Raw genomic sequence first — 70,613 nt, 5'->3', positions numbered from 1 at the left:
GACACACGCTACAACCTGGGTGAACCTTGAGCACATGACGCTAAGTGAAAGAAGCTGGTCGCAAAAATGCGACTCCTGTAGGATTCCACTTATGTGAGGTTCTTAGAGAAACCAAACTTTATAGAAACAGGAAGCAGAAAGGTGGCGGCCGTGGCGGGGGGGGGGGTGGGGCTGTTTCACGGGGATCGAGTTTCAGGTTTGCAAGATGCCCGGAGTTCCGGAGATGGTTGGTGATGACGCTTGCACAACAGTGTGAGTGTACTTATAACCCCTGAACCATTCACTTTAAAATGGTCAGGATGGTAAGTTTTATACACATTTTATCACATTTAAAAATAATTTAAAACATATATTTGGGCATATTGGCTTCCATGATACATTCATTGACCCTGCCAAGACCCAGTGCCCGGCACTGTTCACCCCTTCCTGGGTGCACCCAGCTACCCTGGTGCGGTCCCGGGGTTGGCCAGCTCACCCTGTGTTTATGCTGTCTGATTCACAGGCCTCGTGTCCCTGTGATCAAGAATTCCTTAGAGATCAGGACAGCGGCTCTCTTCCCTATGTCTGTACCCCACCCAGCCCGTCAGCTGGCAGATGTTGGATGCTGAGCACCTCCCAGGACTTGCCTTTGGTGAGAGCATCACTGCCCAGTCTGTGTCCTCACCACAGGATGACCCTCATCCAGTGACTTGCTGGTATGGGATTCCCAAGGCCCTTTGCTCCATGGGTGACAGCTCTGAAGGCCATCCCTGCTCCTGCCCTGCCGGGGGACCGAGGTCTCTGAGACGGGTGCGCCTCGGTCCTCTTCTTCCTGTGTCCGAAACTGCTTCCCTCGCCTGCTCCGTTGGAGGTGTTGTGTCAGAGAGCGCTCAGCCACAGGGTCTCAGAACTCTGCGTTCCCAGCACCTGTTTTGGTTTTAAGGATGGTCTCATTTTTGTTTTACGATGGTGTTGACTTGCCCTGAAATGAATCGCATTGTACTGAATGACTGTGGACTGGCCCAGTCAAGAGGGGCTGAGACTTGGAAAGCAGACAGATTGAAACCAACTGGGTTGGGGCAGGTGCAGGGGCAGGGGCAGGTGCAGGGGCAGGGGCAGGTGCAGGGGCAGGGGCAGGGGCAGAGGCAGGGGCAGGGGCAGGGGCAGGGGCAGATGCAGGGGCAGAGGCAGGGGCAGGGGCAGGGGCAGGGGCAGGGGCAGATGCAGGTGCAAGCAGGTGCAGATGCAGTCCTAGCTGCAGACTCAGAACCAGGGAGGATGCAGGAGCTCTGTGTCCCTTGCCGGCATAAATTCTTAAGGGGCAGCCTGTCAACTTCAACTGTCTTGATGCTTATTTACGTGAGCACAGTCAGGACCTAGTAAATCTATCTTGTTGTGTATTTGTTTTGGGGTTAGGCTTTTATGCTTTCTCTTTTCCTTGAGGAGTCAGTAGTGAGTTCACTGTCTCAGGTAGGACCCCAGGGCTGAGCAGTGGGTCAAAGTGTCATCTCCGGAGATAACTTCCCTCTCTCTGGCATCTGCATATGCAGAGAGCCCAGGCTCTGGAGTGCAGAGATCCCCCCAGGGGCGGGCAGGAAGGGAGGAGAGCCGTGGAGCAGGCCACATGCAAACTCACCCCTGGACACTCATGGATAGACACATACTAACATGCATGCCCATCGCAGACTCAGACACACGTGCACACATCTACACATGTGTGACTAAGAGCCTCCCTCACACAAAGCTATGCACACAGACATGCATACACATGACTTCTGACCCACACATATCTTAGGTAAAATCAAGCCCATGCATTTACATGGAAACATGGAACACCCTCACTTGAAGGCAAATTCACACTGGCAAATTCACACACACACACACACACACACACACACACACACACACGGCAAAGTTTCCATGCCAACCCCTTGGCACAGACCCCAGCAGACTTCTGGGTTTCCCCTCCCCGCTTAGAGAAAGTATAGGGGAAAAAAAGGAAGACAAAAACCTATTTTTCTACCTCTGGACTTCTAAAAAGAAAATCATTTTGTACAATGAAAGAAATTGTCGTGTTTTTTTTGTTGTTGTTGTTTTGGTTTTTTTTTGTATTTTTCCGAAGCTGGAAACGGGGAGAGACAGTCAGACAGACTCCCGCATGCGCCCGACCGGGATCCACCCGGCACGCCCACCAGGGGCGATGCTTTGCCCACCAGGGGGCGATGCTCTGCCCCTCCGGGGCGTCGCTCTGCCGCGACCAGAGCCACTCTAGCGCCTGGGGCAGAGGCCAAGGAGCCATCCCCAGTGCCCGGGCCATCTTTGCTCCAATGGAGCCTTGGCTGCGGGAGGGGAAGAGAGAGACAGAGAGGAAGGAGGGGGTGGGGGTGGAGAAGCAAATGGGTGCTTCTCCTGTGTGCCCTGGCCGGGAATTGAACCCGGGTCCCCCGCACGCCAGGCCGACGCTCTACCGCTGAGCCAACCGGCCAGGGCCGAAATTGTCATTTTTATGATTTGCATTTCTGATGTTGGAGTCTGTTCTGAATTCGCTTACGTGCCTCCTGGGACGCACTCAGCTGCACTTCCTTGACATTGCGGTGAATGTTAGGGAAGGTCCCCACCATCCATAGAATCGTGCCGGCCATGGAGAGGAGGCTTTGATCTTTGAAGCGGAGGATATAGAGGTCTCCTGCCATCTTTTGTGAAGGAGCCTTTCCCAGAAGGACACGCCTCCTTCTCAGCTGTCTGCCCTGCCCATGTGGCTAGTGACATGGCCAGGTAGCACCTTACATAGCTTTTTGTTTGTTTGTATTTTTCCGAAGTTAGAAGCAGGGAGGCAGTCAAACTGACTCCCACGTGTGCCTGACCAGGATCTACCTGGCATGCCCACCAGGGGGCAATGCTCTGCCCATCTGGGCTGTTGCTCCATTGTGGCTGGAGCCATTCTAGCACCTGAGGCAGAGGCCACAGAGCCATCCTCAGTGCCCCGGCCAACTTTGCTCCAGTGGAGCCTTTGGCTGCGGGAGAGGAAGAGAGAGATAAAAAGGAAGGAGAGGGGGAAGGGTGGAGAAGCAAATGGGTGCTTCTCCTGTGTGCCCTGGCCGGGAATTGAACCTGGGACTTCCAAATGCTGGGCTGACGCTCTACCACTGAGCAACCGGCCAGGGCAGTTCTTAATTTTAAATTTTAATTTTTTCAGTTACAGTTGACCCACAATGTTCTATTAATTTTAACATGGTGCTCAGCTATGCAACGTAGTGATTAGACATTTCTATAGCTAGGGCAGTGAGCCCCTGGAAAATTGAGTACCCACCTGGCACCATCCACAGTCACCCCAATGTTCCTGACTCTGTTACTGTGTTTCTGACAGCATTCCCTATGCTGTACATTTCATCCCCGTGACTGTTTTTTTTACTACCAATTAGTACTTCTTAATCCTTTCTTCTGCTTTTTTTCACCAGCCCCTCCCACCTGGCAATGATCAGCATGTTCCCTGTCTCTGTTTGTTAGCTTCTATTTGATTTGTTTATTATGCCAGAAACAAGAGGCTTGACATCCAGCTGGCTCTAGGTTCTAAGCCCAGGTCTGTCATGACTGTGTGACCTGGGGCGTGTCACCTAAGCACTGTGAGTCCTGTGTCTTCATCTAGTGAACAGAGCAGATAACAATCCTTTCTTCAAAAACTCAGTCTCGGGGACCCAGGGGGATCATGGGTGCATCAGAGCTGTCACTAAGATCTTGGGCCGACGAGGAGTCACAACCAGCTACAAGGTGAAAATTGAGCCAACACGGTTAAACTTGGTTAGTGTTGGCCCACGTGGAAGGCCACAGACTCCCGGTACAACCTGCGCAAGTCCCGAGGGGAACTTGGCAACCCTCCCTGGCTAGTCCTCAGGAGGGGAGGGCTGATCTGCCAGCCTGTGTTCCCCGCAGGGAACCCGGTGTCTGAGGCTCCGGGCTGAAGTCCGATCAAAGAACTGAGGGCCCGCGCCAGCAGCCCCTGCACTGATGACCAGCACTAATGTTCTCGTAGATCCAAATGCCCTTTAGAGAGACAACGGATGGCTGGGACGCACAGGGACAGGAGTCAGAGGGCATGTTCGAGCGAGGATTAGGAGAAATTTCCTCTGGGGGAGGGTGAAAGGTGCGGGGTTCTCTCCTGCAGGTAGAAAATGGCCCCAGAGGGTGGGCGAATAAAGAATGTAACGGCTCCTGTGGGAACTAGCCAAAACCAATCACAATGAGGACTAGCCTGGCGTAGCATCCAATGAATGTATGGTGGAGAAATTCTTGCTGAGGAATTGAGGGCCGTATTGGGGAGAAGGGCTGGCTGGTGTCCAGAAACCACCGGGCCTGAGGCTGCCCTGCTGTCTCGGTTTTAGACTGTCGCTGACCATTGAGCAGCTGGCCAAATTGGGACGCCCTGCCGGGACCCCCGCCTGACAGGACACCCGCCTGCTCTGCCCTGGAGCCGGCCCGGGCGCTGGATCCTGAGTACATACTGAATGCTCTCTGGGTGAATTTTGGAGGCTTTCTAATCCTGACCGCTCTTGATTCAGAGACTCACTCCCGTGCCTCTCACCTGCCAGTCACACCAGGAGCCAGGCCCTCTCCGCTTGTCTGGGAGCCTCTGACAGCCTCACACCAGGAGCCAGGCCCTCTCCGCTTGTCTGGGAGCCTCTGACAGCCTCACACCAGGAGCCAGGCCCTCTCCGCTTGTCTGGGAGCCTCTGACAGCCCCAGAGGGTGACTTCCTAGTGGTGACTCTTGGGTTTTCACTGGAGATCACACCAGGGTTCAGCTCCCCAGAGGGGTTCTCAACTTTGTTGGTCTTATCAACGTTTCCTAGACTAGGAAATGTCTGGGTTGGATGGCATCTTCCAGATCATCGTATTTAACGCCCCTCTGGATGGGGAACTGACTCAGACAGACAGGAAGAGACCTGTGTCGGGGACAGCAATCATTCTTGCCACCAGCTCTTATTAACCAGGTGGAAAATGTGAGTCCACGTGGCGAATGTCTCTTACGCATCCACGCCCACGTGTGTCCATGTGTCCTAGAGTCATTTGTTGAGCGTCATTGTTTTCAAGGCCCAGGGGTTGGTGTTTCCTGTCACTCTCATGTGTGGAAAGGGGACAGAGGGAAGGAGGGGAGGGCAGGTGTCCGGAGGGAAAGGGGGTCTAGGCTGAGCCAGGAGGAAGAAGCCAGTGGAGACAGCGATGCCTGATGTCCAATGTCCAGCCATGTGTGGTGCACCGTGCTGACCCCAGCCCCTATTGTCCCCAAATCTCTGAAAAGTCCTGCTTGTCAAGCCTCTTGGTTTGTTGACCAGAGACCAGAGGGGAAGGAACTGGGTGTATCTGAGGGTAAGAAGAGACCAGCCAGAGGAGATGGGAGTGTGGTCGATACCTTCAGGGGCCACCCACGTGCCTCTCTGCCCGGGGAGTGGGGGCGGGGGGTGTTAGCGTTCTGGCCAGGAAGCCCTCTCAGCCTGCACGTGGCCCCAGAATCAGCCCTCGGCCAAGAACAGATGGAGAAGTGCTGGATCTCAGTGACCTTGGCCTTCAGCGAGGATAACCTTGTGACAGTCCACGCAGCCCCTCAGAGTCCCCGGATGGATGGAGCCCGGTCCCCACAGTGGCAACTGGCTTGACCACACACCTAACTGACCCCCTCTCCTCCCCGACCCAACTCCCTGCTCCAGGTCCGGCATCCGCTGGGATGGTTCCCCCAACCAAAGACTTGTACTGCGTCCCCGTCTCAGGGTCTCGGGGTCCGCCGACCGAGGCGAAGAAGGAGGACGTGTCAGGGATGGCTGATGTGATGTGTCACAAAGCACACAGACTTTAAGAGCAAGCCAAATGGAGGAAAACAGGAAGCCTGGAGGATCCTAGGAGTTTTCAGCATGAGAGAGGAGGCAGGATTTCCCTCCCCACACGGGGTAGTTATTTAAATATTAAATGATGACCTCACACGGCAGAAGGCGTGGAGACGCACGAGCACGGCACTAAAGACGTGCTCAGGCGCGTGTCCTCGCAAAGCCTGGTCCGGAGCTGAGGTCACAGCGGTGACCCCCAGGGGTCCTCTCTTCTCTGGGTCGGTTTTGAAGCTCACTGCCCGACATGTCCTCCTGGAGCAATCCCTGTGTCCCCAGAGCAGGAGCGCCTCTCGGGCGGGGAGCGCACCTTGTTTGTAGGGTCTCAGCTACCTGAAGCGACATCCGCTGTTGTGGGCATTCATCTCACAGGTGGCTTGTCATGTAGGACAGGGGACCCTTCCTCCCCACCTCCGAGATGTCCAGAGAGCTCAAATACGGCAGCCACTGAACTGAGATGTCTGTGGGAGCAGGGCTGTGTCTGGCGCGTCTCCGTGTCCCCAGGGCCTTGCTCAGGGTCCTGCCCATTAAATGGATACTTGAGGAGGGCAGGCAGGTGGGGGACGAGGCCACCCGGGGAAATTCTCTCACCCCCGCCCCATGGAGAGGATCTACAAGCCTGAGCCACGGTCATCTTCTGAGCCTGGAGCTCCGACATTGTCCGTGTTCCCCGGGACTCTTACTCGGGTCCTGGGTTCAACAGATGCCTTTTGCTCACTGTCCCTGGAATGTCCAGGCCCTTGTCAGTTAGAACCCCACCCTTGGTCACTACTCTCAGAGACGTATGCACAGGGGACACACGGTCCGATTCAAGCCCCTGTCGGGGTCACACGTGTTGTTCCCAGGAGCCCTCCTGGAGATAGTTGCTGTGACCCCTGCATCTCTAGCAGAAGGGCCACCACTGACCGCCGGGGACCACACGGGCCACCTGCCTGCTCCTGGGGAAAGCTGCCTGGAATGTAGTGGGGTTCTCTGCGCGAGCCGTGCTGTCGGGGGTTGCTTTTGCCCACAGGCTCAGAGTTGGGGGGTGCACAGAGTGGAAGGCATTTCCTTCGGGGCACTCGGCAGAGGAAGTCTGCCCGCTGGCTCTGAGAGAGCTCTGAACAGTGCGGATTCCCCAGACCGCCGGGGCCTCCCTCGGGGCCTCTCCGTTGTTCAGCTCTTCAGTGCCCAGCAACCCAGCGTCCTGCCAGTAAACGAACCTTGCAGGAGGCTTCATTAAGCCAACTAGGGTCTGTTTATGTTGCATACAATCCAAAGGCTCCACCCCCCCTGCCCCACACCCGCCAAACACACGCCTGAGTGTATGTGACAGCATCTTCCCGGGAGAGGGCCCACCCCGTTTCCCAGCACGGGACCCCACGTGAGGGGCGGAAGTAAGCCCCTCTGAGACCCATTTTGAGACCTTGGTTCCCACAGGAAAACTGTGCAGTCAGCTTCATGCCAACACCCCTTTGGCCAAATGTTTCAGAGCAGGGTCAGCCCCGAGTCGCTGAGGTCTGGCCTGGGAGGAGCCCAGAACTAATTAGAATTCCAGACACTCCCCCAGGATTCCCTCTTATCTGCCCCAGCGCTGGCCTCTCCCCAGCTGCAGAGCCAGAAACGAGAGGAGTTTTATGTTTTTCTAGACTATTTTATCCCCACGCAGACTCAGTGTACACAGGTCTGGCTTCCCAGGAATTCCTCCCATGTCGCAGAGAAGCGCTCACGGCCCAGGCCCTGTGCCCTGTGCTTGGTGTCCCCAGGTCCAGAACTCCTGTCCAGAGCCCGCGCCTCAGGGGGCCCACGGCTGCCCAGCTCCCAGGAAGAGGATTCATGCGGCAGCCAGTGTCCAGCGAGACCTGGCACATCCCAGAGCCGTGCAGTGCGGGGGCCCTGGCCTGAGGGCTGGACTCCTCAGACAGTGCTCCCGGGAGCCCGGGAGGTGAGCTGGGCACAGTACTGCAGAGCTGGCACCGGTGATGAGTGACAGTGGCCTCTTCATTCATTAGTGTCCCTGGATGACTTGGACTCTCGCTCTGATCCTACTCCACACTCGTGCTGGTGGAGGGGCAAGGAGAGGGGCCACCAGGGCCCTGTCCCAGGTGACGGACAAGACAGGTGAAGACTGGCCATTAGAAGTCATGCTCTAGGCCTGACCTGTGGTGGCGCAGTGGGATAAAGCATCGACCTGGAACCCTGAGGTCGCCGGTTTGAAACCCTGGGTTTGCCTGGTCAAGGCACATATGGGAGTTGATGCTTCCTGCTCCTCCCCCTTCTCTCTCTCTCTCTCTCTCTCTCTCTCTCTCCTCTCTGAAAATTGAATAAATAAAATCTTTACAAAAAATAGATGTGCTCTAAGGAGAACAGGGCTGGGGCGTATGCAGAGTGCTAGGGTTGCGCACTGCAGGTGCGAGGTAGGGAGAATGTAGAAACAATGCCGTAATACGGAGTCCCACGGTACTCGAGAAGCTTCTGGGGGCAACGGTCTGTGCGGCTCGGATTTCATATCTGACCCTTTAAGAAAATGCACACTCCACCTCGGCATAAGGCCAGCCCTCCTAGCTACACTGGACCAACTACTGCGGCCCAGACCCTTTCTGCGTGAACAGGAGGGTGAACGAGGCAGGCGTGACCCTTGCTCTCATGGGGCTTATAATCTGCTGAGTGGGAAGTCTGGGTGAAGGTACCCACTCGTTCGGCACGCACTGCTCAACGCTCTCTGTTGGGCAGACGCGGGGGGCACAGAGGCGGGGTCCCTCCTTTCGTCGAAGTGCATCGGGGCAGAGAAGGAAGGCGGCGAGTGTAACAGACTGCCTAGGAAGCGGGGGTTGCGGGGAGCCTGGGACCCACGGGAGGGAACAGGGAAGGAGGGGGTCACAGGAGGCCTCAGAAATATCTCCAGGGATTAAAAGGACCCAGAATTTCTCGAGGTGAACAGGGTGTGCATCACCTTTAGTACCATAATGATAAAATAAAGTATGCGACATTAATTGAGTGATTAATTACACGTGGGGCCCTGGGAAATGGGGCTCTGTGTATTTTATTCCCTTTTAATCCATGCTCCAACCCTGTCATTCTTACCCGACACGTAAGGGGGCTGACATCTCACACGATTCGGAAACTTGCCCTGAGTTACACAGTCATTAAGTGACAGGGAGCAGGCTTTGAGCCAACCTCAAGACCCCTGTCCCTCTGCTGCCCCCAGAGCTGCACGTCGCCTCCCCCAGAGAGCGCCGAAGTGGGTCTCTGGCCCGTGTCACAGACGACGTGGGCCCAGTGCATGGCCCGTTGGGCCCCCTGGACAGTTTCTGTCCACTCTGGTGGCTTCTGACCTCAGGTGGCTTCCTTCGATGTGTTGTTTCACATATTCATGCATTCACTGGTCGATTCCTGTGTGTGCCCCGACCGGGGATGGAACCTGCGACCTTGGCATATGGGGACGACGCTCTAACCAACTGAGCTACCCGGCCAGGGCCAGCACATCCTTCTCATTTAAACTCGGCCTACCTGACAAGGTGACGGATATAAGCCGACCCTTTGTAAGCCACATAGTGTCTGAGAGGCACAGGGGCCTATGACACCCAGTGACCCAGAAGGCTCAAGCCCGGCAGGCAGCTCTGGCCCGAGACTCCACCAGGAGTCTCTCTTCGCTCCCTGGGCTCAGCCAGCATGTGCTTTCTGTGCTCCTTCCGTGTTCGGTGCAGACCTAGGTGGAAGAAAACAGAAAAACCCATCTTGAAAGGCTTAGAGGCCACTGAAGGAAGCAGACGGCGAAAGACATATCTGGATAGAAGCCTACAGAGTGAGGGCTTAAAGGGAGGTTAAGACACGTCTTCTCTAGGATTTCCTCCGAACACTCTGTTTATTCCCCTGGGGGGTGCAGGCCAGAGGGGCAGCCACGGCGCAGAGGGTGGAAGCCGAGGCACCCCGTCATTCAACCCCCGCCCCTACGTGTGGCAGGGCAGAGCCTCCGCTAAGGGACAGAGGTCCTGCATTCAGGTTCAGACATGGCTGCAAACTTTCTGGGGCACTTTCCTGGCCTTTCAGAAGCTGCACTCTCCTCTCCAAATCCACACAGCAAGGACCCCGGGACCGGGATGAGGCCATGGGGCTGCTCCAGGAAAAGTGACAAACTTTACAGATGAGTCCTTGATGACATTCCCAATCTCCTGTATGGCGACTGGGCTGGGTGCAAAAGAGGCCCCCCACTGGCCCCACAGACCCATGCCGACATGGTAGAAGTGAACGAAATGCGAGCTAGGAAACCACCCGATGTCTAAATAAGAACGTGGTTCAGGGCTCCTCGTTACAGCCACTCGAGGCAACGGAAAATACCTACCGACACGGGAGAAGCACTCACAGAATGCAGCCGCGAGGGAGGGCCGTGTCCCAGGGAAGCGCACGTGTTGTATATGCAGACATTTATCGCCGTGCCCGTATGTGAGCGCTCCTACGGGGGGTTAGATTTCATTTCTGGACGCTGACATTCCAGGTGATTAATGCCTCCTCCTTGCTTACCTACACGCTCTAACGGTTCCATAATGAACATAAACGACTTCTGTAATAAGGAAAACAACGAAGGGCATTTTGAAAGCAAACAAATGGACGTGTCAAATCAGCAGGCTAGATTTAATTTTAAAATAACAAGAGCTGTCATTTCTGGAGTGGTTTCCGTGTGCTTCCTAGCGGGTGCAGAGTTCCGCGTAGCTTTGCTTGGGCTCACAGCTGTCCTGTGAAATGGGCGTGGCTGGGCCCCAGGTCAGAATTCAGCAATGGAGCCCAAGAGAGTCTGAGTGACCCGCCCAAGGTCACACACAGCTGGTGACTAGAATGGAGCGTCCTATGAGCACAGGCTGCTGTCAAAGCCTCCTCTCTTGACTGCCTTCTGATGCTGTCTGATGCTGTGACGCTTCTGTGGTAGTCCGTCCAGGCTGCTGGAAAAAACACCGCAGACTGGGTGGCTGAGAAACAACGGAAATGTATCTCACAGTTCGAAAGGCTGGATGTCCAAGGTCAAGACACCAGCAGACCCAGTGTCTGATGAGGGAGGGTCTGCTTCCTGGTTCCCAGACAGTCCTTTCCTCGTTGTGTCCTCACCTGGTAGAAGGGGTGAGGGAGCTCTGTGGGGTCTCTTTCCTAAGGGCACTAATCCCATTCAGCAGGGCCCCACCCTCCTGACCTAATCACCACCACCCAAGGGCCCCACCTCCAAATCCTATCACCTAGGAGGGCAGGTTTCAATGTATGAATTTGAGGGTGCACAAACAGTCTGTTGCAACCTTCCCCAAATTCCTCCAGCAGCCGCACCTTTGCCATGCCGGGTTGAAGGGCTCCGAGCATCCCTGACCCTGGCTGAGGCCCCGCTCCCTGGTTAGCCTGGTGACTGATGGGGATGCTCGAACAGCTGCCACGCCACCACTGCAGACACGGTCCTGGAGGCTGCAGGAAGCCGGCACTGTTCTGAGCTATCTGTCCTCCTACAGATCCTCGCCTGATCATCACACTGCCCCCCCTGGATAGACATTCGCCCCTGCATCTGGAAAATGAGGAAGGTGACCCACTGTACTGGACTGAACAGTATCCTCCAAAATTCATGTCCAGCCAGAATGTCAGAATGTGACTTTGTTTCGAAATAGAGTATTTGCAGATAGAATTGGCTTAGGGCCATATGACCACATCTTAAGAAAGTCACGTGTTCACACACACACACACACACACACACACACACACACACACGGAAGATGTCTGTGTGAGGATGAAGCCAGAGATTGAGGTGATGCCCCCATAAGCCACGGGACACCTAGGACTGCCAGCAGCTACTAGAAGAGGCTGGAAGGAACCTTCCTCTAGAACCTTCCGTGACCCCTTGATTCCAGACTTCCAGCCGGAAGTGCAGGGCACTGCCTCTCTGTTGTTCTAAGCCACCAAGTTTGTAATTATGACAGACAGCCACAGGAAACTAACACACCCACATTTCCCAAAGTCGCACAGCTTGGGGTCCACGAAGCCGGGGTTGTCACCCAGCTTATCTGGCTCCAGAGCCTGTCCCTTCAAACTGTCGCTTTTTGTCCTGACTGCCTATGGTGCTCGTGGAAATGAAAGGAGCTATAAGTAGGGTAGAGCGCCTGGCCCCACGCCTACCACAGTGTAAGCACCCATAAACGATTACTATTATTAGTCCTTAATGATGTGGAAAACGCTCATGGCCTAATTTTAAGGGGAGATGAGCATGATTTAAAATTGCGCGTAGGGTAGCATCTCAACCAGGATTCGCACGGCATAGAAAACTGAGGATAAGACAAAGAGACTCGCCTATGGGTCATGGGATAACTGATGATCTTTTTATCCCTCCCTTATGTTGTGCGGTTCAATTCCTGTCTTCTTTTTCATCTCACTGAGTGGGCAGTGCCTTTTGATTTGACTTGATTGGCTCTCTGAAACTGCAAAAGCGAAAGGGAGTAACAAATCCTGTAATACAGCAATAGCCATTGATAGTCACCCGTCCCCCACCCCCTGTCAATTCCATCCACTCCCATGTTGTCCCTTTTTAATCAGAGCCAACAAGCGCGGAGAGGGAATTCATGTAAAATCTGCTGTGCAGCACGACTGCCTGCAGCTCCGCCTGCTGGGCAGGGCGGGCTCCAGGAGCACCCCAGGGAAGTGGCTCTCCAGGTCCAGTGCCCAGGGTGACAAGGGGACCCGGCTCCAGGGACTGAGGAAATCCTCAGCGTACTGGGACCCACTGATGCAGCGGCCCCAGAAGGGGCACCAGCATGCCACCCTCCAGCCCCCACAAGGTCACGAAGCCCGTTATAGTCCCCTGTGTGCCGCGTGGGCAGAAGCTCAGGAGCTTATATTCTTGTCACGGAAGTCAGAAAACAAACAGCGAAGTAGAGTCTATCGAATCGCTCCAGAGGCAAGGAAGGAAACACGGTGGGTGCGGTGAGTCGAATGGAGTTCCCCAGAAGTTTGTGCCCACCTGAAACCTCAGAATGTGTGTATTTTTCATGCAAGCACCACTCAGTGTGGACTAGCCACATTTCAGTTGCCACGTGTGGCTTGTGGCCACCGCGTTGGACCAGGCGGTTCTGGAGTGTGGTACAAATGTTTTACATCTACTTGTCAAGACCTCGGAGGTTCTGATGTAACTCATTCAACGTATGAAAAAACGTCTGCCGTGTCGCTGGGTGAGCAAACCCAGTCCTCATTCCAGACCCTTCAGCCAGATCCAACTTAATGTCTGACGGGAAAAGTCTGACTTTATTTTAAAATTCAAATAGATGTGTTAATGCACAAGAACTATTAAACTTCTCATTCCTGAAGTTAGATTTTAAGAGAGAGGGCAGATTGGATACATGAATGAATAGATGGATGGGTGGATAGATGGTAAGTAGAGAGAAAATGGATGGATGGATGGATGGATGGATGGACGGATGGATGAATGGATGGATGGATGGGTGGAGGGAGGGATGGATGGATCGATGGGTGGAGGGAGGGATGGATTGATGGGTGGAGGGAGGGATGGATCAATGGGTGGAGGGAGGGATGGATGAATGGGTAGATAGATAGATAGATGGATGGATGGATGAATAGATTGATAGACAGATTAGATAGAAGATAAATAGATAATAGGATAGAGACAGAAAGAGAACTGAGCCTTGCCTTGCCTGTGTTTGAAGTCTAGATGAAATATGATGTCTCTGGTTTGAGTACTTCTCACAGAAGTTCCTCTGGGTGGCACTCCCCCAAAATTCCTTAGTGAGCCCGTGTCCCAGAGGCTTGGTTCAGGATGAAGAGAAAGGTTGGCTTTCCTGAAGTGGACACAAAACTACTGTGAAGTCTTTTCTACCTTGTATACCATCCCGGTGTGTTGGGTCTTCTCGCGGTCCCTCGTACCTCCTGGGTACAAGGAGGCTGCTGTGTGTGCCCTGTGGGCAGAAACTCAGTGACACGGGCAGGAGGAAGGGGACAGAGCAGCGTGGCAGGTGTCTCCTGGCCAAGGTTTTGCCCTTTTACCTGGGAAGGACGCCCCCTCCAGACTCTCCTGCCAACGCCAGGGCGAAGGCATCTCCGTCTTCTTAGGAAGCCTGCTCACAAATATACTTTGAACCTATTTAATGTTCATTTTAGAAGCAAAAGAGCTTCACCCGAGGCAATTCTCAGCCAAGCTCTGGACACAGGGAAGCCCGCTAACAGAATCCAATCCTCCAGTCACCGACAGTTTGTTGTGTGTGTTTTTTAAAGTGATGTTTATTTTCTAAAACGATAAGCAGGACATGCTCGTCGCAGAATTTTTGGAAGAGCCATGCAAATATGGAAAGGGAACTAAGTACCAGATAGAACTCTCCCTCCCGGAGCGAGCGCTGTAACATTGTATCGGATCTCCTTAGTGTTTGTTTTCTCTCTTTCCTATGCATATGTCAACACTGTTACATTTTCTCTTCCTTAAATTCTTTTGTGAGCGAATCAAACTTTGACTACCTTGTATTAATATTCACCAGCTCTCTTGAAATGTTTTATAATTCAACCTTGTAAGACACCAGGCACCTCGGGGAAGCATCCTTTGATACATTAACATGGAGAACTCCATAATTTCAAATGAGTTTTTCTGTGCAAGGTTTATTATTATTTCATAGGGCATTAAGACTCAAAATGTAACTTTTCACAGTTTCTTCCCCCCCTCCTTCTTTAATAAAGAATTCTGGACCGTAGACAATGAAGACCTTGAGTGTGGGATCCAGGCGTTAACACAGGCCGGCAGACACAGCACAGACGGCCCTGGCTGACTTTTCATTCCAAAAGTACGGCGCACCGGGGTGTCGGAGCTGGAAACAAGCATAGGAATAAATCACCCGTTTTACAGTGTGCAGGACGTGAGGTTCTGAGGCGTGTGTGCGCAGCCCGTTTTAACACTTAGCTCAGTGTACTGTAATTTCTGGTCCGTACATCTGTTCCTCGCGTTAGGCGGAGGTCTTTGGAGCGGGAGCCCTATCTTATCCATCATGGGATCCCCGGGGCTTGTGCGATGCCAAGCACATAGAAGCAGCTCAAGCAATGTTTGCTGAACTCAACTCAGGGGCTAGAGGATTCTCATCGGCTAGCTGATGACCCCGGGGGACCGAGGTGGAGGCTCGGGTGGGTCAATGAATGTGTGGTGGATGAATGAGTAGAAGAAAGTGATGACAGCGAGGGAGGGAGGGAGGGAGGAAAGAAAGGAGGGGGGAGGGAGATGGGGGGAGGAGGAAGGGAAGAAAAACGAAGGAACTTAGCAGACAGTATCTGTTCCGGGAAAGAGCACGAGCCCTCAAAGCCAGAAGGCTTGATGGATGCCCCAGCTTTTCATTTCTTACGTGTGGCGGACCCCTGAGCCTGTTTCCTCTTGTTAACATGGGGTCACGACGCCCCGTTCTCTGGCTGTTGAGTGGATCATGTGGGAGAATCCGTGCTGATGCTCCTGGCACAGAGCTGGGCACCCACTATAAACGCGGCTGGAGAATGACCGGCTGGACAGCACCGTGCGACAGAGGCTGGCGCCAACCTCTTCTACAGGCTGGAGCAGAAGAGGGTCTTGACGGTCCGTCCATCCCCCTCCCAGATTAACAGCCCCAGAGAATCCGAGCCCTGGTCAGGAGACTGCAAGCTCTTAGACCTGCAGGCAATCAGCGAACCCACTGCCCCGCTGGTCTTGCTCAACTCCATCCTCCGTGAGGTCCGCCGCCTGGTGGTCCAAATGCAAATGTCTCCATGTTGCTCTCACGACTGGTGGCCTTTAGAAGAGTAAGTCTCCTTAGCGGGCACACAAGACCTTTCTGAACCAGCTAAACCCTCACCACCCCTTGACCGTTGACTCCGTCACTCCAAGGAAACGCAGCTCTCCAAAGGCAGGACTTCCTCTCTTGGTGGTTTTCTCCACCTGGAATGTCCCTGTGCGCTTTCCACGGTAAACCAGTAACACAAGAGGGTCGTTCACCTTCAAAGGCTACTGGGTGGCCCCGGCTACCTATCTTTTAATGGCTTCCAGACTCCATTCAAACGGCTCCAACTCGACAGAGATTTTCAACACCACCGTCATCCCCAACGACTCGCCCTACGTAGATCCGTCAGGTCTTCATTTCTTCATTGAGGGCTCCTCTGTCTTGGCACAAAGCTCCTGTGACCTTTCCGTCCCTGGGCTGACGCTGCTGGACACACCTGCCCCCCACCCCACAAGGTGTGATCTCATTCGGGCCAGGCCTGAGGTTTATTCCACTTCTCACCCTCTGCGTGCCCTGTGTGTGGCCCAGTACACAGTAGGAGCTCCAAAAACAGCAGAGACCCTCGGTGAGGGTGCAGCGTGTACATTCCTGAGTAGGCCTAGCTCAGGCACAAGTCTGTCACATGAATTTATTACCTGGCTCTCCCAACACAAGAACTAGAATTTTTAAGGCATTTTTCAGTGTCTGGCTAATCAATTCAGATTACCCACAACCTAGGGGAATCCTTCTTCTTAGGGCTTTATAAAAACATCAAAAGGTTAGCTGAGAATGAATTAACCACATCAGGAAAAAAAAAAAAAAAAAAAAGAACTCTGCAAAGATAACTTGAACCCAATCATACATTCAGCGTGCGTTCCGTTTTGCAGTTTCATTTGTCTTAACTCACATCTCTTTCTCATTAGAGACACCCTCAGCCAGGTGTGACTGTGGCAATAGTTCAGTCTTTCTGTTCTCTGGCTGCTCCTTCTCTTTCATCTCTCTGAGTCTGTGCTGTGTTCCGTTCTTTCGGTATCTCCCGGTGATCTTCAGAGGGGTCGCTGATTTCTTTGTAGGAGGAGCAGGTGAGACATAGATGCTGCAGGGAGAGCTGGTTCCATCTGCTCACAGCCGTTCAGTGTTTCAAACACCAAGTGCGGCATCTCCGTCAATACCGAGCTGCTACGTCTTTGGTTGCGGCTGCTGATCCTAACCGGCCCTTGCTCTACCACGTGCACCGTCAAAGCCCAGGGAAGGACTCTCCCTCCTGACATCTGCAGTTGAGGGGAGAGGATGCTAAGGTGGCACCTGTACACGGGGCGGCTGAAAAGATTCCGAGGGCCCTCCCGGGAGATTTCCGTAGGCGATGGGGAATGCAGCTGAGGATTCATGTCTCCATTTCCTCATTCATCTATCTCGTCCGCATGTTTTGAGCACCGACGAGGTTCCCAAAACAAGCAGCCGCCAGATATTTGGAGGAAGAAATCACCGATCAGTGTTCAAGCCGGTGGTACCCAACGGAGAAGCTCTGTTGAAAGTCGTAACCATGGTGAGGCTCCCCACGGCACCCCGCCCCACCCCGCCACAGCCCAGCCTCCTGCACTCTCAAACTCGGGCTCCGTGCTTCCAGGGAGCGTGGGCAGACCCTCACCCAGCACCCAGAACTGTGGCCCCTTCTCCGCCGAGTCTAAGTAGGGCAGGGACTAAGGGCAGGCAGGGGAGGCACCTGCCTCCCTGTGAGATGCAATGAGGCTTAGAGAGATTCAGCCAACAAGATCAATCATGTTCAATAGTCAAAAAAAAAAAATCAAAATCAACACAAAATCAACGCAAAAGCTCCACGAGGAACAGAATCCGTTTCTGGCGTGAAGACAGGACCCGTGGGGAGGAGTTAGGGTGGGCAGACTGAGGCAAGCACGTAGCACGTGCAGGATCGGATTTCGTCTCTGGTGAACTTTCTGATAGTTTGTTCATTGTGGATGTTTTGCATTCATTTTGATTTTTTATTTTTAAATCAGGCAGGAAAATATTGATCTTGACGATGGAGTTTTGTGGAGCCCCCCCTTGGGTTTTGTCCTGAGTTGAGTGCCTCCCTGGTCTCATCCTAGTTCCCGCGGGCCCTGGTCCAGAGAGCGGGGAGACGGGTGGGCTCCAGGCCTGACACCAGGGGGGTGGCCTGGGTCCTGGGCCAGCAACACTGGAGAAGGAGCAAGAGAAAGTTTCCCCTCCCTGCAAAGACCAGCAAAGGCCCCCTGCACCAGGTGACTCGGTGCCCTCGAAGGGTATGGATGACAGGGAGGACGAGGTCTGATGTCAGCCACGGCAGCCACGGCGACCTGGAGAAAACAGTCCCCTTGCTGGGGAGGGGGGAGGGCGTCGGGCGGGGCAGGAAACTGCAGGTTGACAACCACAGCTCAAGCCTAACTGTTACGGAAAAAAAAACAAAACAGAAAAAGAGCTCGGGGTGACCTCTCAGGGTCCCTGCAGACAAACTCTCCGAAATCCTGCGTCCTTCCCAGCCTCCTGAAGAGCAGTCTGTCTGCTCTGCCGTGGCCACCTGCCGGGGGAGGGGTTCCCCGCACAGTCTGGGGTACAAGGGGACAAAAACAAACCCACGATCACAGGGCACAGGGCTCACAGACCACGTCACCCAGGGCACAGGGCTCACAGACCACGTCACCCTCCGGCGTCCCTGGACCCAGAGGGCAGGGAATGAGCTCCAGCCCCACTGCAGAGCTGCGAGCTCATACCCGGGGTGTTGTTGTGGAACCCGGGGTCCCAGCCATACCTGAGAGGTGCCCACGGGCTTGGCCTCCTCAGGCAGGCTCTGTGGCCTTCCAGTCTCCCCTAAACCTGCTCCTTCTCAGGCCCACTGCCCCTTTAGGCAGAGCTGTGTCCCCTCAGCAGCCACCCCCACCCCCAAAAGTCCAGAGCCTTTTCTCACTTCTCCCTCTGCGCCCACACCCGGGGTATCGCCAGACCGGCAGTCCCACACCAGAAACGTTGCCTAGTCTGTGGGCGTCTCTGTTCTCTTTCCTCTTTAAATCTGAACCAAAACAACAGCCTCCTGATTGCCACCGCCCCCAGCATCCCCCGCCCTCTGGTACATACTCCACACAGCTGCCAGGGGGAACTTTCTAGAACTGTCAGCCCAGGCTGTAACCCACCCCTCCCCCGTGGGCCTAAGCTCCCCTTCCTCTGGGACCTCGGGGGGCACTTGTGTCCGGGTTCCTCCCCCAGGGTGAATGGTGAGTGAAGTGTGACTATAGACACAGGTTTGACATCACAGAGAAGGCGCTCAGCCCAGCTCGCTGCTGGTTACCCCACACGCGGTCCCACGGCTCAGCCCTGCTCGCTGCTGGTTACCCCACACGCGGTCCCACGGCTCAGCCCAGCTCGCTGCTGGTTACCCCACACGCGGTCCCACCGCTCAGCCCAGCTCGCTGCTGGTTACCCCACACGCGGTCCCACGGCTCAGCCCAGCTCGCTGCTGGTTACCCCACACGCGGTCCCACGGCTCAGCCCTGCTCGCTGCTGGTTACCCCACACGCGGTCCCACGGCTCAGCCCCCCACACATCCCACACACGGTGCTTCCTGAGCCCCTCCCCCACCCGAGCCTCCTCCCCTTCTGTTTCCAGACGCAGGGACTCTGCGGGCAGGTCCCCTCATCTCCTTGGTTTGGCCCCTCCTCCTGGAACACTGCTGAACTCTTACATTTCCAGAACATTCTTCTCACCCTTTGTGTGTGTAGCTCCTGTCACCTCCCTGGTTTTCTTGTCATCCCGACTCCCTTTCATCAGAATAATGCTTTGTATTTATCTCTAACCTGGGATGCTTTGCGCCAGATTACCCACGGAGACTGCCCGTCTGTTTTCTGAGTAGACCGGGACGTCTCTGAGGACAGAGTGTTTCTCTCCTGTATGTGTCTGTCTCTGACCCCCGGCACGGTGCCTGGCCCCCCCACACCAGCCCCGCCCCACAGAGCTGAGAGCCCTGGATGGCTGGGACCTCCGGGATTGGTGCTGGGCACTCGCGAGTGTATCGAGTGTGTCTGTTTGTGCTGGTGATTTGACGTCCGGGCATCGTGGACCCTGGAGCGTCTGCCCTCCCTGGCCAGCCAGTTCCTGCAAGCTTTGAACGAGCGAGTGCGCCTTTCCCGTGTAAGCCACCCGGTCTAGGACCTCCACCCCGCCCCTTCCTCTGCGGACTCGCACACTCCAGGCCACTGTCCATCCGCCTGCCCCGGTCACCCCGCGGCCAGGGCCAGACCTCCAGGAATAGTCTCTATGCCCGGGAGCCCACTGAGACTATTCATCCTGGCTAACCTGGAGCCTGCTTACCGGTCTCACCCACTCCTTTCCGTAAAAGCCACCCACGCACAGTCAAGGCCTTGCCCCGCCTCCCCATTCCCATTGTCCCCTGAGTGACCCCGCAGCTTCCCAGGGTGGCCCCTCCCCTTGGGAACCGAAAGTATCCAACCACCTTGCCAGTGGTCCCAGATCTGTCGGCCTCATCACACCTGAGCAATGATAAACGCAATACCGACATCAAGCATCACTGAGTTTCCTCCACCGTAAATGGGGATAATAACCGGACTGCCTCGCGGGATGATTCTGACGCTTAAATGAGCTAACGAGTGTGAAATGGTGGGAGACGCACACGGTGCTTTGTCAGGGTTATATAAGGTTTATTCTCGTCAGCATTATTGTCGGCGCTGTAGTGCGGGGGCGAGATACGGCAAACAGGAGAGGGAGGAGGGGAGGAGAGGGAGGAGGGGAGGAGAGGGAGGAGGGGAGGAGAGGGAGGAGGGGAGGAGGGCGGGGAGAGGGAGGAGGGGAGGAGAGGGAGGAGGGGAGGAGGGCGGGGAGAGGGAGGAGGGGAGGAGAGGGAGGAGGGGAGGAGGGAGGGGAGGAGGGCGGGGAGGAAGAGCCTCCAGTGCATGCGGAGGCCAGGGCCTGAGGAGACAGAGGGACAGAGAGAGAGCCTGTGGGGCGGGAACTGGAGGCCTGTGGATTTCTGTGTCCAATATTCAGTCTGGGGTTGTCTCCCATTCTCTGCTGTCGTTGCAGCAAGCCCCCACGTCCCTAACCTTCAGGAAGCTTGTTACAGAGAGAGGGGGGATAGAGACAGAGAGTCGCAGTTCCCTCCCTCCCCCAAGAGGACAGGTCCCAGCTCGGTCAGTTCTTCTTGTTTATTTCCAAGCAGCTCTTTAGGTAATATTACTTCCCCCTCACAGAAAATACAACGGGGTGGGGCCTGGCAGGGGCCCCCGCAGGGCTGAGAGGCTGGCTAGCCCCAGCCTTACCAGGGTCTCTGGCACTTGACTTCCCTCTGGGTGCTGAGGGCACCGCTATGCCAGGAAGGGTTTGGGAGACAGCGGTCCAACGTCATAGGCCACAAGCCGTGCAGCTACTCTGACACACCGGCAGGGAGGAGCTTGCCTGCCCAGCCTCCGGGGAGGAAACGCAGAGACGTCCCAGCAGACCCCTGCAGGCCGGGACGGAAGCCACATATCCCCAGCAGGGCCAGCGCAACACGGGAGCACGGAGAGATCCCGTGGGGACCACAGCACCCTCCTGCCAGGCCTGCCACCAGCTCAGCACTCAACCAACATCACGCTGCACGCTCATGACATCCTCCAGGCCAGCGCCCACGTTGCCCGGTGTATCAGACAGAAAACCGGAGCTCAGAGGGCTGGGGCTGCTCGCCCATGGTCACCCAGCCGGTGAGCAGTCAAACCAGATCCCGACAGAGCGTGAGCTGTCGAGATCAGTTCCGAGAGCCGCCCCTGCTCAGGGGGCCTACGTGCTGGCGGCGGGTGGTGCTTGGCCCCCTGGGGAAAGAATCATTTTTCAACCAAGATTTCAACGGACCCAGGGAGAGGCCTATAATCTCTAGGTCATGATCAAGTTCCACAGGATTAAATATGTATTTTGTGGGGGAAAGGGGTTCTATGGCCAAATAAGTTTGAACACTTCCCCTTTGACCTGACAAACTACTGAAGCAAGTCAAGGCCTGTGTCTGTGGATTGCCACGGTCTCCATTCTGACACCAGGGCCCATCTTTGGTTTTAAAAATCCCTTCCTGCTCTATAAGGGAGGAAACCAACATTAATATCCCCGCTGTGCAGGGGAGGAGACCGAGGCTCAGGGAGCTGGAGGACCTTCACGGGGTTCCTCAGGTGGCTAGTGATTCAGACGGGTGACACCACACCCTGCCTGGCTCCACCGCCCATGTTCTGCTGTCCGCACGTCTGCACGTCTCCACCAGCACAGGCCCTGCGGAGACGCGGCCCGCCCTGCCCCGTGGTGGTGAGGTTGTCGCAGCAGCGTGAGCGCCGTGACCATGGATTTGAGTAGTTCAGAATGAACATCGCTAAACATCCGAAGACTTAAGACTTCTCCCACTTCTAAAGATGGGGGAGGGTTGGTCCCCAAATATTTGCACACAACTTACTTGATTTTCTGCTGGCTTTGTGAAAATGTGTCCCGTGAAGACACATGTCATGTTCCCTTTGTTTACTTGTTTGGTTCGTCATGCAGATCCGGGGTGAGCCACTGAGCACGCCTGCCCGAGAGCAAAGCCACCATCACACTTGCCGTGACCCGATGGGCGGGTCCTGGGCTTGAGCGGGTCTGGAGAGGTCATAGTGCCTTCTCCTCTGCGACCGTCAGCCGCCTGGCTGACACACAGCTGCACAGTCCTGAGGGGAAGGAGATCAATGGAATTAAGAAAGAGTTAAAAGAAAAAATAATAAAGAGTAGCTGGAGTATTTCTATGCCTTACTTTCTTATAAAGCTCCAGGATTGTCAAAATTAAGGTGAGAATAAACTTTTGTTTCATTTTACCCCTACTCCGATCCCACCTCCTCAGAGAAAGGTCTCAGGTCTCTCTCTCTCTCTCTCTCTCTCTCACACACACACACACACACACACACACACACACACACCGCCCCAAAAGGGATTGATTTATGGCGTAATGCACGGTGGTGCGAAGTCACGTTTCTGGGGTCACGTCTGAAGCACGGGGCAGGAGCGGGGTCTCAGGACCAGAACTACGCTCATTAGTGATGTGACCTTGAATGAGGCATACTTTGACTGAAGATCAGGTGTCCATCTACAGTAGAGGCATTGAGCACGTATCATTCCTGCTGTATTTCAGTAAATCTAGACGGGGTTTTTTTTTTGTTTGTTTTTTAACATCTTAGTATCTCTAATAATCCGATGAGTCTTAAAATCTCCGGCATCTCAGACTGATTAAAATGCAGTATTGGAGGAGCAATCATACTCTCAGCAGGTAAAATTGCTATAAAGTCTGTTGGGAAAAAAATTATGGAAAGGAGTAAGCAGGCAAGGGCTTATGCTGTAGACAGGCTTTCCGTCGCACGTCCGTGTGTCTGAACGATGTGCTAGAATTTTCTCCATCGGGACCCTTCCAGTGCCACCCGCCCCACTTTGCGGATGAGAAAACGCAGACCTGAGGCAGCTCTGTGCCCCACCTGAGCTCTCAACGCTACAAAGTGGCCAAAGTAGATCAGAAACGCAGACCTTCCAGGCGTACTCCAATCCGGAAGGGGCCTGGCTGACCATCTAAACCCTAAACACTCCTGCAGCCCGGCCCCCCAGGCCTTCCATGGGAAGAAGGCGGGTAGAACTCCAAGAGCGGTTTGCTTTTATTTATATTTGGGGCTTCTTCTGCATAACACTTTGTGTTGGGGGGAAAGGGTTCAGTAGCTAAACCATTAAACAGATAATTAAAGGAAAGAAATGCACACGTGTGCAGCCACTGGCCTCGCCTTGCATAAGAGGAAGGTGAGACACAGAGGGGAGATGCTAGTGTTCAAGGTCAAGGAGAGCGCGAGGTTCAAGGTCAAGGAGAGCGCGAGGAGCCAGGTCTGTTCGCTGCTACCCGTCCAGTGCCCGCGCCGCCACTTGGCCCATGAGGGTCCCCAGAGTGTGGGACCTTGGGCTGGATTTGGAGAAATGAAGGCATTTGAAAACACACAGTTGACCGGATTCACTGTGTCCCTGTCCAAAACATCCAGTAAGACAATGGAAAATACCGAAATAATGACGTTTCCGGCTGGCACAATTCTCCACGTGGATGGACGCCACTTAGAACACGGGGCTGCATGACTAAGCAGGGGAATGCTAATAAAAAGTGTGCTACACATTGCATTTTAAAAGCATCACGGGAGACCGAGATTGCTCTTTTAAGAAACCCTGCAAGGGAGTGTTTGATACAGTAAGGGGGGGGGGGGGATGTATTTAACAATGGAATAAAAAATCATTCATTTGAGTCTTATCAATCCAGACTGTGGCGCAAGGAGCTTCCTCAGAGCCTCTTGCTTTTTATGTGTGCAGCATCTGCCCGAACCCTCACGGATACACCGGCGGCGGAGCCACGGCTAAAGAGCGAGGGCTTCCCCTACGACCGGGTCCCGCCTACCCAATGGGGCACAGCCGTGTGATTTATACCTGCCCATCTGAGGAGCCCCCACATGACTTTGATTTAGGAATGAGTTACCTGGGGGGAAAGGCAGACGCAGGGCGTCCGTTTTTCTAACAATGGTCAGAGCCGATGCACCCATGCAGCAGGGCCCCACCCCCTTGGTAAGCCAACTCTGCCTGTGGCTTTGAGAGCTGTCCCCGTCGGGCAAGCTTAGAGAAACGAGGGAAAGGAACGCTGCCGTGTTGCAGACAGACTGTCAGGGCGCCATGCGTACAGAACAGCGGCTCTCTACCTCTGCCATCTCACGGCACACATAGCTAATTACTTAAATTCCGCGGCGCCCCCGTTGGGCATCACGGATGCAGGGTAACGGGAACGATGGCCCTCCAGCTGCACGGATGTCAGTGCTTTCTAGAGTCCGTCTCTCTCTCCTTGAAGCGTCCCCTCTGGGGGCAGGTTCCTGCCTCTACACCCCCTCCCAGCTGTGAACGAGGGGGTCTGCCACTGTCTGCTGACACGGGCTTTGGACAGAAGACAGGACAAAGGGAATAAGCTCAGTTCTCCTGTAACACTGCATGGTGAAGATTTCGGGAGAGCTGTGTACCGGATAGGATGTGGTATTTTGAACTTATTTCGTGCTCGGTCTGTGTAAAACATCCCTAATCTACCGTTCCCGTCTAAGAACACTTGATCTTCGGAGCTGAAGATGGGCTGACATGCTGCCCATCTCAAGGCAGAGTCGGAGCTGGCTGTGACGTCGGTGACGTGTGGGGAGCCCCGGCTAGCTGTCTCCGTGCTCAGTGAGCCCTTTGGGTCGAGGATTTCCCGGTTCTCACAACAGCGCCGGAGAAGTCGAGGGGCTAGCCTCTCCCTCCAGTTCATAGGTGAAGAAAGGAGCACTAGAGGACAAAGCACTTCCCGTGGTCCAGGGGCAGAGTTAGAACCCAGCCCCCAGACTCTGGGCCCCCCCTGCCCACATCGCGCTGAGTCCCAGACAAGGAGAGGGCGGGGAGAGACCTCACAGAGCAGGCTCCGGGTCATCGGTTCCCGCTGGCCCCGGTCATCTGTTCCCGCTGGCCCCGGCGGCTGCTTCCTGCTCCCGCCCCTTGGTTAGCCCCCCTGGACTTGACCACAGCCCGGCCTTGTCCTGATTGAGCTCCTGTGCTGACCTGTTGGCCCTGCTCCTCACAGACCGCCTGGATCCATCCCAGGGGACAGTTAGTAGCTACCATGGACGATAGGCAGAGTAAGGATCAAAATGAGAGGTGGCTGCAAACTCCAGCTCCACTGTTGACCTGCTGTGTGACTGGCTAGCAAGCCACTGACCACTCAGGTCAGAGCCTCTGTCTCCTCGTTTGCCAAAACAAACAAACAAAAAGAGCCGCTGTGAGCTTTGGCTCTGTTGTGTTGCTGTTTTGTTGTTTGGGGCGGTAGTGGCTAAGAGGAACACTCCTCCGTGGGGCCCTTGGACTGTCGCCAATCCACGACTCCGTGACCATCTGCGGAAGGGGCTTGCATCAGACATGAACCCCTCTCCCTGAGAGAGAGCAGGGCCTCTGTGTGTCCCCTCCAGGCCCCGCCCAAGGCCCCGCCGGCCCGTCTGCAGAAGGTGCTGCTCAGAATGCGAACCTGAAGAAAGGCTTGGAGGCGCAGCAGGGCCAGGCAGCGCTGTGGGCATCTCCTCTGCCTCTTCGGCTCAGTGGCGGGGGCTGCAATCCGGGCTCCTGGCTCTTTCACTGAACTTTCTCTTCTCCCTTCGGCTTCCATTCCTCCGCAGCATCTGGCTGCTGACACACAGATGTGCGTATCATCTGACTCACAGACGACACTGGGTCCCAAGTTCCTTGACCTCCCGAGGACTCTGAACATCCACTGAGCTTATCAGAACTGCACTTTCCGAGCCAGAGGGAGGAACGTACCAAGGGAGTTAGGGAAGCAGCCAGGATGCCACGGGAGTCGGAGATCAAAGTGAGGACGTGGAGCCGTGCCTGGGCCAAGTCCAGCCAGCATGGAGGCTTTGGGCCGTCTCAGGCCAACGCAGCTGTCCTGAAAGTTCCCCAGAGGCCTGCACCCTCTCCGGCCTCCTCGTCCCGGGCTCCTTGCAAGGGTCCGAGAAGGCTTTGAACGAGTTCCAAGTGCAAATTTTCTTGAAGACAGAAGAGCCCTCGATAGGAGACGGCAGTTCCTTTGTCATCGTCATTGTTATGAGAGAATGGATGAGCCTGCCTCCCCGTTCACGACCATCAGTCTCCCCAGGGGCTCTAAGCCAGGGGCTCTAAGCAAGGCTGGTTCCCACCGCCAGGGAGACAGCAGGCAGGGACGGCAGGGGCTCTAAGCAAGGCTGGTTCCCACCGCCAGGGAGACAGCAGGCAGGGACGGCAGGGGCTCTAAGCAAGGCTGGTTCCCACCGCCAGGGAGACAGCAGGCAGGGACGGCTGCGGGCACGCGCAACCATCAGTCTCCCCAGGGGTTCTAAGCAAGGCTGGCGTTCCCACCCCGAGGGAGACAGCAGGCAGGGACGGCTGCGGGCACGCGCAACCATCAGTCTCCCCAGGGGCTCTAAGCAAGGCTGGTTCCCACCGCCAGGGAGACAGCAGGCAGGGACGGCAGGGGCTCTAAGCAAGGCTGGCGTTCCCACCGCCAGGGAGACAGCAGGCAGGGACGGCAGGGGCTCTAAGCAAGGCTGGCGTTCCCACCGCCAGGGAGACAGCAGGCAGGGACGGCAGGGGCTCTAAGCAAGGCTGGCGTTCCCACCGCCAGGGAGACAGCAGGCAGGGACGGCTGCGGGCACGCGCAACCATCAGTCTCCCCAGGGGCTCTAAGCAAGGCTGGCGTTCCCACCGCCAGGGAGACAGCAGGCAGGGACGGCTGTGGGCACGCGCCACAGACCAGACACCCGACTCCGGGCTTGGAAGTCTCATCTGTCTCACAACCCAGAACTTGCTTGAAGTCACATCTTTTTTCTTGTGAACCTAGAGATGAAGAGATTGGGTCCCACCAAGACCAGGGGACTCTCCAGCGCCTCGGAACTTCCCGTAGCTGAGCCCAACTGAAGCCGGCTTGTTTCGCGTGGCCACGGTTTTGGGCGGCTCCGAGGCCCACCGTTGCTTTCAGGGCCCCGTGCTGGGTGCTCAGAGGAAGTCCCTCAGGAAAAACCCCAGTGTGACCATCAGTGAGGTCAGGAGGCAGGTCACCCGGAGACAGGACACGCAAGGAGGAGGGGTGAGGGCTCCAGAGATGTCACTGCCGCACACTGCCCCTTTCTGCACACTCAAAAGTAATGTTTATTTCTAACAGACTCATCGAGATGGAATCACCTGATCATACACCTCAGACATTGAAAGGATGAAGTTCAGCGGGGATTGTGTATTCGGAACTGTGCAGTCATCACCGTGGCCAGTGTTAGAATATTTCCTCGTCCCTAACAGTAGCCTGGTATGCTTTAACCGCCACTAGGAGTCTTCCCAGGAAGGACTGGGAACCCACTGGACATGTTTACTGAAGGGAAGAAGGACTGGACAGCTGGAGCCAAGAGGGAGGGGCAGGGAGAGGAGGAGGAGGAGAGATCATAGAGGAGAAGACTGTTGGGGTCCTAGTCTGGGTTCTCAGGGGGACGGATGCTGAGCTGGAGATTCGCATGCAGGTTGATTGTTGGCACTTCCAGGGAGGAAGAGAAGCAGGATTTTAGGAGAGAGGACTTGGGTTGCCATGCTGTCACAAGATAGCACAGTCGAGACCTGGTCTCGTGAGTCAGGAGCTCACGCTTGGAGCCAGACCAGGGCAGACAGGGTGCCACAGGGTGGGAGAAGAGATGCCCCATCACACCCCAACCCTGGATGCCCCGCCCACCAGTCTTCTCCCTGAAGGACCCCCTCTGGCGGAGCCCTCACCCTCCGTCTGGGGGAGGGGCCTGTCTGTGCTCCCGGAGCCGTCCGCCTGCTTCTCCACCGCTCTAGCAGCACCGAGGTCACAGCTGCTAGCTGCCAGCTCGCCACCCTCACACCGTGGGCTCCTGGGCATCGAGGACCTTGCCTTGTGCCTCTTCAAAGTTCAGTGTGTTGCGCCTGACCTGTGATGGCGCAGTGGATAAAGCGTCGACCTGAAAATGCTGAGATCGCTGGTTCGAAACCCTGGGCTTGCCTGGTCAAGGTACATATGGGAGTTGATGCTTCCAGCTCCTCCCCACCTTCTCTCTCTGTCTCTCTCTCCTCTCTCTCTCCCTCTCTGTCACTCTCTCTCTCCCTTTCTCTCTGCTCTCTAAAATGAATTTAAAAAAAATTAAAAAAAAAAGTTCAGTGTGTTGCACGGTAAACACGTTCATGGACTGCATGAGTGGGTACACGGGCGTGCATGAATGTTGTGGTTTCCAAGGTGGGTCTCAAACAACAAGCAGAATATTACCGAGGAGAGAAGGACACTAGAAAATATGCCACCGTGGGCAGTGATTTTGTCTGCTTTGTCCACCTCCTGTCCCCAGGGCCTCGAAGAGCAATTAGAATGTACTTAGCACCTGGTAAGTATTTGCTGACTGACTGGCAGGAAGCTAAACTTATGCCTTGCTGGATACATGAAAATGTCGGCGGGGCTGCCTGTCACTGGGCGGTCTTCCTAACCCGCGTCTGTGAAAGCCTCCCGGCCTCCCCCAGGAGGAAGCTTGGAGCCGCCGGCTTTTCCTGAGAGGTCAAGACCAGCAGCTGGTTCCCACAGCATTGACCATGTTTGTAACACCCCTGGATTCTCTCTGAAATTCCCGAGGAAACAGGCCTCGGGCTGGAATTCCAGCCGAAGGGCCTCCCACTTGATCTGAGTCTGGCACTCGCAGGCTGACTTGAGTCCATTCCCCAGGCACGAGCCCTGGGAACCCTGGGTCCTGGGGACGGTGTGTGTGGGCGACAGAGATGAGGAGGGGCGGGGAGGGAACGGAGGGAGTGACCAGCCATGAATGAATGGATGAAACGAAGTGGTTGCTAGTGTAAAAGATGAAATGTCCACGTTGTGAGTTTGACTCAAACCTTCCTTATGCAAAACCCCAAACACATCTTGTTTTTTCCAACCCAGATTAAGAGTTGAGCCCAAGGGGCTCTCTGGTGCAGGGGGATGCTTCTGAAATGAAATGGGACCAACGGCTGTTGATTGTCACTTCTGTCTGTCCTTACTCCTGTCTCACTCTTCAGGAAGTGAACCCTGAGAGGTTGCCCAATAGGTCTAGTCTCGGACGTGAGCCACTCTTTGCAGGGAGGCGGGCAGACACCTTAATGTACAGTCCCCCAAGTGGGGAAGTGTTTTCTAAAAACAAGAATTAACTTGGCTGTTAGCCAAAGTAGCAGTCTCCCTCCCAAAAATACTGCAATAAAGAGGAATCTTTGGTTCCAGTTCCTGACTCTTCCCAACTGCCCTCACCTGGGAGTAGGTGGGGCTAGTCTTAGCCTCCCTCCTCACCTGGACACACTCGGAGGTGCCTTCATTCAGGTCTCTGCGGACTCCTCCTGTGCACGCGGGGCCTGTTTCACATCCGGGCCCCTGCCCGGCAGCCCCTCCCCGCCCCCTCCTGCAGGCCAAGCACATTCCTCCCTCCCAGGAATGTGCCTCTTGCGGCCGCTCTGTCCATCAATCACGGCCGACAGCAGCCGGGGCTTCATGCAACGGCCCGGGCTGTGCAGTCGCGAAGGAGAGGAGGATGGAGGGTGGTGGGGCCTGTGGCACTCGTTGCTAAGCTCAGGACAGGGTGTCCCTGGAGATCCAGGGTTTCTCTGTCTGCACCAGCACGGGGAAGGGTCCTCCTACCCCTGCTCCCTAACGATGTCTCCCTTCTACTTCCGAAAGCCTGGGCCTTCCCCTGGGCTGAGGAACTCTAGGGACAAAATTGAGGGTTCCTTTTTTTTTTTTTTTTTTTAATTTTATTTTTTTAATGGGGTGACATCAATAAATCAGGATACATATATTCAAAGATAACAAGTCCAGGTTATCTTGTCGTTCAATTATGTTGCATACCCACCACCCAAAGTCAGATTGTCCTCTGTCACCTTCTATCTTGTTTTCTTTGTGCCCCTCCCCAACCCCTATCCATCTCCCATTCCCCCCTCCCCCCCGTAACCACCACACTCTTATTAATGTCTCTTAGTTTCACTATTATGTCCCACCTACGTATGGAATAATACAGTTCCTGTTTTTTTCTGATTTACTTATTTCACTCCTTATAATGTTATCAAGATCCCACCATTTTGCTGTAAATGTTCCGATGTCATCATTTCTTATGGCTGAGTAGTATTCCATAGTGTATATGTGCCACATCTTCTTTATCCAGTCATCTATTGATGGGCTTTTTGGTTGTTTCCATGTCCTGGCCACTGTGAACAATGCTGCAATAAACATGGGGCTGCATGTGTCTTTACGTATCAATGTTTCTGAGTTTTTGGGATATATACCCAGTAGAGGGATTGCTGGATCATAAGGTAGTTCTATTTTCAGTTTTTTGAGGAACCACCATACTTTCTTCCATAATGGTTGTACTACTTTACATTCCCACCAACAGTGTATGAGGGTTCCTTTTTCTCCACAGCCTCTCCAACATTTGCTATTACCTGACTTGCTAATAACAGCTAATCGAACAGGTGTGAGGTGGTATCTCATTGCCGTTTTGATTTGCATTTCTCTAATAGCTAAAGAAGATGAGCATCTTTTCATATATCTGTTGGCCATTTGTATTTCTTCCTGGGAGAAGTGTCTATTCATATCCTCTTCCCATTTTTTTATTAGATTGTTTGTTTGTTTGTTGTTGAGTTTTATGAGTTCTTTGTATATTTTGGATATTAGGCCCTTATCTGAGCTGTTGTTTGAAAAAATCATTTCCCATTTAGTTGGCTTTCTGTTTATTTTGTTATCAGTTTCTCTTGCTGAGCAAAAACTTCTTAGTCTGATGTAGTCCCATTCATTAATTTTTGCCTTCACTTCTCTTGCCATTGGAGTCAAATTCATAAAATGCTCTTTAAAACCCAGGTCCCTGAGTTGAGTACCTATGTCTTCTTCTATGTACTTAATTGTTTCAGGTCTTATGTTTAGATCTTTGATCCATTTTGAGTTAATTTTTGTACAGGGGGAGAGACTGTAGTCCAGTTTCATTCTTTTGCATGTGGCTTTCCAGTTTTCCCAGCACTATTTATTGAAGAGGCTTTCTTTTCTCCATTGTGTGTTGTTGGCCCCTTTATCAAAAATTATTTGACTATATATATGTGGTTTTATTTCTGGACTTTCTATTCTGTTCCATTGGTCTGAGTGTCTATTTTTCTGCCAATACCATGCTGTTTTGATTGTCGTGGCCCTATAATAGAGTTTGAAGTCCGGTATTGAAATGCCCCAGCTTCATTCTTTTTCTTTAGGATTGCTTTGGCTATTCGGGGTTTTTTATAGTTCCATATAAATCTGATGATTTTTTGCTCTATTTCTTTAAAAAATGTCATTGGAAGTTTGATGGGAATTGCATTAAATTTGTATATTGCTTTCGGTAATATAGCCATCTTGATTATATTTATTCTTCCTAGCCAAGAACAAGGTATATTCTTCCATCTCATTATATCTTTTTCGATTTCCCTTAACAATGGTTTATAGTTTTCATTATATAAGTCCTTTACATTCTTTGTTATGTTTATTCCTAAGTATTTTATTTTTTTTTGTTGCAATCGTGAAGGGGATTATTCTTTTGAGTTCCTTCTCAGTTGTTTCATTGTTGGCATATAGAAAGGCTATTGACTTCTGTATGTTAATTTTGTATCCTGCGACCTTACTGTATTGGCTTATTGTTTCTAGTAGTCTTTTTGTGGATTCTTTGGGGTTTTCGATGTATAGGATCATATCATCTGCAAAAAGTGATACCTTTACTTCTTCTTTTCCGATATGGATGCCTTTTATTTCTTTGTCTTGTCTGATTGCTCTGGCTAGAACCTCTAGTACCACATTAAATAAGAGTGGAGAGAGTGGACAACCCTGTCTTGTTCCTGATTTAAGGGGGAAAGCCTTCAGTTTAGTGCCATTTAATATGATGTTAGCTGATGGTTTATCATATATGGCCTTTATCATGTTGAGATATTTTCCTTCTATACCCATTTTGTTGAGAGTCTTAAACATAAAATTGTGTTGTATTTTATCGAAAGCCTTTTCTGCGTCTATTGATAAGATCATGTGGTTTTTGTTCTTTGTTTTGTTGATATGGTGTATTACATTAACCGTTTTACGTATGTTGAACCATCCTTGAGATTCTGGGATGAATCCCACTTGATCATGATGTATTATTTTTTTAATATGTTGTTGTATTCGATTTGCTAGTATTTTGTTTAGTATTTTAGCATCTGTATTCATTAGAGATATTGGTCTGTAGTTTTCTTTTTTTGTGCCATCCTTGCCTGGTTTTGGTATGAGGGTTATGTTGGCCTCATAAAATGTGTTTGGAAGTATTGCTTCTTCTTCAATTTTTTGGAAGACTTTGAGTAGAATAGGAACCAAGTCTTCTTTGAATGTTTGATAAAATTCGCTGGTATAGCCGTCAGGGCCTGGACTTTTATTTTTGGGGAGGTTTTTAATGTTTTTTTCTATTTCTTCTCTACTGATAGGTCTGTTTAGGCTTTCTGCTTCTTCTTGACTCAGTCTAGGAAGGTTGTATTGTTCTAGGAATTTATCCATTTCTTCTAGGTTGTTGAATTTAGTGGCATAAAGTTTTTCATAGTATTCTACAATAATTCTTTGTATATCTACGGTGTCCGTGGTGATTTCTCCTCTTTCATTTTGGATTTTGTTTATATGAGTTCTTTCTCTTTTTTCCTTGGTAAGTCTTGCCAAGGGTTTGTCAATTTTGTTGATCTTTTCAAAGAACCAGCTCCTTGTTCTATTAATTTTTTCTATAGTTTTTCTGTTCTCTAATTCATTTATTTCTGCTCTGATTTTTATTATCTCCTTTCTTCAGCTGGTTTTGGGTTGTCTTTGTTCTTCTTTTTCTAGTTCCTTAAGGTGGGAAGTTAAGTGGTTCACTTGGGCTCTCTCTTGTTTGTTCATATATGCCTGAAGTGATATGAACTTCCCTCTTATCATTGCTTTTGCTGCATCCCATAGATTCTGATATGTCGTATTGTCATTTTCATTAGTCTGTATATATCTTTTGATCTCTGCACTTATTTCTTCTTTGACCCATTCATTTTTTAAAAGTATGTTGTTTAGTTTCCACATTTTTGTGGGATTTTTTTCCTCTTTTTTGCAGTTGAATTCTAGTTTCAAGGCTTTATGATCAGAAAATATGCTTGGTACAACTTCAATTTTTCTGAATTTGCTGATGTTGTTTTTGTGGCCCAACATATGGTCAATTCTTGAGAATGATCCATGTACACTGGAGAAAAATGTATACTCAGTCACTTTGGGATGAAATGTCCTGTAGATGTCTATCATATCCAGGTGCTCTAGTGTTTTGTTTAAGGCCACTATGTCTTTGTTGATTCTCTGTTTGGATGACCGATCTAGAGCCGTCAGCGGTGTATTGAGGTCTCCAAGTATGATTGTATTTTTGTCAGTTTTTGTTTTAAGATCAATAAGTAGCTGTCTTATATATTTTGGTGCTCCTTGGTTTGGTGCATATATATTAAGAATTGTTATGTCTTCTTGATTCAGTGTCCCCTTAGCCATTATGAAATGGCCATTTTTGTCTCTGAGTACTTTTCCTGTCTTGTAGTCAGCATTATCCGATATGAGTATTGCTACACCTGCTTTTTTTTGGATGTTATTTGCTTGGAGTATTGTTTTCCAGCCTTTCACTTTGAATTTGTTTTTATCCTTGTTACTTAGATGAGTTTCCTGTAGGCAGCATACAGTTGGATTTTCTTTTTTAATCCATTCTGCTACTCTGTGCCTTTTTATTGGTGAGTTTAATCCGTTTACATTTAGTGTAATTATTGATACTTGTGAGTTCCCTATTGCCATTTTATATCTTGCTTTCTGTTAGTTTTGTGTCTTGTTTGATCCTTCTCTTTTGTTTTTCTATCTTTTGTTTTTATTTGGTTGTATTCCATACATCTTTCCACTGTTGCTATCTTTTTTATCTCTTGTGCTTCTGTGGTGGTTTTTTCAATGGTGGTTACCTTTGAATAATGAAAAGGGTCCCTATCCTGTTCATTGTAGCGAACTATTTTGTGAGTACTTTTGCACTCCATCGTCCTTTGCTACTGTTAATCTCCATCTTCTCCCCCTCTTTCTTTTTGTTGTTGTCACAGTTTAAATTTGGTTTTATTGTGTTCTTCTTGGAGCTTTTACTTGTGGCTCTGTTTTTTTTGTTCTTTGTATCTGATTGGAGAACCCCCTTTAGTAATTCCTGGAGTGGGGGTTTTCTGATGATAAATTCCCTCATCTTTTCTGTATCTGTGAATGTTTTTATTTCTCCTTCATATTTGAAGGATAGCTTTGATGGGTATAGTATTCGTGGCTGAAAGTTCCTCTCTTTCAGGACTTTAAATATTGGGGTCCACTCTCTTCTAGCTTGTAGAGTTTCTGCTGAGAAATCTGATGATAATCTAATGGGCCTTCCTTTATATGTTGTATTCTTCTTTTCCCTGGCTGCCTTGAGAATTTTTTCTTTGCTGTTGGTTTGTGTCAATTTCATTATGATATGCCTTGGAGTAGGTTTGTTGGGGTTAAGAAAACTTGGAGTTCTGTTTGCTTCTTGAACTTGAGGCTTTAGTTCTTTCCACAGGCTTGGGAAGTTCTCATCTATTATTTGTTTGAGTATGTTCTCCATTCCATTTTCTCTCTCTTCTCCCTCTGATATACCTATTATTCTTATGTTATTCTTTTTGATGGAGTCAGATAATTCTTGTAGGGCTATCTCATTTTTTTTAATTTTTGAGTCTCTTTCTTCTTCTCTCTGTTGTGCCTCAAGTTGCTTGTCTTCTATTTCACTAATCCTCTCTTCTATCTGACCTGTTCTATTAGCTAAGCTTGTTACTTCGTTTTTCAGCTCGTGAATTGAGTTTTTCATCTCTGTTTGATTTGTTTTTATAGTTTCAATTTCCTTGGACATATATTCTTTGTGTTCATTGAGTTGTTTTCTGAGCTCCCTAAATTGCCTTTCTGTGTTTTCTTGTATATCTCGGAGGATTTTTAGGATTTCTATCTTGAATTCTCTGTCATTTAGCTCCAAGGTTTCCAATATATTAAATTTTTTCTCCATAGATTTTTCCTCATCTAGCTGTGTTACCTCTCTTTCTTTTGTATCCATGATATTCGATTTTCTCTTCCTTAATGGCATCTGAGGGTGGTTTTGTTGATAGTATTAATGAGATTTAATAAAGAATAAAAAGTTTAAAAAAATAATAAAAAAATAAAAAATCGAAAAGAGTTGTTTTTTTAAAAAAAATTAATAATGAAATAAAGAAAAATAAAATAAAATAAAAATTTTTTTAAAAAAGGAAATTATTCCCCCCCTCCTTTTTTCCTCTCCTCTCCTCTCCCCTCTTTCTTGAGAAAATCTTGTGGTGGACTGTGAATTATAACAAACAATGCCTGTGATGGAGGGCCTGAATTGGGGAAAGGTAATAAAGGGGCAAAAAAAAAAAAAAATAGAAAAAAAAAAGAAAACAGAAAAAAAAAGAGCGTATGGACCCACAAAAAGCAAATAAGGAAAAAATTTGGGTCAAGAATAAAATGATTTGCTTTTAGGTGTTGGTTGTCTAAGAGTTATGATGAGAGGATTAAGAGGAAAACGGAAAAATGGGGGGACAAATTAAAAAATTACTATTGTATTTAGTGGAACAAGAACTAGATAATATGGAGAGCCAGGGATGGGAGCACTGCTAGTGAGTTAAAAAGGTGAAGTAAAAACCCCCCAAAATGCCACAAACATAAGTTTGAGTCCCAGATAAGATAATTTGTTTGTTATTGAGGTTTGAATGAGAGGAGATGTAAAGGAGAAAGGAATAAACTAATATAGAGGGAGAGAAGAAAGAGAGAGAGAGAGAAAAAAAGAGGGAACCACTAAAAGAAGAAAAAAGAAAGGAGAGAGAGAGAGAGAGAGAGAGTTAAGGGTTTTGGAGTGCAACCCTCATAGAGAGAAAGGAAGAGAAGAGAAGAGATAATGGGAGATGTAACACTTATGGGTAGTGTAGTTCAAGGAGAGGAGAGAGTAAGACCGGTAGAGAGTTAATCGGCCAAATTGGAGGAGGAAAAAAAAAGTATCAAGAATGAAGATAAGAGAAACAAACGAACAAATATAATAAAATGGGATAGGTTATAAAGTCTGCAGATTATTCTTGATTTTGAGAGGTTATCTTCTTGCTTTTTCTTTTCTCTCCCTCTTCCTGGTTGGTGACTCTGTACCCCGGGTTTTGCCCCTTTGGCACGCTCAGGTGGAGGTTTGCAGTTGATAAGTCTCTATGGCAATGTCATGTATTGTGCTTTAGTCTCGTTGGCAGTCGAAGCTCATTAGCATTTATAGGCTCCGACAGTGAGAGAGTCCGTGTTCCTGGAGCCTTTCTCCTAGTCTTTCCTTCCTCAATTAGTAGCCTGATAATCCAGCTATGGGGTTGCTGCTGCCTCTGCCTGGATAGTAAGAGGCTCAAAGAGCTGGCAACTCCCCACTCTATTTCCACTCAGCACAGGGCTCTGGGTAAGGCTCAGTCAGTCAGAGCTGCTAGCATAATCAGGCGGGCTTTCCGCCCACTCAAAGACCTCTGGCTCTGCCACTCTGTCCGGTAACACAAGTGGGCGCCCACTTCCAGGGCGCTTGGAGGAAACTCTCACTCACTGTCTGCGACCAGGATATCCGGCCAGCAGTCTCACGCTCTGAGTGAAACCCCCAACCGCAGGGAAAAGTTGCAGCGTTGGAATTGAGTCTCACTCCGTCCCCGTGCGCGGCTTTTGCAAGGCGCTGGGGCGGCCCGAGATTCCGCTTTGGCCCACACAAAGGCCCCTGACTCTGCCCCTCTGTGCGATAACACGGGCGCGCACTGCCGAGGCACTTGGAGGAATCGCTCACTCCTTATCTGCGCGCGCAAACCCGGATATGAGGCCGGCCGCGTTTCCCTCTGAGTGAAACACCCTCCAGCACGGAAAATCTCCACCGTTGGAATTAGTTCTCACTCCCTCCCGTGCGTGGCTTTCCCAGGGCGCTGAGGCTGCCCAGAGACTCTGCCCTCGGCCCACAGAAAGGCCTCTGACCCTGCCTCTCCGTGGGGCAACACGGGCACCCACTGCCGGGGCTTAGGAAGAAATTCTCGCCCACTAACTGCGCGCACTGACTAGGAGACCGGGTAAAATGGCCGCGCCGCTTGTCTTTCTTTGTTTGGGTTTGGTGCGTGTGTTAGCTTGTATTGACTGGGTTGCCGCAGGATCAGATTTTCCTCGGCTTGGATCTCCGTGCCACAGCCTGGTTCGGCCGTTTGTGTCGCGGCCTGGATGTATTCACCCCCTTTGCCCGCCTCAGTTTCTATATTCACAGTTACCAGAGAAAGCCGCCCTGTTTAGGTTAGTGAGGAAGGCGGAGCATTTCTTACTCCCTATTTCCTTCGGGGTTTGGTTATATATTTAGCCAATTTTTCACTCAATCATACCTTTGGGTGTATTGCGAAGCATCTGGAGGCTCCAAGTATAGGTTTTTCTGTTTCTGGTTGAAGATCTTGTTGAGTTTTGGGGGAGATTTATCGGTATCGCTTCCTACCCTGCCATTACTCTGACCTCCTTTTTTTTTTTAATTAATTTATTTTTTAATTTGAAGGTTCTTATTCCAAGTAGTGGTTCTGCCTGGGGCCCTTCGGGCTCTCGCTATCCTGCACGCCACCTTTCCCTCACATTCCTTAGGCCATTAGGATCTGCAGGTCAAGACCTGAACTTGAGCCTGACTTCCAAGCCCCTTGGGGCCTCCAGGCAGCCTCTACCTCTCTGGGCTTTCCTCTCGGTGCCCAACTGTTAACTCTCCAGCCCAGGGGTCCCTTTGATAATCCCCCCAACAGACGCCGATTCAGTCTGCCTGTGCTTGCGGACGCCCGGGGCCAGGGGACTCGCTCCCGGGCGGCCTGTGCCAGCATCAGAGCTCTCTGAAGCTGCCGCCTCCACGGGTGGGCACTGCGCAGAGCTCGGCGCAGTGAAATTCCCATTGCCAGGAGGCCACCCACTCGCCGGTGTCTCCAAGCATGGCTTCGAGGAGCTGGGTCACACTGTCCTGTGGCAAACAGAGTCTCCGATAGATGCTCTGAGCACGATCCGTCTCTAAGTCGGGTCTCTCCCGTCTGTTATAAATTCGATGAATGTTTTTGAGCCCCAGGTTTTTACACTGATGCCTGTGAACTCCCACGGAGATGGTTATTCACGAAGTCTGTCTGTTTTCTTTTCTTTGGGGCTGTATATTGAAGCTGGAGAAAGGGCTGGGGATGTGACAAGGGAAGGCCCACCTCCCATCGTGTTGCATGCGGGGGTCAGACAGGCTTGAGTTGGCATCTTGGTTTCAGCCCACTAGCTGTGTGATCGTGGGAAGCCTTCTTAAACTCTCTGAGCCTCAATTCCCTCAACTGAACAACAAGGGGGTGGTAAACACCGGCTGGCTTTATGAATGTTATGAAGGTTCAGTAAATGAAAACATAGGTATAAAGGACCTCCCGCATGACCCAGCTCTGGGCCGGTGCCCGGGGGAAGGCTGTGCGCGTACCCCGAGAGGGTCCTCTGCACTTCCAAGCGCCATTGCCCTGGATGGTCTCCCTGAGGAACGGGGCAGGGTAAAGGTGAGAAGCGTGGACCCTGGACCCTGGGCCCTGGGTGAGCTGCTCCAGGCCCGAGCCCAGGAGGCTGTGGAGATGATTATCGGGATTCATGTTTGGGGAAAGAAGCGTCTGGTCTTGGGGTGCAGGCACTCCTAAAGGGGAGGGGTCTGGGACTGGCAGTGTGCGCTGTCCAGGCTCATGCTGAGCAGAACCTCACCCCCTCACCAGCACGGCCTCTCGCTCTGGAGGCTGTGTGGCCAAGAGGAGAGAGGTTGGCTTCTGGATTCAAGCAGACCTGAGTTCAAATCCCACCTCTACCCCCACACTCGGGTTCTTCGCCCACCTAGATCAGGGCTTCTACCCCCTCATCCTAATTCTTCTTGAACGAGCTCCGTTTCCTTCTCTTTTTAAAATTCCATTCACCCGCCAGCTCAGGGAGCCCCCCTCCCCCCCACACAAACACCACTCTGGCAAACTTAGGAGCTATTTTTTCCTGCCATTCCCAAACGACCCCGTGTTCTGCCGCCAGCCGCACAGATTTGAAAGAGCCTATTCAGTGGAGTCTCCCCGACCACCTGTGAGCACCTGGAGGGGAGGGACAGAGGCTCATTCATCAGTGTCTCCAGTGCCCGGAAGGATGCCAGGCACCATGAAGTCGACCATAAATATTAGCTGAATTAATTAATGAAAAATAAAAACAAAGTCAAACCCGACGGGCCCGGTGTACTAGGAACGGTCGTAGACTGGAGAAGCAAGACGGGAACCCGGTGGGCCGGAGAGACACCAGGACAGGTGAGACCCAGGGCTCCAGCCCAGGCCAGGCCCACCCACCCACTAACTGCCTCGGCCTTGAGAGATGTCAACTCCACCGTCTGGATCGGATCACTGCTCCGGTCCCTTCTGTCCCTGACACACTCTGTGGACAGGGGCCATTGCCTGAGGTTGGGCTCTAACCCTCCCATCTCCCCTGGGGCTCAGGACCTGGGTCTGCAGGGGAAGTGGGATTGTTCCCTCCCCAGACAACCCTCTAAAGCAGGGGTCCCCAAACTACGGCCCGCGGGCCGCATGCGGCCCCCTGAGGCCATTTATCCGGCCCCCGCTGCACTTCCGGAAGGGGCACCTCTTTCACTGGTGGTCAGTGAAAGGAGTATAGTTAACATTGAAATACTGGTCAGTTTGTTGATTTAAATTTACTTGTTCTTTATTTTAAATATTGTATTTGTTCCCGTTTTGTTTTTTTTTTACTTTAAAATAAGATATGTGCAGTGTGCATAGGGATTTGCTCATAGTTTTTTTTATAGTCTGGCCCTCCAACGGTCTGAGGGACAGTGAACTGGCCCCCTGTGTGAAAAGTTTGGGGACCCCTGCTCTAAAGGGCCGCACCGTGTAAGGCAGTGGTTCCCAACCCCCGGGCCGCAGACCAGTACCGGTCTGCGGAGAAAGAATAAATAACTTACATTATTTCTGTTTTATTTATATTTAAGTCTGAACGATGTTTTATTTTTTAAAAATGACCAGATTCCCTCTGTTACATCCATCTAAGACTCACTCTTGACGCTTGTCTCAGTCACGTGATACATTTATCCGTCCCACCCTAAAGGCCGGTCCGTGAAAATATTTTCTGACATTAAACCGGTCCATGGCCCAAAACAGGTTGGGGACCACTGGTGTAAGACACAGACGAGAACCGTTTTTAAAACGGCACGTGCCTCCCCGTCCAGCCTGGCTACCGGGGGTCTTCCTTCCCATTTGCTCGCCTCTGAGGGACACGAGGCGTTCACTGTGCGTCAGCGATGCTCACAAGACGCGGCAGAGGGCAAATAAACTTGCGGCAGACGGTCTACACCATGCAGAAGCAATCACAGACCGGGTCCTGAAAGCTGCCCGGGGTGGCTGAAATATTCGAATGCAGCGTGCTTGGAGGAGGGAAGAGGGAAAGGAGGGAAAGAAGGAAGGAGGGAAGAGGGGGAGAGGGCGGGAAGGGGCAGAGGGAATACAAACAGGCACCATTTATCATCGACGGTCTGTGCGCCAAGCAAACACGCCAGGGTCCCTTACCAGTTCTGCCTCAAGCAGTTCCTTCAAGGTTCCTGGGGTTATCGCGAACATCAGGTTACAGAGGGGATGGTGAGGGTCACAGGCCAGGGCGGAGCCGAACACCCGAGATGAGTTGAATTGCCCTGTAGAACCTCGGAGAGCCACACCCAGAGAACCCAGCGCTCAGGACAACCTAGGAGCGAGGCCAGAAATGGGGAGCGGTGGGAAGTCTCTCCACAGAGAATTAAGCCCCCACCCACCCGGGCCCCTACCCACCCCCGCACAGCCACGTGGGTGCACAGGACCCCGCTGCAGACTTCCAGAGCTGTCTTTCTGTGGAGTGTTCTCCTCTCTGGAACACAGCCAGAGACTTAGCCACCTTGGCCTCCACGGGTCCTCAGTCCTCTCTCCAAGCTCAGGGGGACCCCTGAGCAGGGTTTGGGTCCCTTCTCCCTGAACCACAGCCTGGAAACGCTCAGAGGCGAGACTCGGGAGCGTCTGTTTCCCCGAGGCAAGTGCCTGGCCCCTTCCCGCGCAGCACAGCCGTCCCCGAAATGACTGAAAACGTATTTCGTATACTTTGTCCGGTTATTTAATGTTCTTAAGTGGGAGGATGAGTCTGGCTTCTGTGACGCCCTCGTGGCTGGAAGAAGACATTCCTTTCCTTACTTCAAAGATTTGATAGCTTCCAAATGGCTTCAGAAAGAAACCTCCCACATTGCGGCGTGACACAGAAGAGCCTAGGTGGTCTGGTCTTGGACTGTCCTCCCAGACTCAGCACCCCGCCTGCACCCCCCCCCCAACCCCCGCCATGAACTCCAGCCACACGCAATCACTGAGAGCTCCCAACTCTTCCAGGACGACCTGTACCTTTGTGCTCTGGTCTTGGACTGTCCTCCCAGACTCAGCACCCCGCCTGCCCCCCGAACCCCAACCCCCACCATGAACTCCAGCCACACGCAATCGCTGAGAGCTCCCAACTCTGCCAGGACGACCTGTACCTTTGTGCTCTGTCTGGGCTGCTCCTTCTGCTCCGAAGGGACTCTTCTCTGCACCAGTGAACTTGGACTTCATCCTTCAAGAACCAGCTCACTTGCTGCCTGGCCCAAGCTTTCTGCCTATACCCCGCCCCCCCCCATGGGAGGAAGGAAGGGTTTCTAAACATATTGACCAGAGACTGGTGTTCATTGGTCAACTGAGTGGTTGACAGGGACCCTGGGAAATAAAAGTGGTCATGCATGAGGCTGTTTTGCCCTCACCCCTCCGTGGATGAAGAATTTGGTCTCCAGGTGTTGGGTCCTGGGGTTACAGCCCTACTCTAAGTGCTGTGTTCCTAGGCAGACCTGAGATGTAAGGCCCAGGGTCCCTTTCCGAGCCAGGCCCTGCCATCAGCTGCTGCATCCTGTCCCCAGCGTGAGCTATCTGCTGTCCCTATTTGCTTGGCTGTCCCTATTTTCTTGGCTTGGCCTTTGGACTGGAGGGTAGAACTGGTAGAGAGAGAGAGGGGAAATTCAATGCTCTGATGTCTCCGTGTAGGAGACCGAATTTATCAGCAGCCCTGTGGCTGCGGGGGAAGGCTGGCTAAGGAGGGAGCTTCCTCCATGGCACTCAGAGATCCCCTCTTCTCCAAGGACACCTTTTAATTTAAAAGTCAAAGGGAGAAAAGGGAACTCAGGGAGGTCACAGTTCATTCCTCATTGCAGAAAGAGCTCCCGAATGGCTGGACCGTAGTCAGCAACAAGGCAAGTCCCCAAATCAGTAGGCTTCCCAGATGGAGGAGAGGGAGGACACCCACACTCAATCTACTCCTCTGCCCGTGAGTGACCACGTGGCCTTTGGAAAGTCCCAAAGCTGAGCAACAGTGACTTGGACCTGGTGGTTTTTGAGGTCCCGACCAGCTGTGACATTTGTGAGGGGGGTTGAGCCCTTTACATTTTCTGCTGTGTTTCCCTTCCTCCTGGTATGTGGGATGAGGAACTACTGCTTCCGGTTCTTCTCATTGGAAAAGGGAAGTTCACTGATAACCTGACAGGTCATACAGAGGACTTCACGCTCAGGTGACAGGCCATGTCCTCAGGCCCGCCAGGCCCCAGACCCAGCGCCTGCTCTGTCTCTCACCTTCTTGCCGCATGCAGGCAGCCATTTTGGGCAGGGCTTATCCCATGAGGTCTTGTTTGACCTTCCTCCACTCCACGGGTGATGTTGATGTCTCAGGGCCCCTCCTAGGCCTGGCCAAAGCATACGGGTCCCAGGCCAGGGTCCTGGGGGCAATCAGAGTCCCGCAGGGCACCCAGGCCTCTGCTTCCTTCTCCAGCTCGGGCACATGATCCCTGCGGGAGGGCACACGTTACCTGCATGGCTGGTCGACGAGTAACACGGAGCCGTTTCCCATTTGGCTTTCATGCTTGAGTGTCCGGTCTCTGGGTCTAGATCTCCAGAGGGCAGGAGAAGTGAGCCTGTGCTCCCCCCCCCCTTGAAGTCCTAATAAGACAAAAGGAATTCACGGTATAGATCAAAAAGAAAGAAACTGAAGTGAATACAACAGCCTGTCTCCTGCCAGCCCTCCATGGGTGCTGATTCCATCAGATGGAACCCAAGGACCCACTGAGCTCTCCAGGCACCCAGGGAGAAGCCAAGGGGCCCGCTGGCCTCGGGCCATCTGGGAGGCACGCACGCCCAAGGCAGTGCCTGACCCCTTCCCTGACATTCACACTGAAATGTCATTTTCGTAATTACCTTCTAATAACAGTGACTCTGCTGGGTGAGGCGGGCCCTTTAGAAACATGTGACAGCATCCTGCTTTGGAGAGCTTGGCAGTTACCGAGATGGAGGAAGTCAGCTAGCGGTCCTGTCAAGCAGCCAGGGAGATCCCACCGAGGCCATTGTGCCAGGGAGCAGCAGGGTAGAGCCTTCGACAAAGCGAGGACCCCAGCCTGGGGCTCCCCGCACCTTTGATTAAGACGGACGAGGCTTGTCCTCGCTGCTCTCGAAAACGCGCTTTCTGCGAATCCCAAGCCCAGAGTTCTAAATAAGGAGGTTGTTCAAAGATAGATTAAAGGGCATAAAAATAGTATTAGATTTCATGGCACGGTAAGGCCTGTCAGGACCGGGCACACAGAGGGAATTGCTGGAAGGCAATGATCTAAATGAGTCATGGGTGTCTGCCGGGATTGTGCTGATGCCTCTGGAAAAGGCAAAAGCCGGGACTATTGTTTGTTTCAAAAATACTTCTGAAGAGGCTGCAGAAATCAGAAGGTGCTGATGTGCCTGAGTCTGGAGGGAGAGGAAGGAGAGAAAGGAAAAAAGGGTCAGTTGGTAGCCTCATCAAGCAGGGGAAGCAGGGGAGCGAGAAGCAACACACTTCAGAGAAGGATGGAGGAGGAGACAGATGGCAGGAAGGGGGTGAGTCGTGGAGGCTGGATTTGGGTCCTAGCTCTGTCAAGAGAGGGGCCCCCACTTTTATTGAGGTTCTACTACGTGATAAATACCCTACTAGCCACTTTATGTGTGATACTCAGTGTATACAAGAGTTTCTTGAGGGACCTGTGTGGCCTTGAAGATGCCTTTGGTCCTCTCAGAATCTCAGTGTCTTCTTCTGGAGAGTGAAGGTAATCAATCATCCGTACCTCCCAAAGTGGTTAAGGAGGACAGTACGATAGCTCACTAGGGCTGCCATAACAAAGAACCACACACTGGGTGGCTTAGACCAGTCGTCCCCAAACTTTTTTGGGCCACGGACCAGTTTAATGTCAGAAAATATTTTCACGGACCGGCCTTTAGGGTGGGACGGATAAATGTATCACGTGACCGAGGCAAGCGTCAAGAGTGAGTCTTAGATGGATGTAACAGAGGGAATCTGGTCATTTTTTTAAAAATAAAACATCGTTCAGACTTAAATATAAATAAAACAGAAATAATGTAAGTTATTTATTCTTTCTCTGCGGACCGGTACCAAATGGCCCACGGACCGGTACAAGTCCGCGGCCTGGAGTGTTGGGGACCACTGGCTTAGACAACAGGAGTTTATTTCCTCCCAGTTCTAGAGGTGAGAAGTCTGAGAGCAAGGTGTCCACAGGACCGGCTTCTCCTGAGGCCTCTCTCCTTGGCTTGTAAGATGGCCGTCTGCTCCCTGTCTTCCCATGGTCTTCCCTCTGTGGGTGTCTGTGCCCTAGTCCCCTCTTTCTCATAAGGACAGCAGTCATATTGGATTTGGTCTCAACCATATGTCCCCCTTGTACCTGAATTATCTCTTTAAAGGGCCCATCAACCAACAGGCATATTCTGAGATCCTGGAGCTTGGGACTCAACATAGCACTTTTGGGAGCACACAGTTCAGCCCCTGTTTGAAGTGTGGGCGAAAACGCCAAGCTCCGAAGAAAGGGTCACCATATGGTAGCTGAGTTTAAAGAAGAGTCACCGAATAATCACAAGCATGGTAACAGGTATATACTGAGACCATGGTGCACAGTGACGCGCACTTAACCTCTGCACATGATCTTACTTAACATCGCATGATAATCTAGTGAGGTGCGTAAGAGTCTAAGCTCCGTTTGATTAGTAAAGAGACTGAGAGGGCCTGGCCAGGTGGTGGCGCAGTGGATAGAGTGTCGGACTGGGATGCAGAGGACCTGGGTTCAAGACCCCGAGGTTGCCAGCTTGAGTGCGGGCTCATCTGGTTTGAGGAAAAGCCCACCAGCTTGAACCCAAGGTCACTGGCTCCAGCAAGGGGTTACTTGGTCTGCTGAAGGCCCGCAGTCAAGGCACATATGAGAAAGCAATCAATGAACAACTAAGGTGTTGCAACGCGCAATGAAAAACTAATGATTGATGCTTCTCATCTCTCTCCGTTCCTGTCTGTCTGTCCCTGTCTATCCCTCTCTCTGACTCACTCTCTGTCTCTGTAAAAAAATAAATAAATAAAGAGACTGAGAGGCACACAGCCTAGGACAGGAAGCTGGCCAGTGTCACGCAGCAAATAGTGAAGCCAGAATCCAAAGTTCCATCTGTCTGATTCCAAAACCTATCATTCCAGTGGCTGGTTTTCTAGAACGGATAGAGGGTCCATGCTAGAGTCCGAACGGTGACCCAGTCTCCAGCCCCTCCCTCCATCTCTCTCCAAGTCTCCTTTTCTTTCTTGAGCCCCTCAGAAACGCCTCGCCAAACATCTGCTCCCGTGAGCACTCTTCCGGGGACGGGGCTCTCGCTCCCTGCCGAGGCAGCCTGGCCCATTTCTGGACAACTCTAATGGTTTTTACACCTCTTTCCTCCTCCGGGCACATGGATCGATTTCAGATTCAAAACCAGTCCTGAACAGGCTCATTCTCCGTTGACACTTTCAGGGAAGGAATCTTTGACAAGTTCCCGTTGCTTAGCGAGGTAAAAGAGTCATAACTTCTCCTTCTTCAGAACTGCCAGCCGCGTGAAGGGAATCAAGACCGAGGGCTGAAATTGCTTCTCTCTCTCTCTCTCTCTCTCTCTCTCTCTCTCTCTCTCTCTCGTCTCTAAGGCGTCGGCAGGGAACAGGCCAGCTGCGCCTGGGCTTCCATCGCGGGGGGAGATTTATATTCATTCAGGTGTCAGCAGACTGTGCTTTCTTGCGTTTCTTTCTGATCAATGCGTTCATTAGGGCGCCCAGCCTCAGCCATAGATTCACCTTAATGCCTGTCACCCTCGGGTTTCAATAACACGGGCTCTGGGATTCTAACAACCTGCAGGGGAAAGAAAAAAATGAAAAGGAGAAAAAGCTCTTTCTAGCTCTCCTTCCACAGAGTCCTGAAATTGTTTCTCTTCCTCCTTTAACAATGGTTGGGTTGGCTGCGTTCGTTTTATTTAGGGGCTCGGAGGGGCGCGTGAGGGAGGAAAGAGGTTGGGGGAGGTAGTTACAGATAGCAGCAGGTGCTCATGGGAACCCTGGCCTATTTGTTCCAAAGCAGTGGGGAAATGTGAGTGACAGTTATGTCTGTTTGGGGTAGCTTGAGAGATTTGTTTGGACACTTACAATAAAAGCATGGTTGTTTCACTTTTTGCCTAATTACTTCCTTTTTTTTCCTCTTAACCCCGGTCCTGTTTTCACTTTTGCAGTTCTTTTCTAGAATCGTCCACACGCTCATGTATTCACACCACGATGTGGATGTCATGTTTGTTCTTACTAGTGATTGCACTAAACAGTCCATTGTAAGTCCTCAATATGTTGCTCTGCTTCTTGTAATTAGCACCTTGTTACAAAACAATTTATGAAACAGAGGTTCTTAACCATGCCCATTAGATCATTTTTCTTCACCCCTCCCCCATAATTAAGGTAACAAGAAATACCTGCACGCGTTTTGCTATTTTTTTTTTGGTTCAGCTATTTCTTTAGGTCTGAACCCCGTGGATCTGTTCACTGGATCAAAGTGCATGAACAATCTTATGACTTGTTGTCATGTGATATGCATATCTTTTTTTTTTAAATTTATTGTGTTTACATAGATTCTAGTGTGATAGGCACATCTTTTTTCAGCCATTTACAACACATCTGCCATCGGTGTGTAAAAATGCAACAGTTTTACGACCATGATACTAATACCAAATACTTAGTATTCCATACCTCATGAGCTTCACCCTATGGTCTTCACATTTGTCCATCTATTTAAATTTTCACAGGCAAATGCTAATCACCCTTCAAAACCTCCCATTCTGTTTCTAGTACAGATAGCAACTCTATTATTTGACGTCAAACCACTGCCATTATCTCAGCTGCAGCTTTGGGTGGTGTGGTACTTTATACCTCTTAATGGTTTATGGCTATCTGCTCATCTATTCTTTTGCAATAAGCAGTTTTGACCTTTGTCACGGTCTGGAGAGTTGTTTTGATTATCCCTGGAGTGGGAGTTTCTACACCTGTGGAAAGGCAAGAGGCCAGGAATGCCGCTCAGCATCTGACCACGTCCCGGACAGCCCTGCCCCACAGGGTAGAAATCTCAACTTACTCACTTTTAAATCCCAAACACTCGCTCAGAACCCGGCAGAGTCAGTCTGACAGACAATGCTGTTAGTGAGTACTGTGTATGTGAATGAAGTCTTGCCTTCCTAAAACGTGGGTGATGCACAGTCACCCCCATGCAGCCAACACACAGCCTCAGGCCCATAATAGCTCTGTAGACACGTCGGCGCGCACACACGCATGGACACGCAGATGAGCAACACACGCCCATCGGACGCCCGAGTCCAGGAACCTGCCTGATTCCCTGCCCACTCACCCAGTCCCCCGTTCACCAGAAGCACGGAGGCCTCTCCCTCTCTCCCTCTCCCTCTCTCCCTCTCTCTCCCTCTCTCCCTCTCTCTCTCTCCCTCCCTCTCCAGTCAGAACTGCCTGGGTACAGACACGAATGTCCTCCACAATGAACCGTGGCTCCACCAGCAGATAATCAGTGGCCCCGAAGAGTAGATCCTTTTGGCAAGTACGCACGCAGAAGGCAAGCCAACCACCGGGGAAGTGACACGTCAATTGTGACAGTGGCCCAGTGGCCCAGAAATCGTGGCAGGCGGGCCTGACACATTAGATCTCACACTGTTGGTGGGCATCGGGAACGGAGCAGAGACATTGGAGGAAACGTGGAGGGGGAAACGCCCATCCCCTCGGGCAGTGCGGCTGAGTGGGGGGGGACGGCCACACGGCAAAGGTGCTCACTCCTTCTCCAGTGACATTTCCTCTTCCTGTCCCTCTCCCGGGAACTGGGGGGGGGGGGGGGGGGCTAAAGAAGAGGTCAGCAAAGAGGAGAGCGCCGCAGGAGGTGGTATGAAGTTTTAGGTGGGCTCCCTGGGAGACTGAACTGCAGCGAGCCTGCCGTGTCCTAGCCCTCGGCTTTGCGAGCCACATCAAGTTACCACCAGCCCTCCCCACGTCTGCCCTGTAGAAACTCGACCAGGTCCTTAGGAGTTGGCGGGTTGGCGGGCTTCCCTTGAACGGGGATTTCCTCCTACCCTATAGACGTTTCCTGGTTACTCATTGCCCTTCCGAGAGCCCATGAAGGCCCCTTGAGGGGAAGAAAAAAAAAGTCTTATTTCTGTCTCTGTCTCCAGGACCTATCTTAGTAAATGTGTAATGATGGAGTCAATAAACAGATGAACAAACTTTAACCAGGTGACTCTACCTCATGCTTCAGAGGGAAGCAGGACAAAAGGTCAAGGACCAATTGACAGAAGGCCACATTCGCTGAGTCACAGAATTTGGGTGTTATTCAAGAAGCAACAAAGGTTCAACCAGGGAGTCTCACCTGTTCAGTTCAGTGCGTGGGAAGACATCCCTTTGTGTTAGTAGTATAAGCACTGCAACTTTTATTTACTTATTCATCCTTTTTTATAAAACGATTTTATTGATTGATTTTAAAGAGAGGGAAGACAGAGAATGGGGAGGTGGGGGCAGGAGGAGCAGGAAGTCTCAACTCATACTTGTCCCTTCTCGAATGTGCCTTGACCGGGCAAGCCCAGGGTTTCGAACGGGTGATCTCAGCATTCCAGATCGAGGCCTCATCCACTACGCGGCCCCAGGTCCGCCTGCACTGCGACTTTTAAATTCAGAGCCAACGTCCTGAATCTTGTGTTGCCCTTTGGGGTTGGCTTTCAAACTGGACAAAGGGCTGAACGGGGGTGTGGCATTCAACCCCCACTTCACGTCCCCTTCCACCTAAGATTCGGAATCGGTCTGTTACCTGTGCCTGAACTTAGCACGTGGGACACATGGTTTCAACCCTGGAGCAGAGCGCGCCTGCAGAAGATGTGATGAAGGACTGACTGGGATATTCCAGTGGGTGGCGTCTGGGAGACAGGGCCCTGCCTGCTCCCCTTCCGTTTTCATAGCTGTTCGATCTGCCCGTATCCGCCCGTGCACGTGCCTATGGAAGCTCTCTGGGGTTGCTGCCCCGCCCCCCATGGACCCAGTGACGCGACAGACGCTGCTGCTGCGTGCGCGCACACACACACACACACACACACACACACACACACACACACGTGCGCGCGTCCACCTCCTCAGGCTCCCGGGGGTGGTTAGGCCGTGGACATTGGAATGAAATGCACTGAAATCACAGCCTTTCCCCAGATTCTTGGCAAGGAAACCCCGCCATCTCCCTCAGGTGGCAGGGACAGAAGGTGTGGGAGCTTGAGAGTGGATGGCAGCTGGATGGGGCTGGAACAGAGAAGAAAGAACTGTTTTCCGAAGAGAAGCAGAGCCAGGAGCCCGCGAGAGAGTCCCGCTGTCTGTCGGGCGCAATTGAGGCCCCAGCCGGTTCCTGTCGCTGCTCCGAGGAACGACCCAGTCCTGCCCAATAATTCCCCTTCTGGCAGCAGCTAGTCCAGTGGGTTCCTGCCCCCGGCACCCCAACTAATGATAATTAATAGGATTGGCTTTAGTTTTCAATTGGAAAAAAAAAGTAATCTTAAGAATATTTATGGACACTCTTCACTTCCAAGTTTAGACCTAGACATTTGCAACTGTGACAAAGTCACCAAACTTTTCTTCCGGAATGCAAGGGAAGGCTGGTGCTTCCTGGCTCTGCTAGGGGAGTGATTTGCTCTGACAAGTCTTGCCACTGTCATCTGCCTCCCCACGCAGTGCAGGCCAGGAGGTCACCTCTGATGGTCATTCTCGCAGGGAATCCATCATATGAGTCAGAGTGAGCAGGTGCTGGAGCAAAAGAGACTCCTGTGTTCGAAATGCAGCTCTGCTGTGTGTGGGCTGCGTGAATGTGTAAGTAACTGACTTCCCCACCTCAATGTCCTGATCTCTAAAATGTCGCTGGTAGTGGGCACCTGTCTTCTGGAGCCTGAGGGGAGAGCAAGGACATGGTGCTGTCATCTCACAGGGAGCACTAGAGCGATGAGGGCCCACACTCTCAGGAGTGTGTCTCATCTCCTTGGTTTCTCCCTTAGGGTAATGTCTGCTTTAACAAGAACATGCTCAGGCCCTGGCTGGGGGGCTTAGTGGTAGAGTGTCAGCCTGGCGTGTGGAAGTCCTGGGTTCAATTCTCGGTCAGGGCACACAGGTGAAGTAACCATCTGCTTCTCCACCCCTCCCCGTCCCTCTTCTCTCTCTCTCTCTCTCTCTCTGTCTCCCATAGCCATAGCTCGAATGCTTTGAGCAATTTGACCCTGGGTGCTGAGGATGGCTTCATGGCCTCGCCTCAGGCATTAAAATAGCTTGGTTGCCTGAGCAACAGAGCAATGGTCCCAGATGGGCAGAGCATTGCTCCATAGGGGGCTTGCTGGGTAGATCCTGGTCAGGGCACATGTGGAAGTCTGTCTGCCTCCCCACCTCTCACTTAAAAGAAAAAAAGTTATGAAAATTAAAAAAAAGAAAGAAAAATAAGAACATGCTCTCTCTCAGAGTAGTCTGCTGTCATATCCTCCCAACATATGTCCTTGACCTGCATCATTCAAACGTTGGCAGCCCTGGCCAGTTGGCTCAGTGGTAGAGCGTCAGCCTGGTATGCAGAAGTCCTGGGTTCGATTCCCAGCCAGGGCACACAGGAGAAGCGCCCATTTGCTTCTCCACCCCTCCCCCTCTCCTTCCTCTCTGTCTCTCTCTTCCCCTCCCGCAGCCGAGGCTCCATTGGAGCAAAGATGGCCCAGGCGCTGGGGATGGCTCCTTGGCCTCTGCCCCAGGCGCTAGAGTGGCTCTGGTTGCGACAGAGCGACGCCCTGGAGGGGCAGAGCATCGCCCCCTGGTGGGCAGAGCATCGCCCCTGGTGAGCGTGCCGGGTGGATCCCGGTTGGGCGCATGCGGGAGTCTGTCTGACTGTCTCTCCCCGTTTCCAGCTTCAGAAAAATACAAAAAAAAAACCAAAACAAAAAAAAACGTTGGATTAGGATTTTCCTCATCTTCACCTTTAGATCTGCCCAGGGTATATGTGTCTATCTTGCATGATGCAACAGAAGTATATCAGTGAGCTCAGGCTTATGCTATAGAAACGAATGACACCCACCCCACTTTGCCCCTGAAAATAATCTTGGTGGGTTACAACAAAGGTTTACTTCTTGTTTACGATCATGTCCATCTCAAGTTGCAAGTAGGGTGCATCTTTGTCCCGCACCTTTCACTCCAGGACAACAGAGCAGGCTCTATGCAGGACAAGCCTCCTCATGACAAAGAGAAAGGAGAGACAGGCAAACACGTGAAAACATTCACCGGAGTTGGTTCACACCACTTCCGCTTACCTTTCATTGGCCAAAGCAAATCGCATGGCCAAACCGTCTATCAGTGGGCAGTATTATTTTCTTGCGCAGATGAATTCAAGAAAATATTTTGAACACGTTCCAGTCTTCTACTGGAAGGTTCTTCACCTGGTCTCAGGGACTCCTTGGCTGAACGTGCAGGAAAATACTGAAGTTCAGGGTTGCAGGCCCGAATTCCCTCCGGGTGGGGGAGAGGGGGAGGACAGCTCAGTCTTTCCTCTGATGTTGTAGCTCTTGGGGCTCCAGTGGCCCTCTCGCCATGGTCACCGCTTTGTTTATTCCCAGCTACCATAAAGATGTTCACATCAGAAAGGCTGGCAGAAAATGATCTGGAATCTGATGTCGGTTTTCTCTGTGATGGTTTCGTGTGTGTGTGTGTGTGTGTGTGTGTGTGTGTGTGTGTGTCTTTTAGCTTCTTGACCATGAGTCTGTATTTATTGAAGAAGAAACTAAATATATATATATATATATATATATATATACATTTAAAAGAATTAGGACATCAGTATGGCAGCGGAGTAGAAGATGACTCCAGTGGAGAGCTGGTGGAGGAGGAGGACCTGGGAGGAGGGGGTGGGAGGAATCAGAGCAATGGCCTTGGGGACCGAGAGGAAGAGTCATCTCAACTTGGACTTGACCCCAAGGTGTTGAGAGGGAGGCGTCTCTTGATCACCTGTCTTAAGCTGGCCCCGAGGGCTGTGGAGACCCTTCTGCCCACAGGAGAGACGGACACTTCCTGAGGAGGAGGCTGCAGGTGTCATCCTTGGATGCAGAAAAGTCAGAAGAAGTTGCCTCCCTGCACCCTCCCTACTGACACCAGTATCTCATCCAGGTTCCGCCCTGGCGAGTAGGTCAACAGCTAATCTTCAGACATCCTTTTATTAGTTAGAAACTGTCATTGAACTGGCTTTTAGAGAACAAAGGCTTGATGGACAACTGAGAAGTCATTCCATTCATCCATTCATCCCTTCATCCGGGCAGGAAAGCCCATTTTCACACCTTCCTGACCTTACACAAAGGACACAGGTTCTCAGGGCAAATAGCTGTATATCCACGTGGTGTGATCTTCAGCAAGTCTGGTACTGCCTCAGAGATTTGGGTTCCTTATTCCGTAAATAGAAACTATAACTCCTACTTCCTAGAGTTTGTAAGGGTAGAAAACAATCGTTTTTGAAAATACCATGGCAATGCCTAGCACATAATCAGTCATTATTCTAATGATGGAGCTATTCTAGCACCACAACGCGATGGTATAAACCGTTTGGCCGGGCTCAGACAAACCCCTGTGGTCATAATCAAAATAGTAAGTAAAAGCCATCTATAATTTGCCCCTCCATTCCACTATTTAATGATCAAGAGATTCTTGCTTGTGTCCAACCTAAATTTCCCCAGTGCAGCTAACCCCATCGACTAACAACACCCTGCCATGTGACAGTGGCCCTGGTCTGCAATCAGTCCGGTGTCATGGAAAGAGCATTGGCTGTGGAGTCCGATGCGTCTGATTTAGGACAGCCTGACCCTGGGCCTGTCGCTGAAAATCTCTTGAGCTTCAACATCCTCCTGCTAGAAATGGGAGCAATATTATCTATCGACGTTAGAATGCTGTTTCGAAAATTATTTTCAGAGTGACATATGTAATGCATCTGGCCCGTAAAAGGCATGCATTAAATGGGAGCTGTTTTCCATTTATTTCTAATAGATTTTTACCATTTAAGGAAAATCATATTTTTTTAAAACTCAAGGTGTTTTTCAGCTCATTATTTTTATCCAGGACCATTATAGCTACTAAGTGTTTGGGGCTTCTCTCTCTCTCCAGAGACATTTTTTAATGCCAATTGAGAGTAAAAGTATACTGAGATTAAAAAGTGATGATGATGATGTGACCCTGGCCAGTGGCTCAGTGGATAGAGCATCAGCCAGGTTTATGGACATCCCAGGTTTGATTCCCCTGGTCAGGGCACACAGGAGAAGTAACCATCTGCTTTTTCCCCCTCTCCCCTTCTCTCCCTCTTCCTCTCCTACAGCCAGTGGCTCATTTGGTTTGAGCATGGTCCCCAGGCACTGAGGATAGCTCCTTTAGAGCTCATCAGCCTTTCAGGTGCTAAATATAGCTTAGTACTCAAGCATCGGCCCCTGATAGGGTTGCTGTTTGGATCCCAGTGGGGGCACATGTGAAAGTCTGCCTCACTATCTCCCCTCCTCTCACTTAAAAAAAAAAAAGTAATAATGAGCAAAGTAAACAGTGAATTTCCTCTCTTAACATCCAACTTGCAGTTCCTAAAGCTTATTTCAAATTCTCTAATTATCTATGGGGGGAAAAAAAAACAAGGAAACCCCCCCCCCCATTCCTGGGGTCAAGGGAATAACATTAAGATTTTACAATCCAAGATCATTGGAAGGCCATCGCGGGAAGAACGAGCTAGGCAAGCAGGAAAATACATTTACACAAAGACCAACTCTTCATTAGGAGAGAAAGCTGATAACAGGAGACCGATAGTCACAGCTGAGGGAGTTAGGACAGCTGAGTCACCGACTGGAAACACCGAAGACGGGGCCACTCCCACTGTGTCACTACACACGAAAGAGGTTCTCCCTGCGTGTGCGGCCCACTCACGAATCCGCGCTCGTGCTGAGACTCTGTTCCGCTTTCCTCTCAGTTCTAGTCTTCTCTTCCTCTGTGGGCCCTTTCCTCCGCCTCCGCTGTTCCAAAACCCACAAGAATAACAGTAAAATGACCTGATTTAATTTGGGGACCACAGATATGTTCCTCATTCTCTCTGAAAACCACTCTTCTCCTCTCCAAAGGGGCTGAAAATGCCTGCTTCCGAGCCCCCCCCACACCCCCTTCCCGTCTGCTTCCTGCCAGTCAACACCTCCTTCACTCAACCCCATCCCCCTCCTGGATGAAGACAGCTGCAGCCCACCTTGTCTTCCAGCCTGGAGAATTAGCATCACAGCTCCCTCCACCTCCCACCCCCACCCCACCCCCCAGCCCATACCATCCATTCTCCAAGCTGTTGCAACGATGGCATGTCAGCGATGCCATATGACCGTGCCAAGAACCTATTTCTGTCTATAACAGAAAGGACTAACCCGCTTCCATGAGAAAGGGCCTCTTGAGCAAGACCTAAGTGAAGAGGTGGCATCTACCCACAGCTCATCATTCTTGCACCCTCTTATCTCTTGATCCTTCCATTTTCTGTCTAGTCGTAAAGCACAGTCATCCCAAACCTCTGTGGCTTTCACACCTCTGGGTCCACGCTTGTGCTCCGTGCAGCTTAGAAACCTACTCTCTCTTCCGAGATGCGTCCCCCGCCACACCAGGTCTGGTTCAGGACCTGTCTTCACGGCTCAAAAGCACTCTGTTCTTGCAGGTGTCACAGTGCTCTGCCGCTGTAGGGTGGTCTCCCGCGCTGGCCTGAGCTCACCGGGACAGACCTGCCCCGTTCCTCTCCGCATCCCCAGCGCCTGACGCAGCACCGGCGATGGTGACCACGGCAGTCCTGGTTCAGCAAGGAGCAAAAACCGGGACTTAGCCGTTGGTGCGCGCTGTAACAGAAACGCCCCAGAAGATCGAGTCCCCCGGAGCCTAACACTGGAAGCAGACGAACAGTAGAATCACTTTGGGAGGATGCTTTTACACTCTTTTTCTTTTTTTTTCTCTCTCTCCGTAATTATTTATTGTATAGCTAAATTTGGAACCATAAATGTATTTGTAGTCCCCAAATTAAATTAGTCATTTTGTTCTTATTCCTGTGGGTTTTGGAAAGGAGACGGTGGAGGAAAGGAACTGAAGAGGCAGAAAAGAGTAGAAGTGAAAGGAAAACGGAATAGAACCTTGTCAATGATCACAGAATGGTCTGACCAGGTCTGTCCTCTCTCCCTCCCCCACCCCTGATTGACAGCTCAGGCAGACCCATAACTCTATCCCCCTTGAATCCCTAGGTCACTGGGCCCGCCCTTCTGCCTCCGTGGGCGGGGCTCACACTTCCTTTCTGAAGATGCCGGAATACCCTTTGTCCTCCACTCCGGGGTTTCATCCAAATTCTGAAACACCAGGAAAAAGCTTCTACTGTTTTCAATCACATTTCCATGATATCAGGGGAAAGGCAGACAGGAAATTTGCTTTGATGAGTGATATATAACGATGGTGTGTTGGCCTGGGCTATAGGGGAGTCCGCGGCATCACAGGGGCCCTGTGACCCCTCTAGACGGTAGGACAGGAAACATTCTGAATCAGCGATGCGGCCAGTGGTCTTGCACAAGCAGAGTGGCGGCTGTTGCCATTTTAAGATCTGTTTTGGTAATAATGGCTGGGAGTGTTGACTTGCGTTTGTGCACATACAGGCGTGCAAGTATCCATTGAATGTGCTAAAGGACCTGTTAGTCCCCTTGGATTGCGTTGCAGTTAAAAATGCCTAAACTCGAGAAATCCCAGGGACAACAGAAAACGTCTGGTCCCGGGCATTCCAGGGAAGCGTTCTTCTCCTGGATGGACAAATGGACCCACGGCCACAGAGAAGGAGCCAGGATGCTGCTGAGCCCGGCAGGGAGGATGGGGTGGCCAGACGCGGGGAGACTCTCCCAGGGGGAGCTGGGCTGGCCAGCGGGCCCAGAGCAGCTCGAGTCAAGGAAGGGAAACATGACAGCAACTGGGGCCCATCTGTCAGTGTTGGGACATGAGAAAGGGGCAGGAACGGCCTCACCTGAGCCCTTGCTAGACACCCCCAGACCTCGGCTTCGAGCCTCTTTCCCCATCCGGTCCTCACACAGCCCCGTAAGGACACTAAGGGCCTTTTTTTTTTTTTTTTGATGAGGAATAAGATGTAGACAGACTAGCTGACTTGTGATGGAAGCAAAACTGGGACGTGGGTATGGCTGGGCGCTGAGGCCTGTGTGCTACCCCTGGGGGGGGCAGAGGGAGGCGTGGCTCTGGAATGGGGGTGGGGCCTCAGGACCACCTGACTTCCCTGCACAGGGTGCCCACCTTTGTTTGCCAAAGAACAAAAGCTGTCACTCCCCACAGCTCGGGAAACGTGGAGGTGTCAGGAGTGGCTTCCCCGGAGAGCAGCCTGGGCTGGCCCTGCTTCTAGTCTTGGGGTCATGACGTCCGTGGGCTCGGCCACAGGGTGCTCCAGGTGTTCCCGTCACCAAGAGCCCCTGTCAGAAGACTGGCTCTCCAGACAACTTCAGCAGCTTGACGAAATCATCTCTGTGGCGCCCAAGTGTGCCCTCCTCCCTGAGAGGCCTGAGGCGAGGACTTGCAGGGAGAAGCCTTGCTGGTTTCGCCTGGGGCCTGCCTGCCCTTCCAGCGAGGTCAAAATCCAGGTGTGAGCAGGACCAGCTGGCAGGGGAAGGCGCCAGGCCCAGAGCCCCGCCGCTGAGGTTGGGGGGATCCATTCTGTGGCTGGCTCTCTCCTGGGCCGTACGGATGTCAGGTGAGCAAGGTCCAGTCCCTGCCCTCAGGGGGCCACTGTCCGGGAGAGACAGGCTTGGAAGAGTGGGTCCCCGCCACTGCCTTGCTGTCGAAGATTCACTTAGCCATTCAAGGATTCTAAGCTGGTCAAGAAAAACAAAGCAACAAGATCACTTTTATACCCTCCCATCTCCTGGAATGTGTCTAACAAACCACCGTGGTGAATTGTTTTTTTCTAGTCTCAGAGAAGCAGGAAATGATAATAACAACAAGAACGGCGACCTTTCATGGAGATAGCCCGCCGGGCCAAACGTTACGATAATTATGTTAGTTTCATATGTCATCACAGCTCATTCTAACAACCACCTGTGAGCTGGCTCCTGGCAGTGTGACCCCTGTTTTCAGATGATGGAACCAATGATTAGACAAAGAACAAGTTGTGCTGCAGGCTGCCTGCTCAGGCCACCACAGACACCCTTCTCTGTCACTCGGGACAGAGCACGCAGCCCCCGGAGGCCCACTGGTGCCCTGACGGGGGGGTGGGTCCTCCCGAAGCAGAGGAAGAAGGTTCCTCTCTGCTGGACGCTGTGCTCTGCCATGGTCATCTCACAGAGCAGTCACATCCCTCGGGTCTGGCTCTCCAGAACCCCTACCCCCACCCCACCCAAACACACAGGGCCTGCTGGCCAGGAAGCCCCAGGGTCAGCTTGTGGCCAGTCAGAACCCCGCCCCCCAGCCCTGCAGAGGGAGTCCTTCTCAGGAGTCTCTGTTAGACACCTGCCCATCTCAGGAGTCTCTGTTAGACACCTGCCCATCTCAGGAGTCTCTGTTAGACACCTGCCCTTCTCAGGAGTCTCTGTTAGACACCTGCCCTTCTCAGGAGTCTCTGTTAGACAACTGCCCATGGCAGAAGTGTCCCCCACCAGGAGCAAGGCCCAGTTTTTGTTCTTTTAGAATAAATAGTGAAGAACACCCATATTCAGAGCAGCATTATTCACAAGAGCCAAAAGGTAGAAGCACCCCACCTCTCCATTACTGGTGAGTGGATAAACAAAGCGTAGGCCATGCGTACAATAGGGTATTATTTAGTCTTAAAGGGGAATGAAATCCTGATGCACCATCTATGTTGTAACATGGATGAACCCTGAGGACATTCTGGTCATGGAAATAAGCCAGGCACAAAAGGACAAACACTGTTTCATTCCATGTACACAAGGAACATAACGCAGTTGAATTCACAGAGACCTCAAGTGGAATGGTGGTTGCCAGGGCGGGTGGGGGTGGGGGCACCAGGAGTTGTCACATAATGGGGACAGAGTGTCCATCTGGGAAGATGAAGAAAGTTCTGGAGACAGATGGTAGTGAACGTACTTTGTGCCACTGAGCTGTACCCTTAAAAACAGTTTTCCACCGTACACTTTACATTGTGTGTATTTTACCACAATTAATATATATATTTTTTCTTTTACAAACAGAAAGAGGAAAGTGAAGCAGGAAGAGCCTCGGGGTTTTGTCCTGATCGCCTGAGTTGGTCCTGCAGCCCTGGTTCTCTGCAAATAGCTGCAGTCGTCCACCACGGCCCCCTACGGTCCCCTACGGTCTCCTACGGTCCCCCACGGTCCCCTACGGTCTCCTACGGTCCCCCACGGTCTCCCACTGTCCCCCACTGTCCCCCACGGTCCCCCACGGTCCCCTACGGTCTCCCACTGTCCCCCACTGTCCCCCATGGTCCCCCACGGTCCCCTACGGTCTCCTACGGTCCCCCATGGTCCCCTACGGTCTCCCACTGTCCCCCACTGTCCCCCACGGTCCCCTACAGTCTCCTACGGTCCCCTACGGTCTCCTACAGTCCCCCACGGTCCCCCACGGTCCCCCACAGTCCCCTACGGTCTCCCACTGTCCCCCACGGTCCCCCACAGTCCCCTATGGTCTCCCACGATCCCCCACAGTCCCCTACGGTCTCCCACTGCCCCCCACAGTCCCCCACGGTCCCCTACGGTCTCCCACGGCTCCAGTCCTCCACTCAAGCACGTTCTTTGGAGTCACAAGTCCCAGTAAATGGAAGAGCACCAGGGCCTCGGCTTGAAGGAATAAAGACCCCAAGGGTGGTGCCTACAGTTGGGAGCTTGTTTCCAAGTGGCTTCTGGAACAGGGACCTGGAGGAGCCCAGGGGCACCCACTCCCTGCACTGAGGGCAGGGAGCGCTGCTGGCTTCGCAGCAGGTTGGCCCAAAATGTCACCGAGAATCTCACTGAGTCTGCAGGTTTGCATGTCTCCTCTGTTGGAACAATATGCTCTTTCCAGAAACAGTTCCCCCAGATCTTGAGAACAAGAAACAATCACAATTCGTTATTTCTAGCATTACTCACAAGAGGGGAAACATTATTAAATATATGAATCAGGGCCTCGGGCCTCTGTGGTGAGTCTCATGGTGGCTTCCAGACGGAGGAACCCTGTCACTGTGCTACCACCTGTCCCTCCAGATTCCCCAGAGACTGAAAGAGCTCAGAGCCTTAGACGTCTGCCTCCCAGAAGGTCCCCCAGCATCCCCGAAAGGCCTCGGGTGTGTGCACCAACATCTTGTTCCCCGAACAGGATGGCCGCTGGACTCCGCCAAGTCTGGAGAGAGAAATAGCTAGTGAGTTTTAAAGGTCAATGTCGTCACTGTCGGGGCTGAAACAATGTTAATATTAATTCTTTTCCTCCCACCGTCTTGAGTTCTTCTGGCCGGGCCAATAACCAAATGAACAGAGACCCATTAACAAGAGACACAATCAGAGTTTAGAACATGTGCCTGAGGAACTCACACAGACATGATAAATCCATGGAAATTCCAAAGGCAGCCGGGCGACCCTGGGTAGATAAAGACATTTTGGGAAAGGAAGAAAGGGAGGAGATGGTGGGGTGTTAGATTTCAGAAGCAGAGAGGGTGATTTCCACAGAGTTGAGGAGAGGGGACCCACGGGGCAGGAAACCCCCTCCCCCCAGGGTACCCAGCTAGCAGGGCCCTGCCCGAAGCCCTCTTGTGTACCAGACAATTCACACGAGGCTCAGGCAGCACCCGAAGGTCTCCTTCCTGAAGCAGGTGTCCCTGTCTGTGTGTCGGGCTCGAAAGGAGGGGAAGGTCAAAGTTCTTTCTGAGTCTTGTTTCTTCATTAAGCAGCTTACAATCACCATCCCCCAGAGAAGCTTCAGGGTCGCAGGACTTTGTTCCCTTCACCACTAAACGATAATTATCTTAAGTCTTATGAGACACTCAACTATAAACGTAAGGGTCACAGGACCAGTTCAGGGGTCCTAGTGAAGAGGGCAGCGGGGAGGGAACCACTTGGGCTTTGGACCCCGAAGAAACCGCAGATGGGCTGTGTCTGAGTTTCGAAGAACGACAGGAGTAAGGCCAGGGACAGGGTTGAGAGGAGGCTGCAGGACAGATGCAGCCGAAAGACCGCTGTCCCGGAAACCAGGGCCAAGGTTTAGCTCGGGGGATTTTGTGCATGAAGATGAGCGGGGCCGTGGCGGAAGTTCTGCCCCCAGGAACGGGGGTGGACCCACAGGCCCCTGGACCGTGGCAGGGGCCTCTTCACCTTCCCGTGGGTCTCTGTTTCTATCCACTCTGTAGCGCCACACCGCGTCCTAAGTACCAAACTCGCAAGCCTTTCTTCCATACTACCTGAAGTTCAAAGCCAACTATTCTCCCCACCGTGAGCCGGATGGCTTTTAAATCTAAACCTATCGTGACATTTTCTTGCTTCAAGCCTTCAGTGGCTTCCAATGGCTCTCAGATATGAACCCACTGGGAACAGGTACCGCTCTGTGCAGAAACTCCATCGTGGATAATATGAACAGCCCTTGACATCAGACCGTGCTCCGGGTCTGGGAGGGGGCCTGCGCGGGCCTTCTGGGGAACCCGCAAAAGAACAAGCGCAAGCTGCATTCAAACCCAAAAGGACAAAGCCAGGCCCTGGCTGACTGGCTCAGTGGTAGAGTGTTGGCGTGGCATGTGGAAGTCCTGGGTTCAATTCCTGGTCCGGGCACACAAAAAAAGTGACCATCTGATTCTCTACCAATCCCTGTCTTCTTCTCCCTTTCTTTTTCTCTCTCTCTCTCTCCTCCCACAGTCATGGCGTGATTCATTTGAGCAAGTTGGCCCTTGGCGCTGAGGATGGCTCTGTGGAGCTTCCCACTTCAGGCACTAAAAATACTTCGGTTACAGAGCAGCAGCCCTAGATGGGCAGAGTATTCCCCATAGAGGGCTTGCTGGGTTGATCCCAGTGGGGGCACATGCAAGAGTCTGTCACTCTGTCTCTCCTCTTCTCACTTAAAAAAAAAAAAAAAAAAAAAAAAAAGACAAAGCCAACCGAGGACTAGGACAGTTCCAGGGAGTTTTCCGTCTGTTCCATTTTCTATCACACACCAGAAACCAGCCATGGAAGAAGAAAGCAGAAAGAAGAAGCCATCCTACGTTCCATTTGCCACTGCAACCTTCATCCCAACGCTGAGCAAAGGTGGAGAAGGAAAACAATTTGATGCTCAGGCAGCTGAGGGTTCTAACAATTAGATGGGGGCTGAGATTACGTGGGATTTTAAAATGAAGATTTAAAGCGATGCACATCTGTTAAGAAGTGAGCAGGAGAATGGTGAACCCTGCCGAGTTTGCCTCCAGGGTCAGAAGACAGTAACCTCCACTGCCTGACGTTTGAACATTGCAGCTTGCGTGTTAAAAATGCACTCACATGCGTGCGCACAGACAGACATAGAACTCAACTAGGAATAGAGAAGTAAATAAGACCTGAACTCTACACCCAAGAAACTCATTTTTTTTGAAGGAGTCAAGCAACCGGGATAGACCTGTGTGTAAAGTATTGTGGGGCCCGTGGCAGAGAGGGGCTGGGGTCAGTCGGGCGCCCTACATCAGAGACGTCCTGTCTCGTGAAGTGTTTGAAGAACCCCGAAGCCAAACCTTTCTCTCGGCTCCCTGAGCGTAGAAGAAAGGACCACGTGTCTTAGAGAACAAAGGCGCCTGCGTTCACACTTCTCCGGTCTCAGCAGCACGAGGAGATAAAATGTCTGATGGAGGGCTAATAATGACCTTGTTCCTTCCCGGGTCATTTATGTTTTCGCCAGGGACTGCGAGAGACACAGTGTCCAGGAACGAAGTCAGGAAACCCGAAGCTCTGGTTTGGAATTTTGTTTTACGCTCAGCATCACCACCACTTGCCGGGAAACGGTCTTCAGCCCTGCACGCAACAAAAACCCCGAGCCTGCTCAGGCAGCCCTGGACAGTCCGCCAGGGGGCTGGAGGAGGTCATGGAGATGATGTGACTGCCCGTTGACAGGTGACCCAGGCAGCTGAAGGCTCCTTAGCCCCTGCCCTGTCCTTGGAATGTGCTCTCTGTCCCCCACCCCACCGTGTCCCCCAGCGACAGCCCTTCTAAGCACACAGTCTGTAAGGAGAAGGTAAGACAGTCTGGAGGTCAGTACACTGGACAGTGTACGTGACCGATCCCAGTAAGGCCTCCATATAAACGGTGAAGACTCTGGCAGGCGGTCAGAGAGCTGCCTACTGGTCTCGCAGCCGCCCGAGACAAGCTGGTAAGGAAGCTCTCTCCCTTTTTAGCACTGTCACCTACCCATCTGGAGTGGCCTGCCTCTTTCTCTGTCTCTCCTTGTGCTCCAATATCTGGTGCCAATCTACGCAGCAGCCCAGGGAATGCTCTTCCTGGAGCCGAGCTGAAAGGTGGGTCTCCCTGCGGATGCCCGGCCTACATCCTGGTTCCCCGGTGACCTCGCGAAGCAAATTTGCTTCTTGTCCACATGGCAGCCCCCATGGAGGAGCCCTGGTTCAACCCTTTCCCTCACCCCTCCCCAGCTGCCTGTCCTCAGGGTTAAGCTGCCCCTGCTCTCCAGCTGTTATGTTAAAGCAGGGCTCTGAACCCCCTGGCCACCCTGCCCCCTCTAGGTTACCCTTCGGTCGGCCTCTCTCACTAAGTAAGCTTTCAACTGGGAGCTGAAAGAAATAAGCGAGGAAGCTTCCGGAGGAGCCCACAGGCAGCGGCACCTCCTGTCTCCAGGCTCAGCGAGGCTCACAGGCCCCTTGCAGAGCCTGGGCCAGGAGGAGTGGAGTCAGAAACAGGAGGGGGAGGCCCTTAGTCTATGGCTTTTCTCAGCAGCTAAGAACTGGGGGTGAAATTTCGAGTAATAGCAGTCAGGTCATTAGACTTGTTCTTTGAGACATCTGTCGCAGTGGTTGCAGGGTGAGGACGCATTCTGGAGGAGGCGCGCGAAGGCCCGGGAAAGGTCCGAGGAGGTGGTCACCGTGGCCTGGTGTGCGGATGCGGGGGGCTCAGGGAAAGGTGGAGTCAGGGATAGAGGGGAAAATCTTAGCACTGAGGGCTAGCGTGGCTTTGCCTTTCATGCTGACCGAGTGCCGGGCACCCTTTTACGTGTCTTATAGGGTTTCACTCATTTAGAACCCGTGACCATCCGTGAAATAAGGTTGTCGTAAGGGTTAAGTTTCTAAGGGAACCGAGGTTCAGAGAAGTAACAACAAACGAAAACACTGGGGTACAGCTAGGAGCAGGTGTTTGGTTTTCCAACGGCGGTTTCCACACCCTTGTGAAGTTCCTCATCTCTGTGCACGCAGCCTCCAGAACGGCCATCTGAGGTCAGGGTCGTAGAAGGTCACGGGGACTTCCTAGATGGGCGTAGTGTCATCCACGTGTGGGGTCTCAGTGGCAACAGAACAAACCTCATCACGTCAGAGCTAAATATGAGGGAGCAAGCTTGTCAGAAGAGGGGGACCAGCCAGGCGACGGGGAGACGCTGACAGTTCTGCCGTCCCCTTCGGCCATCGGCGTGACACTAATAACGGGGATAATGCCGTGCGTGCCCCTGGTCTCCGAGGCCAGGGAGAGCCAGAGCTCATCACTGGGTTCTAAATTGCCAGACAAGCCCCTTGGAGATGTTGTGGAGCCGATTAGTATTAGGGACAGGTTTGGAGGACAAGTTTATATGCACGTGTTCTTGGAACGTTCCCTCTGGAGACGTCCTTGCTTGCGAGTGTGTTAGAGCTTCGAGATCGCGGCGTGGCGTTGCATGGGCAATGAGTTAACATAGGTTAATGCAGTGGACCAAAGAGACCATCCCTCCTTGAAGTCTCATTTGCTTCCAGGTTTGGGCAGCTGGACAAGGTCTGGGGTGGCACCTACAGATGTCCAGCTTTGGAAATAGCCCCCCCCTTCCCGACATCTCTTTCCAATTAACAGTGCCATCGTCTCCCTCTCAGCTCTCAGATCCCTTAGGTTAATCGAAGGGCAGGGTGGCGAGGTGAATTCTGAAAATTCAGTCCTAAAATTTCTGTCCTGGCCTTGGCTAGCTCTGAGACCGCCGGGAAGTCATACAACCTGAGTATCAGGGTTTCCGTGCGGAAACGGGCCTGAGAAGCCCGAGACGCCTCACAAAGTGGGGGTGAGCAAAGCGCCAGGGCCACGCGCGGATGGGCCTCCAGCGCAATCTCACCTCGATGAGCCCAGCGCTCCTGGGTGGCCCCGTCACTGTCCTCTGGGCACACCTGCTTTGGGAACGGGCTCCCTCCTGGCTCCGGTCCACAGCGGAAGGCCCAGGCGGCCTCCAGGGCCCTGGGGCTGGCGCTCTGAGCTCTGGGACAACAAGGTCTTCCACCTTGCCGCCGGGTGAGCCCCCGCAGGAAGGGAATGCCAGAGACCCAGAGTGCAGGGGCAGACTGCACCCTGCCCTTCGATTTAACCCAGCAGACCACAGACGAGGCAGGCAGCCTGCTGCTGGAAGGCGCCAGGCTCTCTCACAGATCACAGCATGTTAGGGTGCTGGAGCAGCCACTGTCGGGGCTGTACCCACACCCCCCCAGGGAAACTTTACCATTTCAAGGCACCTGGCTTCTAGCATGCTTTCACTTCCAACAGCTCCCAACAGCACCTGCAGCACCCCCCTTCTCCTTGGAGGGCTGCCCGGAGGCAGCGGGAGCCCGTGGCTGTGCTGTGCAGACAGCTGAGTGCCCAGAAACAGCCTTGAGTTGATGGACGCAGCAGGATCAATACTCCAGCTCCAGCGCCCCCGGGCAGGACAGCTCTGAAGAATGACTTGCACAATCCCCCGAGCTCCCCTGCGGGGTTGAGCCCAAGTCACCCTCTGCGGGAGGCGCTTGACATCACAGCCTTGCTTTGGCTTCCTCCGGTCCCCAAGGCTCTTCTCCACAGCCACACCGATGACTTTATGCAAACACCATCACATGAATTATTCCAGGGGCCGCCTCCGGGAACCCAGCTGAGGACAGAATCCAATTCAGATCAGCAGTATTGAACACTTACTCGTTCCAGACACTGAGATAGGATTTTTTAAAACACATTATCTCATTTAATTCTCACAATTAACTTTTTTTTATTTTTTGCAGGGCAGTGGGATGGGCATCAGAGGTAAGGAAACTGGAGTTAAGAGATTTAAGCCACTTACCCTGAACCACACATCTGGAGAGCAGTGAGCTGCCCAGCCTGGGTGTCCAGGACCCCTTGTGTCTGCCTCTTCCACATGGAGGGGTGCTGTGGGAAGGGGGTCTGCCTCTTCCACATGGAGGGGTTACTGTGGGAAGGGGTCTGCCTCTTCCACATGGAGGGGGTGCTGTGGGAAGGGGTCTGCCTCTTCCACATGGAGGGGTGCTGTGGGAAGGGGTCTGCCTCTTCCACATGGAGGGGGTGCTGTGGGAAGGGGTCTGCCTCTTCCACATGGAGGGGGTGCTGTGGGAAGGAGGGTCTGCCTCTTCCACATGGAGGGGGTGCTGTGGGAAGGGGTCTGCCTCTTCCACATGGAGGGGTGCTGTGGGAAAGGAGTCTGCCTCTTCCACATGGAGGGTTGCTGTGGGAAGGGGGTCTGCCTCTTCCACATGGAGGGGTGCTGTGGGAAGGGGGTCTGCCTCTTCCACATGGAGGGGTGCTGTGGGAAGGGGTCTGCCTCTTCCACATGGAGGGGTGCTGTGGGAAGGGGGGGTCCGCCTCTTCCACATGGAGGGGGTGCTGTGGGAAGGGGGGGTCCGCCTCTTCCACATGGAGGGGCTGCTGTGGGAAGGGGTCTGCCTCTTCCACATGGAGGGGGTGCTGTGGGAAGGGGTCTGCCTCTTCCACATGGAGGGGGTGCTGTGGGAAGGGGTCTGCCTCTTCCACATGGAGGGGTGCTGTGGGAAGGGGTCTGCCTCTTCCACATGGAGGGGGTGCTGTGGGAAGGGGGTCTGCCTCTTCCACATGGAGGGGTGCTGTGGGAAGGGGTCTGCCTCTTCCACATGGAGGGTTGCTGTGGGAAGGGGGTCTGTCTCTTCCACATGGAGGGTTGCTGTGGGAAGGGGGTCTGTCTCTTCCACATGGAGGGTTGCTGTGGGAAGGGGGTCTGTCTCTTCCACATGGAGGGTTACTGTGGGAAGGGGTCTGCCTCTTCCACATGGAGGGTTGCTGTGGGAAGGGGGTCTGTCTCTTCCACATGGTGGGGTGCTGTGGGAAGGGGTCTGCCTCTTCCACATGGAGGGGTTACTGTGGGAAGGGGGGTCTGCCTCTTCCACATGGAGGGGGTGCTGTGGGAAGGGGGGGTCTGCCTCTTCCACATGGAGGGGTTACTGTGGGAAGGGGGTCTGCCTCTTCCACATGGAGGGGTGCTGTGGGAAGGGGGTCTGCCTCTTCCACATGGAGGGGTGCTGTGGGAAGGGGGTCTGCCTCTTCCACATGGAGGGGTGCTGTGGGAAGGGGGGTCTGCCTCTTCCACATGGAGGGGTGCTGTGGGAAGGGGGTCTGCCTCTTCCACATGGAGGGGGTGCTGTGGGAAGGGGGTCTGCCTCTTCCACATGGAGGGGTTACTGTGGGAAGGGGGGTCTGCCTCTTCCACATGGAGGGGGTGCTGTGGGAAGGGGTCTGCCTCTTCCACATGGAGGGGTGCTGTGGGAAGGGGGGTCTGCCTCTTCCACATGGAGGGGGTGCTGTGGGAAGGGGTCTGCCTCTTCCACATGGAGGGGGTGCTGTGGGAAGGGGGGGTCTGCCTCTTCCACATGGAGGGGTGCTGTGGGAAGGGGGTCTGCCTCTTCCACATGGAGGGGTTACTGTGGGAAGGGGTCTGCCTCTTCCACATGGAGGGGTGCTGTGGGAAGGGGGGGTCTGCCTCTTCCACATGGAGGGGTGCTGTGGGAAGGGGGGGGTCTGCCTCTTCCACATGGAGGGGTGCTGTGGGAAGGGGGGGTCTGCCTCTTCCACATGGAGGGGTGCTGTGGGAAGGGGGGGTCTGCCTCTTCCACATGGAGGGGTTACTGTGGGAAGGGGGGGTCTGCCTCTTCCACATGGAGGGGTGCTGTGGGAAGGGGGGGTCTGCCTCTTCCACATGGAGGGGTGCTGTGGGAAGGGGGGTCTGCCTCTTCCACATGGAGGGGTGCTGTGGGAACGGGGGTCTGCCTCTTCCACATGGAGGGGTGCTGTGGGAAGGGGTCTGCCTCTTCCACATGGAGGGGTTACTGTGGGAAGGGGTCTGCCTCTTCCACATGGAGGGGTGCTGTGGGAAGGGGGGGTCTGCCTCTTCCACATGGAGGGGTGCTGTGGGAAGGGGGGGTCTGCCTCTTCCACATGGAGGGGTGCTGTGGGAAGGGGGTCTGCCTCTTCCACATGGAGGGGTGCTGTGGGAAGGGGGTCTGCCTCTTCCACATGGAGGGAGTGCTGTGGGAAGGGGGGAGGTAGAATTTTGCAGGTCTGCTGCAACCAGATAGCCACACATTCATCTGTTCTATATGTTGGACTTTCCATAGAATGTTTATTTTTATTTATTTATTTAATTGATTGGTTTTAGGGAGGGGAAGGGAGAGAGCAAGAGGGAGACGGAACATCGATCTGCTTCCTGTGCCCTGACCAAAGGGTTCTGTGTTAAGAAGAGCCCGTGGGAAACTTCTGCACTGCGTCTGCTCCGTGCGGCAGCTGCGAAACTTCAGGGCACTAACTAACGTAAAGCCGTCAGCACAGAGCTTGGCACACAGCATACCGCCGATAAACGTCAGCAGACGGGGTGGGGTATTTATGACACGCGCTCTCACAATCTCCATGCGCTCGTTATACACGCGCCGTCTATGATTCAGGGCGACAAATAATTTATACATTTCCATTCAGTAGATGAAAATACTCTCCATGTCTACTTGTGAGAAACAAATGATAGAAACATGCATATGTGCATTTCTTCTATGTGTACATTGAGAGTGGGTGGATACAAGTGATTTGACGCCAAGAACATGTGTGGTTTTGGGAATACATCTCCTTAGGAAGGTGAAGGTTAGCTTGCTGTCCCCCCACCCCCACCCTCACCCCCACTTCCCTCCCTTCCCCCTCCCCCCACGTCACCCCCATTGTCTGCTCACTGTTTTTCAGGAAGTCCAAGGAAGTTGGCTCACCAGCACCAGCTCATTCCAGACTTTTGCCAAAGTTTTTTTTTTCTTTTTTTTTTTTTTTCAAATCAAAAAGAATTTCTAATTCATTGCTGAGCTCAGTTTGCCAACCTTAATCTGTTTGAAATGACACTTCCGTAGGTGACATGAGCTGGTTGGTGTCTGGTAGAGAATAGAGCCTTCAGGTCAGCCCGTTCCGGGTCTGCTGTTCAAGACGTCACACAGGCGCTGGGAGAGATCTCCGGAGAAGAGGAGAAGCGATCTCTCTTGGGGAAGTCTGAGGAGGCCCAGGGAGGGTCTGCCAGGAGAGGGGTTCGGGTCACCTCTGTTTGGAAGCAGATGTGCACCTGCCCGAAACTTACCCAGGCAGGGGAGCAAGCTCCTCTCCTTCTGTGCTCCATTTCTTCAACCAATAGCTATCTAGGTACTTGACTGTATCTTAGGATGGAATGTCTAAAAATGACTCACGTGTGATCCTGTCCTCCAGGAAAGCTGGGACGGGTGGGGGACCGGATAGGCCAACAACACATTGTGACCGTCGAGCAGAAACGGGCCGTGTTCCGGTCAAGAGAGCGGAAAGGTCGAGCGCCTGGTCTTCCGGGAGGACCAGGAGAGCTTCCCTTGGGAGACAGCACTTCAACCGAAACTCAGCCTGACTCCTTCTGTTACCAAGGGCTTCGTCCCAGCTCACCCAGGTTTAAACGAAGAGCAATTTCATCGGTCCGAGTCAACACAGTCAGAGGTAGAGGTTCAGGTGTTGAAGGACCCAGGAGCCTTAGTAGACCAATAAGCCGGTTTAAAGGGCCCGAGGCAGGTCTCTCTCTGTCTCTGGGCTTTGCTTTTCTCTCATAAGTTTCCTCTTGGGCACATTTCCCTAAATAGTGGTTAAAGGTCCTCTTGCAACTGGGACCCCACATTATACCCATCTCCACAATTCCAGAGAAGGGAAGAGGTTCTTTCTCAGCAGCTCCTGGGCTGACTGTCACTGGGGTGGCCCGGAGCTTAGGCCTCCCCGGGCCCACCCCTGCTCCTTCCAAGGGGGTAGGAAAGGCCACCTGGGAAGGTACGAGGACATCCCTGCAGTCAGGAGAAGGAGAAAGAGGACACATCAGCCCTTCCCAAGCTACAGTCACTCCAAAGCACTCGTTAGGGAGCGCTGTGAGCCAGGCACTGCTCTGCGGGAGGAGGCCGCACCAGGCCAGAGAGGATAGAGCACAAACACCTTGCCCTGGAGAGCCTGCAGACCAGAAAAACACAGAGGGGGCGTGCAGTCAGTAAGCACAGTGCTGGGAGCAAAGTGAACTGAGGACGGAGCGCCAGGGAAAGGGGCACCGGTCGTCCATTCAAAAGGGTGGTCGGTCGGGAAAGATCTCCCGGAAAAGGCGACCTCGTTGTGCGGAGCAAAGATGCAGAGCCCTGAGCCGATTGTCTCTGGGGTTCAAGGCAGGAAAGGGCTTGGCAGCTTTGGGGGCAGCAGGAGGCCCTTAGTGCGGCCCTGGTGAGGGAAGGGAAGGGAAGGCACAGGGACGAGAGCACGTCAGAGGGGCAGGGCTTGCGAGTAGCACAGCTGAGACACTGCAGAGAGGAGGGGGCAGCTCTGTGCTGCGGGCAGTGCCGCGGAGCCGCAGGGACCGCTCACGCTCACGGGTGGGCGAGGTGGTGCCCAGAGGAAAACCAGGAGGCTCAGACCAGAGAACCTTGGACACGCTCACGGGTGGGCGAGGTGGTGCCCAGAGGAAAACCAGGAGGCTCAGACCAGAGAACGCGGCTGGGTTCAGGGGA

General features: G+C 52.6%; 1 long non-coding RNA gene and 1 other non-coding gene across 4 annotated transcripts; one reads left to right on the top strand and one right to left on the bottom strand.

Moving 5' to 3' along the window:
• Window positions 1-21,929: 21,929 nt before the first annotated feature.
• Window positions 21,930-41,568, bottom strand: LOC136398090 (uncharacterized). Of its 3 annotated transcripts, none has more exons than XR_010749989.1 (3): window positions 41,091-41,568; window positions 40,795-40,966; window positions 21,930-22,268 (listed from the first exon to the last, which is right to left on the bottom strand). It is a non-coding gene; the product is annotated as an uncharacterized lncRNA (long non-coding RNA). The 3 variants fall into 3 exon arrangements; XR_010749988.1 differs by lacking the exon at window positions 21,930-22,268 and adding an exon at window positions 40,226-40,652; XR_010749987.1 differs by lacking the exon at window positions 21,930-22,268 and adding an exon at window positions 40,226-40,629.
• Window positions 41,569-51,198: 9,630 nt separating this feature from the next.
• On the top strand, window positions 51,199-51,274 carry TRNAT-GGU (transfer RNA threonine (anticodon GGU)). The gene has a single exon. It is a non-coding gene; the product is annotated as a tRNA-Thr (tRNA).
• Window positions 51,275-70,613: the final 19,339 nt, after the last annotated feature.

Source organism: Saccopteryx leptura, chromosome 3 (assembly GCF_036850995.1).
Source record: "Saccopteryx leptura isolate mSacLep1 chromosome 3, mSacLep1_pri_phased_curated, whole genome shotgun sequence".
Classification (NCBI taxonomy): domain Eukaryota; kingdom Metazoa; phylum Chordata; class Mammalia; order Chiroptera; family Emballonuridae; genus Saccopteryx; species Saccopteryx leptura.
The sequence above is the reverse complement of the archived record's forward strand: the minus strand, read 5'-3'. Positions and strand labels throughout refer to the sequence as shown.